General features: G+C 36.2%; 4 protein-coding genes across 12 annotated transcripts; all 4 read left to right on the top strand.

Annotated features, from left to right (window-relative positions):
• Positions 1-16,512: 16,512 nt before the first annotated feature.
• LOC147556134 (protein SCAR3-like) lies at positions 16,513-24,791 on the top strand. 7 transcript variants are annotated; one of them, XM_086663891.1, is made up of 10 exons: positions 16,513-17,399; positions 20,187-20,350; positions 20,421-20,544; positions 20,620-20,752; positions 20,960-21,024; positions 21,199-23,545; positions 23,672-23,764; positions 23,884-23,985; positions 24,121-24,228; positions 24,499-24,791. In XM_086663891.1, the coding sequence occupies exons 1-10, from the start codon at positions 17,242-17,244 to the stop codon at positions 24,544-24,546; spliced, it is 3,342 nt and encodes a 1,113-aa protein (XP_086520017.1). In that variant the 5' UTR covers positions 16,513-17,241; the 3' UTR covers positions 24,547-24,791. The 7 variants fall into 7 exon arrangements, with proteins under 7 accessions (XP_086520017.1, XP_086520016.1, XP_086520019.1 ...); XM_086663890.1 differs by having other exon boundaries at positions 16,778-17,399; positions 23,669-23,764; XM_086663893.1 differs by having other exon boundaries at positions 16,873-17,399; positions 23,887-23,985.
• Positions 24,792-39,437: 14,646 nt separating this feature from the next.
• On the top strand, positions 39,438-46,076 carry LOC147556133 (phosphoenolpyruvate carboxylase 2). The gene is made up of 11 exons (XM_086663889.1): positions 39,438-39,555; positions 39,794-40,020; positions 40,576-40,967; positions 41,102-41,186; positions 41,989-42,211; positions 42,349-42,452; positions 42,651-42,738; positions 43,013-43,167; positions 43,283-44,281; positions 44,711-45,097; positions 45,505-46,076. The coding sequence occupies exons 2-11, from the start codon at positions 39,856-39,858 to the stop codon at positions 45,799-45,801; spliced, it is 2,895 nt and encodes a 964-aa protein (XP_086520015.1). The 5' UTR covers positions 39,438-39,555; positions 39,794-39,855; the 3' UTR covers positions 45,802-46,076.
• A 6,923-nt stretch (positions 46,077-52,999) lies between these two features.
• On the top strand, positions 53,000-59,785 carry LOC147556132 (Hydrolase-like protein family). Its single transcript, XM_086663887.1, has 11 exons — positions 53,000-53,642; positions 54,558-54,696; positions 55,744-55,811; positions 56,079-56,149; positions 56,264-56,533; positions 58,058-58,221; positions 58,302-58,357; positions 58,550-58,602; positions 58,921-59,089; positions 59,320-59,417; positions 59,551-59,785. Exons 1-11 carry the CDS (start codon positions 53,468-53,470, stop codon positions 59,656-59,658), a joined length of 1,371 nt encoding a protein of 456 aa, XP_086520013.1. The 5' UTR covers positions 53,000-53,467; the 3' UTR covers positions 59,659-59,785.
• Positions 59,786-63,393: 3,608 nt separating this feature from the next.
• LOC147556131 (14-3-3-like protein D) lies at positions 63,394-67,130 on the top strand. Of its 3 annotated transcripts, none has more exons than XM_086663884.1 (7): positions 63,394-63,670; positions 63,807-64,113; positions 64,233-64,320; positions 65,445-65,554; positions 65,673-65,821; positions 66,794-66,840; positions 66,958-67,130. In XM_086663884.1, exons 1-7 carry the CDS (start codon positions 63,598-63,600, stop codon positions 66,958-66,960), a joined length of 777 nt encoding a protein of 258 aa, XP_086520010.1. In that variant the 5' UTR covers positions 63,394-63,597; the 3' UTR covers positions 66,961-67,130. The 3 variants fall into 3 exon arrangements, with proteins under 3 accessions (XP_086520010.1, XP_086520011.1, XP_086520012.1); XM_086663885.1 differs by having other exon boundaries at positions 63,432-63,670; positions 66,797-66,840; XM_086663886.1 differs by lacking the exons at positions 66,794-66,840; positions 66,958-67,130 and having other exon boundaries at positions 63,470-63,670; positions 65,673-65,832.
• Positions 67,131-72,089: the final 4,959 nt, after the last annotated feature.

The raw sequence follows: 72,089 nt of genomic DNA, 5'->3' as shown, positions 1-72,089 counted from the left end.
TGATATTTACAGAAGACAAAGTACATACAAATGATAGCACTTCAAAGGAGAAACCAGAGACTAGTACAGTTCATGTTAGATATGAACAAGAAGATCAAAATTCTTCTGAAGCGGAACTAGAGCACGAAGAACAAGAAGAAGCTGAGACTGAAACTCCACTAATTCGACAGTCAACTCGGGAGCGGAGAGAACCAGCTTGGCACTCAGATTATTTTATGGAAGGGAATATTGCATACTGTCTGCTAACGGAAGATGGAGAACCTTCAACTTATCATGAGGCTATAAAAGGTCAAGAAGCTTCTCTATGGATGGCGGCAATGCAAGAAGAAATAGAAGCTCTCCATAAAAATAATACATGGGATCTTGTTCATCTACCACATGGAAGGAAAGCTATCGGAAACAAATGGGTCTTCAAGATCAAACGGGATAGCAACGACCAAGTGGAGCGGTATCGTGCTAGACTAGTAGTGAAAGGGTTCGCTCAGAAAGAAGGTAATGACTTCAACGAAATATTCTCACCTGTTGTACGACTTACAACAGTTCGGGTAGTCCTGGCGATGTGCGCTACATATGACTTGTACTTGGAGCAGTTAGATGTGAAAACTGCATTTCTTCATGGAGAACTTGAAGAAGAAATTTATATGCTCCAACCAGAAGGTTTTGAAGAAAAAGAGAACTTGGTTTGCAGGTTGAACAAATCTCTATACGGTCTCAAACAGGCGCCGAGATGTTGGTATAAGAGATTTGATTCCTTCATTACGAGCCTAGGATACAACAGACTTAATGCAGATCCTTGTACTTACAACAAGAGATTTGGTGATGGTGATTTTATAATTTTGCTGTTGTATGTAGACGACATGTTGGTTGCAGGCCCCAGCAAAGATCGTATTGAAAATTTGAAGGCTCAAATGGCTAGGGAGTTTGAAATGAAGGACTTGGGACCAGCAAACAAGATTCTAGGGATGCAAATTCACCGAGACAGAAGTAATAGGAAGATTTGGCTTTCTCAAGAAAACTACTTGAAGAAAATCTTGCGACGCTTCAATATGCAAGATAGTAAGTCAATCTCTACCCCTCTTCCTATTAATTTCAAGTTATCTTCAAGTATGTGTCCTAGCAGTGAAGCAGAGAAGATGGAGATGTCTCGAGTACCGTATGCATCAGCAGTGGGTAGCCTAATGTTTGCCATGGTATGTACAAGACCAGACATTGCACAAGCAGTGGGAGCGGTTAGTCGGTATATGGCAAATCCTGGTAGAGAGCATTGGAATACGGTGAAGAGGATCCTGAGATATCTCAAGGGTACCTCAAATGCTGCATTATGTTATGGAGGACCAGACTTTCTTGTTAGAGGCTATGTTGATTCGGATTATGCAGGTGATCTTGATAAAAGCAAATCCACCACAGGGTATGTGTTTACTCTTGCTAGAGGAGCAGTAAGCTGGGTTTCGAAACTGCAGTCTATCGTGGCTACTTCTACGACGGAAGCAGAATACGTGGCAGCTACACAATCTAGCAAAGAGGCAATATGGTTGCAAATGTTATTGGAGGAGCTTGGACACAAACAAGGGAAGGTAACTTTGTTTTGTGATAGTCAAAGCGCTTTGCACTTGGCAAAGAATCCAGCATTTCACTCGAGGACGAAACACATACGAGTTCAATATCACTTTGTTCGTGAGAAGGTGGAAGAAGGAAGCATTAGTATGGAGAAAATCCATACAAAAGAGAACCTAGCAGACATATTAACAAAGCCAGTAGACAGTAACAAGTTTATATGGTGTCGATCCTCCATCGGCCTAGCAGAAAACGTGAGCAGCATAAGAGCAAAGTAGATAGGATGGAGAAGTTACAAACAAAAATAACTTTAAGTGGGAGAATGTTGAAAATGGTGATGAGATAAAGTTACTTTGTTTGAAGCTTTAGGTGGCATCAACCAAGCTCTTGGTGTCAACTACCATGTGAGGTGTCAAGCAACATGAACAATCTATTCTAAATGAGACATCTCACCTTGGTGATAAGTCTCTTATCATTTGAGGTGGCAATTTATCAAGTGGACACCATGAGTTGGTGAGACACCTCATTTGTTGAGGTGTCCACACCATATTTCTCCTCCAACACTATAAAAGGAGATGAAGAACTTCAATTCAAAATCATCCCATTCTCATCCCATTCTCATCCCATCTATTCCATCTCATAAGCAAGCCAAGTGAAGAGAAAGTGAGTTAGTATTAGAAAGAGAGTTTAGTTTCTTCTAAATACTTGTCTTTCCTTTGGTAAAGAGAGAGTTGATAGTACATCTCCTAGAATAAGAGAGAGGTTGTTCATAATTGTTATCTCCTTATTTAGAGAGAAGAAGTTGTAAGTAATTCATCTTTAAGTATAAATCTATCTACAAAGTTGTTCATCTTCGTGTTATTCGATATTCGACTTTAGTTGCAATTGAGTGTCTAAGACTCACAACCTTTCTAACACTTGTTACTTGGAGTCATGGGTCAGAGAGAAGAGAGATGATTTTTCAGCGGGTATGTAGTAATTAGGGCTTTAGTGTGCTTTGTCTCTAAGTTTCTGTATATAACTAACTAGCTATCGCTTTTCGACAAAAGAAAAACTAACTAGTCAACTAGGTATCGAAGTGTATAAAGTCTCCACCCTATAAATCCTTACTCCAATCGACTAATTAAACCAAAGGTAAAGGAATGTTATGGGCACATAAGATTTTCACTTGGCCCACACAAGATACTAGCACATGGCTCGAATTCAGACTTTTACAACCTCACACATGTTAGTACACACCACGAAAAACTCATCTTGCCCTCCATCTTCATCTTTTTCACCATCACCAAAAAACTCATCTTGCCCTCCATCTTCATCTTTTTCACCATCACCAATCCGCCACGACACCACCACCAATGTCACATCATCACATCTCTCTCTTTATCCCGCTCCTCTCCACTCTCTCTGACCTCGTCGAGGGTTTTGAAGTCCTCAACAAGGCCGACCTTGAGATTTCGGAGGTCCGAAGCAAAAAAAATTGTGACCCACATGTGTTTCACAATAAAAAAAAAATTATATTCGAACTTCTACATTTTATTTACATGTAATGTTGTGTTTAAACATGAAACTTGTGTTAATGACTATGCAGTATGACTCGAACGATCTAATTGAGTTACTTGAAATTTTTCGATATTGGATCCTAGTTGGTCCTTGTCGAATTTTTGATTCAGTATTTCAACGAGATACTCAGTAGAATCGGTGAGTCAATATCCTAGTCCGTCTCCTTTTATTTTAGATAGAATAAATAAAAAATTAGAAAAACTAAAAGGTAAGAAGTTGTGATTCTTCGAAAAGCAGAAGTAAGAGAGCAGAAAATTTTCAATTCTTCTTTCTTTTTGGTGGTGTGAAGGTGATAATATTAGTTGGTCTGGTGATGGTCATGGTGCAGTAGTGGTGGTGGTGATGGTTGTGGTCGTGGAGGAGTAGCGATGTTGGTGGCGGTCGTAGTAATGAAGGTATAATGGTAGTGGTGGTGGAGTTTTAGTAATCATAGTGGTAAGGGTCGTGGTAGAAGTGTTGAGATAATGTTTGACGGGGGTTTAGCAAAGATACCTTTGCTAAAAGATATAATGTTTAAGATTGCATTGAACTACTATAATTATAAGTAATGTAACGCAATGTGGCCAATAATCTTAGGTTGGAGTGGTAAGAAATTTAGTCTTCCACGCTAGAGATTTAAGGGTTTATAAATTCTTTAGATGTAATTATATTATAACGTAGGGAGAGAGAGAAAAAAAATATGATAATAAGTGCCTAAATTGTAAAGAGAAAAAGAAGGATGAGGGAAAATCGGAGGGTGGATAAGGAGAGGTTGTTGTAGGTTAGGATTAATTGATTAGGGTTGGGGTTGATTGGTGGTAACTGTATTAGACCGCAGCTTTGGGGCATAAAGAATAATCTCGAGGGAATAAATTCTCTGGAGAATACTTACTCTTTTGTACATTTTCGGGAACAAAACTTTTTTTAGCCCAAAAATTAACTTGATTAACCATTGCCCCCTTATCTTCATCTTCTCTATCACTTTCACCACCACAACTTTTCACCACCACCGTTGTCGCTTCTTTTCTCTCCTCTATTCTCTTCTCTCACCAATGAAAACTTGTAAGTCCCTCTCTCTCTAAATATGAATGAAGTTCGAGGGTTTCACTTCAACTTCTACCCCCTTCCCTTTTTATTCAATTTCAGTCTATAGAAAGTGCACCCTTTTGATTTGGGGTGGGATAATTTCCCTCTGTTTTCAAAGACATACCATGAAGTTAAACCTAGAGAGAGAAAAGATAAAAAAGAAGTGGTTTTCGATTACCAGTCATGAAAGAAGAAGAAGGAAGTGGTGATGGTAACAGTGTTCCCTTAAATAAACAACGTTGTATTCGAAACAATGGAAGATGGTGATGTGAGAATTGAAGGTAATAGTTATTGTGTCATATTCGTAAAAGAGGTAAAGATTCTTGGATTCCTGGGGGGGTTTAACCAGAAATCTAGTATTAAGATGGAGAGAGGAAGATTTTGAGGGTGAAGGAGATGAAGTTATTGCTTCGGTTGGTGCTGATCATGAAGGTGTGAAGCTGGAAAGTGGTGATTTTCATCCGAGGAAGAGAACGAAACAGGATGAAGAAGTGGAGGAGAGAGAAGATGAAGATGAAGATTAAAATTGCCCCTTATATTTGAATTTCTTCACTAACCTATTCTTTTAATCATGGATTAGAGAGAACATGAAGATTATGGGACAATGTTAGATAAGTCCATTTTTGGACTAAATAAAATTATGCCCCCTAAAGTATTGACAAAGTGTTTATGCCCCGGAGATTTTTCGCCATTCCCCAAAGTCGCGGCCTTATATTATTACATATGGAGAGAGAGAGAGAGAGAGAAAAAAAAAATGATAATAAGCGCCTAAATTGTAAAGAGAAAACGAGTATGAGGGAAAATAGAGGGTGACTAAGGAGAGGTTGTTGTAGGTTAGGGTTAATTGATTAGGGTTGGGGTTGATTGGTGGTAAACCGGTCAACGGATGTCCGAACATTCGACATCCGATCTGTATCCGGATTCAATTTTTTCGAAAAAATTCAAAATTTCAGATATCGAATACAGATTCAGATATTCCTTTATCGGATACGGATATACCAATGACCGATCTGATAAATATCCGCATCCGATAACTAATATATAAATATAGTAAAAGTATAAATTTTATTAATAATAATATATAAAATGGATGGTTGAAATTTATTATTTAGATGATCAAATGGTTACAAACTTAAACTTACAATATAAATTTTTGTTTTGGTTGCGGATATCAGATATTATCCGACATCTGTTAATATTATCGGTGTCGGATTCGGATATTGATATACAATATCCGTCGGGTAATTATCGGATATTGAATTTCGGATAGTTTATCGGATACGAATATGCCTCTATTCGATCCGATAAGCTACCGTTTACAGTTCTAATTGGTGGTAAATGTTTAGATCTGTAGGTGGTCCACTTCTCACGAACATAAAAGGGGACCCTTAGTATTGATTTTTGCAAAGTTCTGAACTGTTATTGCCCCATTTGGATCTTTATGTGTTTGACCACCGTTAAGAGCACTACATTTGAGAACTGTTGTTCTGTAAACACCTTTTTCAGAACTGTTGTTCTGGTCCTCGATGAGGGTTTGGTTGTTGGTTGAGATCATCTCCTCTGTTCATCGGCTTGATGTTTTGCTCTCTCTAATGTACCCAAAAAGGTCATCCTGCGGGTGCACAACTAATGAAATTCGATAAAATCGGGGTTGATCCACGAAGACGAGTTGATCTTTATCGATCTAAAACTAGTATAGAAATAAAGAACTTTGGTTTTTGAGTTTGATGATTGTAGTGGCAAAAAATCGTGTTGGGCCCACTTCGTCTAAAGGTCGCCTAGACCGAGCCTACTTCGAACAAATATCATTTGGGCCCGACCCACTTGCCTACTAGTTGGACACTCTCCAACGTGGAATTCGGCCAACTAAAGGTCCAAACGGCTCTAAGCCCTTGTGAACGTCCATCTAGACGAACAATAACCCATTAAAAGTTATAATGCTCCACGCACCCCTTGGTCGCCCTCAACCGAGCCTGCCGGTTACCGAGTCAACCTCAACTCCGGAGACCTTGCCACGTACTCATTTGACGAAGTCGCTCTAAAACCCCACGTCGCCTTAAGTACCGTTAGGCGATCTCAGACTACGAAGAGCCTAAAGTCGAGGCGGCGTAATCGTACGATCGAGTTACTCAATGTGACAGATCGACGGCCAAGAACAAGTCTCCCTTAGGGTTTGGGGTCACCCTCAAACCCAATTATCTCGGATCTAACAGACTCCACGAGTCCATCAGTCGCCTATAAATAGGAGGAGACTCAGATTCCAAAGGCATCGAATACCGACTAGAAAGCTACAGAACATTCTTCTCTCTCTCTCTCTCACATTTAGTATCTTCTGATCAGTGCTCTAGACGACGATAATCGACCTTCGAATTCCAGAAGACTTGAAGGGTAATCTTCTAGGGGATCACTCTAGACGACGATATTACATCTTCAAGCTCCATCACCCTCGAAGTCCTACTGAAGTCCTTTCGAGACGACCTCTCGACCTGCTCCAGGAGATCAATCTGACCAACTATCCCGTAGAGTCGAAGCTCCGGCCACTCTACGAGTCTAGCCACCCTCCGACGATACAACACGGTGACACCCTCAGCATTCAATCGTTTAAATACTTATCTTTTATAGATTGCTGACTTGACCGTCGGAGTGCCTTTGGCAAGACACCACCCCGGTGTCCCCAAGACTTCACGGTTTTACTTGTTTTTGTCTGTCTACAGGTCCAACCGGAACTTCGTCCATCTCGAGGTCTAAAGCCCAAGTTGTCGGTGGCCCACCAATCGACGATCTATTAATTGTGTGATTTTCTACCGTCCACAGTTTGCCGCCCACCGTGGGGCCCCTTCAACTAACATCTCAAACGACCTCATCAATGGAAGAAGGAATGGTAGCCTCACCAAACCATGTCTCGACCCAGATCGCCGAACTCACAGCTCAGATGCGAGAAAACTCCCAAAAGCTTAAAGCCCTGGAGGAGGAGAATGCTCTGGTTCGAGCAGCAAATCAACTACTTCAAGAAAAAGTTACTGAACTCGCCATGGTGTATCCAACAGGACCTATGTTTCGAACTCCAGTCAACCCGATGCAATCCTTGGTGACCCCTGAAGCAGGAAACTCCTCCAGTCAACCAATCGTCCAGTCTGACACCATTGGCGTCTCGATTTCGAATCCAGTGACTAATACTACGACTCCGGCAACGACGTTATTATCATCTTTCCAAAGCTCAGCTCAAACCAATCAACAATCGCAGTCGATGACTGCCCCTCTTTTCTCATCCTCCCTTACTCTTCCTACTTTACTACCTATTAGTGTACCCTTTAGTCTGTTGACTAACGGTCTGAACTCTGGCTTTGCAGGAACCCTCTTGGAGCAGCTGATGGCTAAAAAATTGGCAGAGATGGAGGCTCTGATCACTCGCATTCCAGGAGTCCCAACCCCCCTTAGAAAGAGTCTACCACAGAGTTATGCAGACTCCCCTTTCGTCGACGTCATCGCCTTAGTGGAGATGCCGAAGAAATTTTCATTCCCAAGTATGAGAATGTATGATGGCACCTCAGATCCAGACGACCATATTGCATCCTACAAGCAGAGGATGTTCACTGCAGCCATACCCAGGGACCTTAGAGAGGCTTGCATGTGCAAAAGCTTCGGGTCGAGCCTCATTGGTCCAGCTCTCCAGTGGTACACCAACCTGCCGAACAACTCCATCGCCTCATTTGCACAGCTGACAGACACGTTCGTTGAACAGTTTGCGAGTAGTAAGAAGTTAGAGAAGCTCTCTGGAGACCTTTACCGACTTAGCCAGAGGCGAGGTGAACCACTTAGAGATTATGTAGGGAGGTTCAACAGAGAGAAAGTCTCGATCCCCTATTGCAACCAAGAGACGGCAGTGGATGCATTTCGAAAAGGGTTACTTCCAGACAGTGAACTCTACAAAGAACTCACCAAGTTCAACTGCACCACCATGGAGGATGTCCTAGCTCGAGTTTGGGTAGCAATCCGTTGGGAAGAAGACAAGTATCATCAAAATAGACACTAACCTAGCGACGAGCGGTCTCGAGAACGTCGTTTGAGACGAACAGATCATAGTTCAGATGGCAGACACTTAGAGCCCTACACTACCTTAAGGCGACCTCAAGCCCGAGACGACAGAAAGCCACTTGATCCAACAGGTGTAACTGCTGAACAGACCAGTTCGCATCAGAGTTCCAGACTACAACATGAACATCGAACCATCTGAGTAGTAGGGCAAGGTGGACAAACTACAAGTCGAAGATGAACTCAACATTAATAAGAGTTGGAACGCAGCACATCTAAAGTTGTACCATTTCTAAACTCTAAACTGTTTTTATTACATTTCATCTTGAATAAACTTACTGACTTAAACATCGGAGAGTGGGTGGTGAACTTTTACATTTCATCTTGAATAAACTTACTGACTTAAGCATCGGAGAGTCGGTGGCAACGCCTCCGACTAACCCTCTAGCTCGATTTTTTACAGGTTAGAGCATCTTACCGAGACAAACAGACGTCTCGCCAGAGGGTCGATGGTTCCACCATCAACCTCCCCTCTTACCCAATCGCAGAGCGACTACAAACGACAGGGGGACAAGACTGGCTGGAAAACAACACCTCCATCATCCACCAACTTTAGTCGACTCTAGAGACAACAGTCTGGAAAAGTTGATTCAACTTCTAGGCTAAAGGGCACGAAACATTCTACACCTACAATCTGGGGCAAAAAAAAAACATCAAATAACTCCTTGGGAGCACGACCTAGCTGGAACCAGACCTAAATCTTGCACTATCCTGGACTCCACACAAGGTTAATCGATGTACATCTCGACTCCCATACTGATAACAGGAAGTATTGAATGTCTTCACCCATTATTTCTATCATTCTTTGTTGATAGAAAATTACTGATTTGTGCGCCGGAGGGCTGGTGGTGTTGCCGTCGACCTTCGCTTTTGTGTGTGCAGCTCGGTCAAAGCTCGTGGACAAACAGGAGAAGCACAACCTTCACCCATCCACCGAAGCTAGCCAGCAAATAATCAACCTAAGTCCAGAAAAATAATGTTCTACACTTAGGCTGGGGGGACGAATGGTGCCTAAAATGCGAGCTCGAATTCCCTCAAAGCTAAATGGAGACTAGAGCTATCAACCTTAAACTTCAGACGAGGAACATAAGACTTCAACGAAAAACAAAAAATTTCTAGAAGCTTACTGTCGCTTCGACGAAGCAGCAAGGTTCACGCTCGAGCTCCAACTGGCCTAACATGGGACAAATAATACCATGAAATGCAAGCTTAAACTTGCAACATAGCCACACAGAAGACTAGAGCTATTGACCTCATACTTCAGATGAAGAACATAAGACTTCGACAAAAAAACAAAAATTCTAAGAAGCTTACTGTCGCTTCAAACGAAGCAACGAGGTTCACGCTCGAACTTCAATCGGCTTTAACGGGAGCACTACAATATTACATACCTTTTTGTACCCCCCATATGATCCACACATGGCGCCATTAATCTCCCTTCCTCTAATACTCTTTTACAACTCTTTCTACACATTGTAGCGGGTCGAGACGTCTCCAAGACTCCACCCGGCCTAAGGAAGGTTCGAGATAGACACATCCTGGGGAATATGAATACCTCGGGTGTTACCGAAAGAGAAGGAAAGCTCGAGACCTCGAAGTCATCAAAACAACACAACGACTTTGAGACCGCACTCTCTTCTAGAAAGAATGCAACCTCAAGCTTCACCTGAAAAAATGATGCTATAAGGCCTTTGACTCCGAAATTCCACTATTGTGCCTTGAAAGTCTACTATCCCTGATAGTCGTATTCGAGAATGGTATCTCTAGGGCCAACTTAGTTGATGGCAGAGGAGCTTCAAAGGTCAACCAAAAAAAGTGCACCTTCAAAATTCAGACGGCTGGTCTCGAGACGACAAACCTCAACTCTAAACTACTTGCTTGTAATATTTACTTACTCAACATGTTCAAGCTATGTAACTTAAAGCATGAATTTCATCGAAGAGATTACCATCCTCGAAAGCGTTCAATACATGTCTAGAAAATGAAACAACGTAAAAACCCCATGGGCCCTTTGCCACACTCTCTAGAGTGTCAACTCTCCTTCTACATCCCGTTCTGTACGAGGTATGTCTCAAATGTGTTGTCTATTTAATTATATGTCACTTGAACACATTTATTTACACACATATATGTATACTACACGTTATAGATGCACACATATATATAATACACATTTATATATATATAGTACACATTTATATATATAATACATATTTATATATACATATATATATATATCACCAAAGAGAAAAAGAAAAAAGAAAAGGGGAATCCAAATTGCTGTTAGGAGTTCGGAAGAAAATCTCCAACCTACCTTTGGGCGGTTTGGAGGGGTTTTCCTCCAAACTACCCAAAGGCAGTTTGGAGACTCTTGCCTCCAAGCTGCCTTTAGGCGGTTTGGAGGCTCTTTACTCCAAACTGCCTTTAGGCAGTCTGGAGCACTCCAGACCACCTAAAGGCAATTTGGAGGTGTTTTATTCCAAATTTTCTTTAGGGTTGGTTGGACCACAATTTTATTGATTTTCTTCAGCCAACCTAGAGAAGAGACTTTTCTCCAAGTTGTCTTCGGGCAGCCTGGACATCTTCTTCCCCGAATTGTCGTGATTTAAAAAAAAAAAAAAAAAATCTAGGCCGACAACGGTATTTTGACATTTCATATATACAAATAATGGTCTTAAATTATCTGACGAACTACCAATATCTTTAGACCGACATAGCAACGGTTGAACTTAGCCGAACTGTGACTCCAGTACGACACTGGACTTGGACACTCTGGCGACGCAACAAAACCTACTCTCTAAGTGAGCAACTCACTAACTTAGAGAGTGGGGGACAAACTGTAGTGGCAAAAAATCGTGTTGGGCCCACTTCGTCTAAAGGTCGCCTAGACCGAGCCTACTTCGAACAAATATCATTTGGGCCCGACCCACTTGCCTACTAGTTGGACACTCTCCAACGTGGAATTCGGCCAACTAAAGGTCCAAACGGCTCTAAGCCCTTGTGAACGTCCATCTAGACGAACAATAACCCATTAAAAGTTATAATGCTCCACGCACCCCTTGGTCGCCCTCAACCGAGCCTGCCGGTTACCGAGTCAACCTCAACTCCGGAGACCTTGCCACGTACTCATTTGACGAAGTCGCTCTAAAACCCCACGTCGCCTTAAGTACCGTTAGGCGATCTCAGACTACGAAGAGCCTAAAGTCGAGGCGGCGTAATCGTACGATCGAGTTACTCAATGTGACAGATCGACGGCCAAGAACAAGTCTCCCTTAGGGTTTGGGGTCACCCTCAAACCCAATTATCTCGGATCTAACAGACTCCACGAGTCCATCAGTCGCCTATAAATAGGAGGAGACTCAGATTCCAAAGGCATCGAATACCGACTAGAAAGCTACAGAACATTCTTCTCTCTCTCTCTCTCTCACATTTAGTATCTTCTGATCAGTGCTCTAGACGACGATAATCGACCTTCGAATTCCAGAAGACTTGAAGGGTAATCTTCTAGGGGATCACTCTAGACGACGATATTACATCTTCAAGCTCCATCACCCTCGAAGTCCTACTGAAGTCCTTTCGAGACGACCTCTCGACCTGCTCCAGGAGATCAATCTGACCAACTATCCCGTAGAGTCGAAGCTCCGGCCACTCTACGAGTCTAGCCACCCTCCGACGATACAACACGGTGACACCCTCAGCATTCAATCGTTTAAATACTTATCTTTTATAGATTGCTGACTTGACCGTCGGAGTGCCCTTGGCAAGACACCACCCCGGTGTCCCCAAGACTTCACGGTTTTACTTGTTTTTGTCTGTCTACAGGTCCAACCGGAACTTCGTCCATCTCGAGGTCTAAAGCCCAAGTTGTCGGTGGCCCACCAATCGACGATCTATTAATTGTGTGATTTTCTACCGTCCACAATGATGAAATAAAACAACAAAACAAAGATAATAAATAATCGAAAGAAAATTGCTAAGAGAAAAATCTAGAGTTGTGGAATCCACCAGATAAAATCAATTAGATAACTAATAAAATCCCAATTTTTTTATAACTCAAAATTTAAGATGATGAATCATCTAGATTCCGAAAGATATATTCGATCCAACACTATTTATAACACAAAATCATAATCACATTCTCTTAAGGAAATAGGATTTCTCAACTATTGACTATCAATCAATAAGAATATATGATCAAAAGATATAAGTCAAGCATGATATCTGTATGTACGTATATATATATATATGTATATATATCAAACAAAAAGCATAAACAAAGAACAGAAATCAAACAAACCTATAGAAGAAGAATAATTAAATATCCAATCAAATTTGTTGCAAAAAGGACAAGAAAAGAATTTCATATGGTAACTTTTTAGTTGTCATTGGTGTGCAAAACACTCTGTTACCAATGCATTATGTCACGAGACAATGAGTGTGTCCTACCATGGGTGTTCCTTAGGACCAGTGACCCAAAAGATCATAATGAAAACAGAGTTTTGCGATCAAGTCGAACCAGATGGCATCTAGACCTCAACCTTTTGCTTCATCAATACATTGGAAACCAGAGCATTTAGTAAGCTGACATGCTAGATATTTCCGCGTTTTACCTTCCTTCGTCGTCGCAGAAGACAGACATTTAATGTCAATACATCTTTGAATTTGGCATGGAGTTTTAATCAATGGACAATCGATCTAACCTAGAATGAGCTTTTTCATCACATATTTGACAAATCTGAGAAAAAAACAAACAATAAAGAAAAATATTTTAAAAAATAGCAATAAAAAGAGAGAAACCAGAACTTAGCATTACAATTAATTCACCAATAACTAGTTCTTCGACTGATGGCTTTGGCATTAAAAAAGAAGATGAAGAACTTACAGATGATGAAGAAGATGAATAGAAGAAATAAAACATGTTGAGTTAAGTTTGGGGAGAATATGAACGTACAATAAGAAAGAGGGAAAATATTTTATAGGAAAGAAAAAAGAAGATGGACTTGGGAATATTAGCAATTAATGGAAGTGACAATTCTCATACATTTGACAATAATGATTTGACGTGACAAAAAGTAACCGAAAAATAACATTTTTTACAGTTGAGAAGAAGAACTCATTTCTTCTTGACTAGATAGATAGATTATGAGCTTTTTCTCTAAAATCTACTTTCTACTTGATATTGTAGAACTAGATTTTCTCTTGAGAAAATTGCACACATATTATGTTCTCTAAAGTGTCCTTATATTGAAAACCTTAGAGTACAATCATACTCAGACTAGGATTCAATAAGGAACACAGAAAAGATAAGACTCAGAAAACCCTTTCTGAGCAGGATTCCCAAATGAGGTTTATTTCCCATCTAGGACTCCTTGATGGACGGCCAGGGCAGCCACCTTAGTGGGTTGGGCCTGGCCGGTCATAACATGGTCGGCCTATTCCCTTCTCGGACTGGGCCTTCTTTCGGGCCCGGTTCTTTCTATCTTTGATCGTACTCTCTCCGAACCTTTTGGGTTCATCAAACTGGATCTAATCCATCTATTTGCGAAGTTCCCTCTAGTCAATTCTCACCGATCAAGTCACCACTCTTTGGTGTAACCCGTTATAGGATTCGATCTATTTTAGTCGCGGATCAGTGAAGTGATCCGACGATCATAGTTGGCTTTTAGCTAGGCATTACGATCCCTAATTCGACCGGAATAGATGATTTTCCGGATAAAGTCATCGTTATGCTATTCGACAAATTGCAAGCATTGTCATCTTGGTCGAAGGGCATTCCTTCAAAAGAACATTTCTTTCGGACTGAAAGGACATATCACATTATTGGAGATCTTTGCTAAAGAGAAAAAGGAAAGAAGATGATGAAGATAGAAAGTGAAGAGAAATAAATATTAGGGACTAAAACATAAATAAGAGAAGAGAAAGATAAAAGGACAATCTTAGAAAGTTAAAATCTGACTTTTTATTCAATGCATAAAAACACACACAAAAGAAGATCATCTCTCCACTTCTCATACTTTAAGGGGTCACGCGGGAATCCGATCAACTTTAGAGGGCCAATCCAGAAATAACCCTTTAGAGTTTGAGGGTGTCTTGTTCTACACTCTTACACATCATTTACATGAAGAAGATTCCAAAAACACTTCAAGGACGACTGTTCTGCCTTCACCCCCTGCAGCTGCTGTACCTACTTCACATTTTTATTCACGTCACGTGGTATTAACTTCTTCTGGTTATCCATCCAATGTTAGTTGCTTAAGCGATCCAACGCTCCGCGGGCTATATAATTTTAAGACTCTGAATAGTCCACACCGTTAGATTTGTTTTATTTGTTCTTATCAAAGCCCCCTGTGACAATCTGACGGTTATTAAAATGCGTAGTCCCGGGGTTGAATATATCATTGTTTATGTCGGACGCTTAACAGAAGTCAACACTTCGTAATTTGAGCAAATCCTACTGACTATTAACGACTAGTTGTTGTCGTTATTTGGTGACCTTGAGTTTGATGGGGTAACTTAAACTTTTGATGGGGTAACCTAAACTTTACAAAAGTATCAATTTAAAAATGACGAAAATGCACATGGGTGACTCTTGCTTAAAATTTTGACCTAATTTGAAATTTTCTCCTTTATCTCATTTTTTATCAAATAGGTGTTTTTAACCTTGTTTGATCGGCTTACTACTCTACTAGACAACATGTAAATAGTAGTGAAGTCAAGGGGAAAATATAAAAAGAATGACGATGATGTAGTTTGGATGTGAGTGATACATAAAATTATAAAGCAATAAGACTCCGAATGAATTTTGTAAGATGCTATAAGATAATTAATAGTGCACTACTGTTCTTAAAGTCTTTCCTGTTTTATTATCAAAAATCTTGTTTGGGAACAAACTTAATGATCATTTCTCTCTGTATATATAATGTGGTATTGCATGTATTTCGCATGCATTGGGAATATATAATACAATGCATTTTTACAACATTGCAGTATGTATTTTTTTCTTTTTTGCAGTATGTATTCTCTCTTGGTCAATTGTTAATAGTCTGATCGACGAATGTACAAGTTGCAAGTAACTTTGCCTTTTTCATCAACAACTGGTAGTAAAAAATTGTTAAGTCGGTTTTGTCAGCGTGATTACCAAAAATGTTCTTTTATAATTACAAATTCCAACCAACCTAGACAAGATGATCTCTTTGGCTTAATTTAAATTGCGAAATTCATGTTTTTCACCTAAGCCAATTTTTGCCCAACAAAAGCTTTTGCGCTCATGGTGCCAACCACAGGTGGGGTAAGGGTGTTGGGTGCCCAACCTATCACGAGCGAATCAAGGTTGCCCACAAGCCACCCTGGTCCCGACCCTAAAACCAAAATGGTAATCTAACTTAGGCAAGGTTTGCAGGGCTGCTCAGTCTTGTTGTAAGCCTACACGTTGGAAGTTGGTCGCGTTAAGTTTTGGTATTTGGTCTCTCTCCCTCTCGACCACTCACTTCGATTTCCCTTTATTATGTTTTATTTGTCTCTCCCGTGATGCATTTTGTTGTCGCACTCGCCCCATCGACCTTCCTTTGTCTCCATCTCCAAAAATGTTTTGAAACTCTACTCATTTTACTCGTAATAACAATGTAATTTAATGTATTGCAAGATATTTTAAAATACGACACAGTGGTGAATCTAAAACAATTTCTGCATCAAAACTTTAGATTATCAGCAACAATGAGGGATGATGGTGATTTAGTAGGTGAATTGAGATCATCTTCGTCATGATCAAATGTCCATGGCTCACCAAGCTTTATGAAGATAGAGTTTGAACGCAAACGTAAGGATCTGTTAATAACTCCTTCGATCGTCATATTCTCTCCATCCCCCTAACCAATCGCTTTTATACAGGGATTATAGACCATAATGGACCTAGCGGACCCAACCTGCAAACATGGGCTGACCGTGACCGTCTTTGAAATATTCTACCATGCTAGATCTATTGGAGGCTAATTCAACAAAAAAAAAGATCTATTGGAGGCCAGAGTTCGATAGCAAAATCAAGTCGACACCACTAATTTCTATACATTATTTAGTAGTAATTCAATAACGTCGTTGCTTCAGGAAATACAGTTTTTGTTGCCAACCATTACAAGATTTTTGTTCACAAAAATGTAGGGAGAGCGGGTATTTTTTTTAAGTCAAAAAATTGAGAGGGTAGTTGTAGCCTCTTTTTCTCCTTAAACGAGTTCATCACCAAAACTTATTATCTTTAAATATTAGTATTCCGCCCAATTAAAATTGTATTTCTGAACAATCGACTTTTAATAAGTGATATCACTTTGAAGTTACATTACTTTTTCTGTTAAAAGAAAGTTAACATTACTTTAGTAGCTCACACTCTTAGCATCGCATATGTAAACATCAATTATCAATAAATAATTAGGTTAAGAAAAAAGGCTAATTTATCTTTTCTATTTTAAATTGGATAATTTTATCTTATCAATGGATCCACTTTTTGTCAAATTATAGTTTGATGGGGTTCACCAAAATTATGACACCCACGTTCTTAACCGGCTAACCGTCAGTCTTTCCTCAAAACACATTTTCGTCATTTAACTCAACAGACTTTCTTAGGACACAACAACACATTATTAAGTTAGTCAAGGGTATTTTAGTAAACTTCTTAACCTTCTCTCTCTCCTCTTCAATCTCTAACGGAATTCTTTCTCTACTGTCACCAAATGCTTCTAATTCAGTCACCTATTTATATTCCCTTTCTAATTCTTGGTTTTTTTTCCTGCCATGAAAGCTCACCTTCAAGCTCTCTCTCCCTCTAGAATCTCTATCTCTCTACTGAATTGGAGCCAACAATCCTTGGTTAGAGAGGTATAATCTTCCACCTCAGAGGTCAAAGGTTCGAAACACAGGCTAAACAATTCAAAAAAAAAAAACAGCGAACTGGAGAAGTGTAAGGAGTAGATAGAGAAAATAATGCCTTTGGTTCGATTTCAAATAAAGAATGAATACGGTTTGGGAGATGAAGAGGTTTATAATGAAGTTAATGATGAAAATGATCCAAAATATCTTCTTGAAGGTGTCACTGTTGCTGGTCTTGTAGGGATCTTACGTCAGTTAGGTGATCTTGCCGAGTAAGTTCTTTCTTCTTCTTCTTGACTTCTTCTTCTCTCTTTTTCATCCTTTTGATTCCTTTTGGTGAACTGTTTTTTCCATGACAATGGCATGTTAGTAATTGGTGTTCTTGAATCGATATTATAGTTTAATTGAAGTTGAGTTTGAATATTTTTCATGTATTGAGATTGGTTTGAAAATGGGGATGGAAAATATTTTATTATTTGGGTTAAGAGTTCATTTCCAGAGAGTAAAAGAATGATTTTTTCTATTTATTTTTAAATTTCCTTGGAGAAATCAATTATGATTTGGGAATTAACTTGCCCTAGCTTTTCTCTGAGTTTATTGATTTGAATTGTGATGGGACAATGTCAATAATTTGGGAATGCAGCCGAGTTGGGGCATCAAAAAGATCCACAGGTTTTAGACCCAAAATAAAATTCAAAATGGGATTAAGATCCAACCTTCTCAAAAAAATAGGATTTTAGTCTTTTTCCCTACTGGAAGAAACATTGTTAATACATAATGTATTATGTATGATACATATAAAAAAAATGAAATAAAGTATGAAACTTTAAGAATAAATAACACGTTATTTATGAAACAAAACAAGAATTAATAAACATAAAAACACAGTAACTTTGACATATAGACATACTTTAACTATACGAAATGTATTTTGTTGTAGAAATATACAGAATTGATACTAAATAACGTGTATATTGCGAAACAGATAGTAAGTTTGAAATCAATAAAAAAAAAAATCTGAGAGAAAAAAAAGAAACAGAATTTTGGAGATTAGTTTTAAAAAGTGGGTTTTTCATATATAAAAGGTTATAATGGGTATTATGATTAAATAGAAATGATAGAGATTTATTTTTTCTATAGAGATGGGTCAATTTGGACTAAATATCCATTATAATTATTGTTTAGGCTTAAAATCCTATATTAATATTAGGGTGGACTAAATGTGTGTTTAGGTGTAGACTTTTGGACTAGGAACTCAAAAATTACATCAGAAATAGTCCACACGGTATATTAAAAGACTCGGTCAATAAAGATTGACTAAGTAGACATCTTTAGCTTTGGTCCAAAAATAAACCTGATTGCATTTTAGCCCTTCGTCTTCGCCTCACCTGTCTCCACCCCACAACTTCCGACCACGGGCGGAACTAGGCAGGGGCGACCACTGGCTGCAGCCACAGGTCAATTCTTTGGAACTTCTATGTAACTATGTTATATGTGAAAACGTAACGAACTTGAGTGTCAGCTTGGTGGTTAGTTCCCTAGTCTAACACACTCAACATCATGAGTCCAACCCCTTCCTCCTCAAATCTAAGTTTTGTTTTCATTTTTTGAATTAATTTCGTATTGGCCCCTTAAATTATGTATTCTTTCACTTTTGGTCTCACGTTATGCCTCGTACTTCTGACTTTAGCCCTTTTTTTTTGCTATTCAAAGTTTTACCTTTTTCCTTAGGTTCCATCTTATGTTCTAGTAATTTATTTGTACCAAAATTACCTATGATCACATACATTATAAATTTTTACCTGTTAGCATTTCTTTAAGTTTTTTTTATGTTTAATCTATTAACGAAAATTTCACGTAGACCTTATTTTTTCTAATGTTGAAGTTTTGGAATCACTTTGGATTGAAAAATTAAGATATATATGTATAATGACAGAAAAAATACCATATTCGGCAACAACTTGGTTTTGAAATACTATTTATGAGTGCCTAATCACTGGAAACAAAAATTTTGGTCTATTAGTAATTTTAGGCTAGTGCCCGCTAACTTAAATTCCTAGCTCCGCCCTTGCTTCCGACTACCACCACCACAACTCCGACCACCAACCATCATCACTACCATTCTCTCTCTCACTCTCTCTCTCTGCCATCTTCTTCTCTCTCTCATTCTTTCTCTTCCGGGCCAGAAAAAGGTGACAACTTTATATTCATGGTTAACTACAGTCTACAGTTTCCCAAATTGGTTCTCCTAACCCCCATTTAGGGTCATGAATGTAGATAATCTAAACATCATATTTTTGGTTACTAGATTACCTTTTCCCATGGCAGACAATTTTCACATGCCCCCTTATGTGTGACGTTATGTGCGCCTGAAACAGTGTCTTTTTTTCCTTTCGGGTGATGTGGAGCATATGTGGCTTAACTTAAAAACCACGTCAACATTTTATGTCTGCTAGCAAGTTTTATTGTATTCAAACTTCTAAGTTATATATTTAATAATGATCATTGTATCTAATCTATACTACAAGTAATAGTTGAGGAGCGAGGAATTAATTCATTAATGATGAAATTTATCCGAACTCTTCATAAGAAGATTAACTAATTGAAGCACTGATCTCATAAGGCGAGTGTCTTCTTCCCTAGTCCACCCTTGTCCCTAGTTCCCTTTGTAATGGTGAATGATTAGTAAGGTCAATAACACCTTTCAGATGAAAAATGATTGTTGTGACTCTCCAAACTCATTCAAGTAACTGTCGAGCAAGAGGGAGAAACGAGAATGATATAATGGAGAAATTATGCGATATATCTTAAAACCGTGTGGACATGCAGATACTTGTGAGTTGTAACAAAAGAAAATTGTTGCTTAGTCTGCAGTTTTAGTGGTAGGTACTGCTGAGATACAAGAAAATGAAAATTTCAGTGCTTAGTTTAGCACTCCGGAGTTCGGACTACCTTTCGCATAAAATAATTTTTTCAAGTTTCACTTTAACATACTTGTTATTATGCTAGTTGTGTATGCTAATGTCTATACCGTTATTGCAATATCATGGTAAATACAGGTTTGCTGCAGAAGTTTTTCACGATTTACAGGAGCAAGTGATGACAACAGCTGCTAGAAGCCATAAAATGATAGCTCGTGTACACCACTTAGAAGCATCCGTTCCAGCAATTGAGAAGGCGGTTCTGGCCCAAAAGAGTCACATTCTTTTTGCTTACACAAATGGTATGTGTTTGCTGCGGTTATTCTATTTACCAGAGTATTCAAATATTTACAGAAAGCAGGTGATTTGCAGGTTCTGACTGGCATCCCAGAATCCAAACTCATCGAAATCACTTCGTATATAGTGACCTGCCACGTTTTATCATGGATACCTATGAGGAATGCCGTGATCCACCTAATCTCTACGTGCTTGACAAGTAAGGTTTCAGTTTCGCTTTTATGGGTTTGTCCTAATTGTCCGACAGATACTAAAATATATGACTAATTCTCAGATTCGACAAGGGTGGCCCTGGATCCTGTCTAAGGAGATATTCAGATCCTTCGTATTTTAAGGAAGCCCTGGCTACCTCTGAACAGCCGACTCGCGACAAAGCACTTAGAGACAAGACAGCGTGGAAAAGCTGGGTAAAGATCTATTTTGACTTCTATCACAGTAAAGCATTAGTGCTTCGAAATTCAACTTCAAATGAGTAAAGATAAACGATATTACTTTGAACATAAGTTATACATGTTAATTCGATCTTTCATCATTTCAACGAAGCAATTTCATTTAGCAATCACTGGATAACTCTGAATTAGCTCTCTTGTTCATGTTAAAATATGAATGGACAGAAAAAGGGATTGCAACGAAAGAGAAGAGAAGCGTCACATGGTGTGTCGATATCTGATTCTGGCAGGTACTTCTTCATTCCCAAATTTCTAATGACTAGGAAATCAAATGAGTTCAACAAATGGTGATCAAATTCCTAATGTTTCAAACAAATGGTGATTAAAATCCTTGAAATTACTTTTCGGAACCAATCACTTGATTAGTTTGATTAAATTAACAATTGTCTTATCTGGTTAAACAGTATTACATTTGCTTCTCCAACAAGTTGTAGCCAATATTCTGCAGCCGAGACTATTTCTACATCCACCATGAAATCAAAATCTGAACAGGATGACGGGTCTACTCATTTTGACCCGAAAATACTGGAGACCCAATCTATGTCTTCCGACTCGAAATCAAAGCTGGTATACCCCGAATATGTTTCTCATGTAAATGTTAGTTTTCCCGGTGATCATGCTGATCAGGAGCTCAGGTCAAAGCTAAATGATGGTTCTATTCTTGTCAAAAAACGAGAGAAAGAAGAATATTATGGTTTCAGTGAGTCTAGTTCAGAACCAAGTATCACTAGATCATCTTTTGTTAGTTGCGATGAGACGGCAGAAATGTCGAGGCCAGCGCGTCAAGAATCAGAGAAAGTTTCCGAGGACAAGGAAAAAGCTTCAGAGCTGCTACCATCTAGCTCTGACAAATATATGTTGAAGAATGGAGCTCCTATGTCTGAAAATATTGATATCGTAAGTATCGTATCTGATGCAAGTAACAAATCATCTGATGATGATGATGCTGACTCTTTTGAAGATGCACTTAACACCATGGAATCAGAAGTTGAGACTGATGTGGAGTGTCAAACAAAAAGGGAACTGTCCTCGCCGAAGTTAGAAAGTGAATGTATAGAATGTGAAACGGGTCATGTGCACGAGATGAATGCTCAAACTTCAGACTCGTCTGATGCTGAAACTTGTGCATCTAGGTACAGTTCCTCGCACAAACAAAGACGACAGAACTTCTCCAACTCTGTTTCTTCAGACAATCTGATCCATATCCAGCAACCCCAAGTGAAGAGTGTGTCATCTGATGAACATGTTTCTGTCACTAGTTTCGAGGAAAATACTGACCGTTTTAGTGTTCCAAGAGAAACAGATTTTGAGTCAGCTAACAAATGTCCTATCTCTTCTGACTCTAATATTTCCAGTTCAGAGGTTCCACTAGTTGATAAGATTGTGAGCCAGGCTGACGAGTCCGAAGAGTCTTCTGCTAAGATTTCCGAGGGACCTTCCGTTAAGTTTTGGACAAATGGTGGTCTTTTAGGACTTCAGCCGTCAAAACCTCCAGATTTTAAGACAATTAACATCGACAGTCGAGATTCTAAGGCTGGTAAAGATGAAGGTTCTCTTTCAAGTGAAACTGTTGTTCCCAAGTCTTACTCTAGTGGACCGGAGATGCTTGTTAAGACACCTGAAAATGATGACGATTCTAAGGCTGGTAAACATGAAGGTTCTCTTTCCAAATCATTCAGTAATAAACGTAATGACGATTCTATGCCAAAAATGAATTCAGGAGTAATAGTTATGCCAGAAGACGATGTCGATAAATCTGGAGGTCCATATCATACTACTAGTAGCATAACTAATGCCAAAGGACATTTCTTGACGGAAGAAGTTAGTGCGATGAAAACTGGTAAACCGAATTTGCATGATAATTATATTATGCAACCAGGGAGAAATGAAGGTGTTTATCAAGCATCTCCCGAGCGCAACCCTAGCAAACAGTTTAACGAAGGATCTCCAGTGAAGTCAACTTGTTCTTCACCACCACTACAACATATGAATATCTCTGTCCCCCCTCTAAATGTTCCTAAGAGTTCTGCCCTGAAACTGAAATTCCCCGATGAGCATCATTTTTATCAACGCAATAAGGATGCCATGTTTCCTTCATTTCAGTTGCTTCCAGAGCTATCCACTTCAGTACAGAGTATGGACTATGAGTCTGATGACGATACATTCTATAGATCCTCTCCAGATATGTCTGAGGAACTTATGAGCCAACAATCACATTCAAATTCTGAGGAGTGCGATTTTGAAGAAACACCTAGAAGTACTAAAAACTCTTCGCATAGAGTGTCATCAGATGAATCCATTTCGAGCGCGTTTGAGGAAGATGATGTAAATGACCTCAGCACTCGTAATCCTAATAAAAGTCCCAACATGGGTTTCAGTTCATTCCGTGGATGTCCTGTACTTGATTTTCCAAGTTTTGATACTATGGAGAAGTTGACAAATAAGCAAGAAATGGAGATAGAATGTGGTCCAAAAGATGATATAGACTTGGAGTTACAGTATCGTGACATAGCTACTCCACGGGAACCTAATGAACCTATTCCGCAGCCAGCTCTCGGTGAACCAACCCCACCATCTCCGCCTGATGAATCAACTCTACCACCGCTTCCTCCAATGGAGTGGAGAACAATAAAACACGAGTTTTCCGTAGAGGAAAATGAGCAGAATTCGGGGTATTCAAACAAACCACAAGTCCCAGTTGTCATCCTTGCTCAGTCACTTAAGACAGATACATCACCTCATGATGGCAAGGTAATCATGCAACTCTTCTTGATTTATATACAAACATTTCGTTATCTTCTTTATTCCTTGTAGCCTGAACTTTCTCGGAGCAAGTAAGTATACATTACAAGTTAAGATGCTCTTTCTATGCAGCAGGACAAAGAGAAATTGAGTTCGGAAAGTATCGAGGCTTCAGATGGAGAAGATCTGAATGAAAAGGAAGATTTTTGGCATCAATTGAAAAACAAGGTTAGTTATGTTATTCTCTTATTTCTGGTCAGGTTCTTTCGAGGATGAACTGATGTATATCTGGTTCAGATGTCGGAATATTGGAATCTGAAGCCGCGAAGTTTAATCTTTTTGTGCAGCAGGACCAAGAGAAGTCAAGCAGAAGTATTGAAACTACTCAGGCGTCAAATGACAAAGATCTGTACGAAAGGGAAGATTTAATGCATCAAATCAGAAGCAAGGTGAGTTGTGTTCTCCTGTTTTTCAATGCAGTAGGATGCTAGAAATCTGATTCCATAACTTCTATATAGGATTTAGCTAATATAACTTATTATATGCTATTGCTTACTTATAATACTTTTCTCGATGAGTTCTAGTCGTTCATCCTTCGGAGCACAACAACATCGAGACCAACCCTTGATACAAGTCCCACGGCCAACAAAAAAGTAGCTGCGCTTTTAGAAAAGGCAACTTCGTTCCATCAGGTTTTATATCTCTTGTTTCTTCCATTCTCATTTCTCACTACATCTTCAATTTTGTTATTACTCGCATTAACAATGGTAAACATAGGCCTCAACTTCCATTTCTCAGGGCGGAAATGTAAACATCTTCGCTGTTTTGGGTCTCGACGGTAGGATAGCGACATTTTGTTGGCCACAATAAGAGAAATATAAAAGACCCGAGTATCATGACTACCTTGTTTTTCCTTATAATGTCTTGTCCATGACTAACGACCGAACTACTTTTACTGTCAGGCATTTGTGGACGGGGGAGAAGAAGATGATAGCTGGACAGACGGTTAATTTTACATAATTAATGATTACATTACTCAATATATGAGAGATCGCCTTCTTGATCGTCCGAATGATGAAGTCGATATTTTGTTATATATGTGAATAATCTCAGTTCTTTTATGTAATTAAAATTATAGGTTTTTTTCTGGTGTAATTGTATTTTTCCATGTTTAGATTCCAAATAATTTTGTAATCCATGATCGAAAATAATTTATCCATCCCTATAAAGCAATTTAAGTTTTCGTTTTGTAGTATGAGTAAGAGAGTATCTCTTACAAAATAAATAATGCAATTTAGTGTAATTTTAAAGGCGCCCATTATTTTTGCTAAAGTTGCCTTTTTTAAGTGCACCCCCACAAATTTCCTTAGATGGACATATTTCCAACTAATTTCAAACTAATTCATTAGGTTAAATTCTTAGTGTTCATTTGGAGGCCTCAGCCACCTTGTTTAAGAGATATTACATGTGTTAATAGCGAAGTTTTAATTGGAAACATATAACTTTTTTAGAATGTAAATGCAGGCTGCATGGACATTTGCTGTTCAATATATGATCAGTTTCTAAACAAAACGCATGACATCAGTGTATTTTTCTTGTTTAAACACATGTACTTTTACAAAGAACAACTCTGATGGAATTGTTTATTGAACATGGTGCTCGGAAGTGTTGGCCATACAGGGCCGGTCCCGACTTTTCGGTGGTCAGAAGCGAGGTCTGAAAATGTGGCCCTTTCTATCAAATTGTAAAACGTATAAATGTATTGCATGAAAACTGTAAGTGTCGCAAAATATTTTCATCATATATATATAACAAAATAGCTTTTTGATAATTTCAATCACTGAAACTTTGTTCTTCTTAAATTTTTCGATGCAAAGTCATTAATAATCGTCGAATAATCAAGACTGTCAGCCATATCCTTCTCACTAGATAATATAGCTAACCCGTTTAACCTTTCTTGCGACATAGTAGATCGAATATAAGATTTAATCAACTTCAACTTAGAAAAACTTTTTTCTGCAGAGGCAACAATAACTGTACTGTTAACATAATTCTATAAGAAACCCATGTGTTCGGTTAACAACCTTTCATATCTTTCAAAAAATCTAGCACTTCAATTGGCCTTTTGATCTCATTCGGTAAAAAACGCTTCAACACTTTCAGTTTAGAAAATAAGTCTAGTCCGTCTATGTCATGTGACTCAATATGCTTGAAAAAGATTTCAAGGCGAACACATGAATTTCTCAATTCATCATCATCTTGGGAGTTTAACTTTTTTAACTCAAACAGAAAATCAAATATTTCTTTGTATTTCTAGTTTGCTCGAATCTGCCCTTAAATGAAGAAAGAATCTGATCTAATATGTATATGAAATAATTAACTCTAAATGCTTCAGGTGACATTGATGGATCTTCACATGCAGTCTCGTCAAACTGTTTATTTCTTCGAATATTACGTCTTTCTCGAAATGTTGCTTCACCTCCCATTTTGATGGCAAACTCTTTAGCTTCAACCATGCCTTCTTCAAATCCCACTTCTCTATAATCTTCAAGTTAACGAATAAGTTCATTCAATTTCTCTAATGCAACATCAATATCTATATCTTCAGTTTGAAGTGTTTTGCTAACAGAGTTTACCGCGAACAATATGTTATGCCAAATAACCATTCTCAAAAGGAATTCAAAATTTTCAAAGTCTTGTTTTAATATATTTTCGGCATCATGAACTGTTTTTGAATCATCACTTGTCTTCACTAATTCTTTTAAAGCTTCTCGTAGTTGTGGAGCTTGAAACCTAATTGCCTTAACACGTCCTACTCTACTTTCCCATAAGTCAAACAAACTGTTGGGTCCGCCATTCATTTAAAGATCATCAAATTTGGTGGCCCTTTCTTACTTAACATTTGTTAAATGAGACCCTTATAATTTTCTTAGAGAGTTGGACTTCTTATATACTTCTTAAAGAAATTAATGTCTTGGTGTCCCCTAAAAATCGATAGCCCGAAGCGACGCTTTGTTCGCTTTGACCCAGGGCCACCAATACCATATCGATTTTTTAAAACTAGTACGAGTACATGTTGTATACGTGTGTGTGTGTGTGTTGTATGCATCGGTAGGTGCAACTTATAATTGTTAATGACTGAAAGGAGTGTTTTCATTTAAAAAAATTGTTTCTAACAGTCCCCGTACCATTTCAAAAAAAAAAAAAAAAGGGAATGGACGTTGGACTCAAAACCGGGCTCAAAATAAGTGGCCAATCCATCAGTGCCCAAAATTATAAACCCAGGTCAGACCCCAATTGGAAAGTACCGTAACCCCCTTGATTTTTCATCAAATTTACGGAAGCTGCCACCCAGAAATTTACGGAATTGCCACTCTGAAAAATCACGGGATTCTCCACTCCGCATTTTACTTTCTCTCTCTACTCTTTTACTTTTTCTCTCTTCAATTCTCTTTCCAGATTTATTTCTCTTTATTTATTTAACTAAATCCTAATTTCTCTCCTAATTTAACCAATTTCTAACTAATTTAGAATTTTTTTTCTCTCTCTAATTCCTATTCTCTCTCCAGTCTCAACAACTTCCTCTCTTTTTAAAATTCTCTCTCCAATCTCAACAAATATTTCTCTTTAAATTTCTCTCTCCGATTGGTTCAAAATTCTTTCTTTTTTTCTCAGATTTGTTTCTTATGTCAAATTTCGAATTTTTCCAGATTGGTTCAAATTTTTATTTTTTCACACCAACTTTCCTGATTTATTAATTTTACCAATTCCTAATTTCTCTCAAATTTTAACCAATTTCGATTTTTCTTGGTTATGTACTACTCATATACTGGGAATTTTCTTGTTTCCGGGAAATTGTTCTGTTTACTAGCCATTCGGCTATTTACTAGACATTTTTGTACTGGAAATTAACTTGTTTCCTAGAAATTATTCTGTTTCCTGAAAATTATTCTGTTTACTAGCCATTTTTGTACTGTAAATTTACTTGTTTCCCAGAAGCTGTTCTGTTTCCTGGAAATTGTTCTGTTTACTAGCCATTTTTGTACTGGAAATTTACTTGTTCCCAGAAACTGTTTTGTTTCCTGGAAATTGCTCTGTTTACTAGCCATTTTTCTACTGGAAATTTACTTGTTTCCCAGAAACTGTTCTGTTTTCTAGAAATTGCTCTGTTTACTAGCTATTTTTGTACTGGAAATTTTCTTGTTTCTTGGAAAAATTTTTGTGTACTGGTCATTTGGTTAATGTACTAGACATTTTTGTACTGGAAATTTTCTTGTGTACCGGAAATTGTTCTGTGTACTAGCCATTTTTGGTTATGTACTACACACTTTTCTAATTTCTTTTTAGATTTTTTCTATTTTCCTCTAAATTTTATTCCTTTTTCATATTTTCTCTCCAGATTTTTCTCTCTCCATATTTCCTATTTTTATTCTTTTTATTTCTGTTTAAACATATTTTCTCTCTCCAATCTTACTACTTTCCTTTTCTCAAAAAGATAGAGATGGCAAGAATATAATCGATTTCGAAATATTTATATAGAGAGAGAGAAAATTTCCAGAAACTTTACATATCTTCTTCCTCTTTTTCTCTCCAAAATTTACAGAATTTTTTTTAGAGAGAGATATTAGAAGTTTAGAGAGAGAGAGGGGAAGAATTTTCAAAAAAAATTTAGAGAGAGAAAGAGAGGAAGATTACTTTAGAGAGATAGAAATGAAAAAAATAATCAACGTCCATGGTATCCTGAAGGTTTTAGAGAGAGAAAGAAAAAAAATTCCAGATTTCGAAATATTTGTATAGAGAGAGGGGAAGAAGATAATCAACATCCATGGTTTTCTGAAAGTTTTAGAGAGAGTGTTAAATTCACGATCATATTATAATCGGAGATATGGACATAATATAAAGACACGATAATTTAACGTGGTTCGGTCGGATACTTAAGACCTACATCCACGAAGAAATAATTCTTTATTAATAATTCACCACATACAATTGTATGTGGGAGTTGATCGGTTACATTGGTCAGACATAACTCGATGAGTTTGAATCCTAGAACCCTCTCCTATTTATAGATGACTTAGGGTTTAGGGTTTCCTAGTTTCTGATTACTAAACTAGGAAATAATACAAAATCTATCTAATATTACCATTAGATAGTTACAAGAGATATTCTGAATATAAGAAACTAAATCTTCACATATCTTCGATATATCTTCAAATATCTTCAATATTCTGAATTCTTCTTGATCGTCGGATCTCGTCTTCTCGATCTGTCACGTACATACACGTGTTACACGCGTATATTATTTCTGCAACTTATCTTTGACCGCCGGATCTCCTATTTTCGATTCGTCTTATGTAATGTATCCTATTAGAGAGAAAGAAAACGAGAAGAAAGAGTTTGCTCGCGGGATTCCAAAATTTCGTTTGAAATTTTTGAATTTTCAACCCAAGGGCAAGAGGGGGAGAAAAGAAATGAAAACCAGAAAAAAATGAGTTGTCCTGACATTTAGACTGGAAGCTCATTTCTGGGCGAAAATGGTGTTCCCGCTCATTTTCCCCCAAATTTTGGATCCCTCACTCATCAGTCCCCATACCACTTTTGGTTACATATTTGACAGTGACTAGTATACACGGGTTGAAGTTTCTATCAGACATGAAGCATTATTATGATGTAAGTTGTACATAAAAGCATTTATAAAGTAACTTGTCTTTCCTTCAACAAAAAAAAAAGTAACTTGTATTTAATTAAGATTCTTATTCTTGAAACATGCCATTACCCCAATATCAACCAAGACTCAAATTTTCATAATTCATTATCTGCTTATTTTTATTTTAATGATCTGCTTATTTTTATTTTGTAAGAAATTGCCACAAGCCTAGCTTTATTAATCAGCCACTTGATAAAAAATGACTCTATCAATAACCAATTGGTTTACAGTGCAACTCGGAGGTTCCAAGAGCCACTGAGTTTTGTTCACAACGGAATTTAGAAGAAAGTGCTCTAGTAGATGAGCTACTTGATTAGCATTACGATTACAGTGAGCGAACGAGCAATCTTACATAATGGAGCTCGCTTCTTGTATTTCTACCATCAATGATCTGCTTATCAAAATACGGTATTTCTAGGGTTACATGTTCCTCACATATATGAGTATATATTGTGCACAAACTTGTAAGATCATCACTATGAGTATATATTGTCCAGACATTAGTAAGAGCGCCACGATGAGTATATAATCCTCTCATAAAATTTCTTTAGAAACTTAGATCATCACTATGAGTATATATTGTCTAGAACTTAGTAAGAGCCCCACGATGAGTATATAATCCTCTCATAAAATTTCTTTAGAAACTTAGATCATCACTATGAGTATATATTGTCCAGAACTTAGTAAGAGCGCTAATATTAAAAGAAAATTTATGAATTGAGGCCATGTTAATTACAAAGTTGGTACTTGTTTATGTGGTTTTCACACTCTTTACTTCATTTGCACATGCGCATGCATGAAACAACCTATCTAATTGCAAACATAGATTAAGCATCTTGTCAGACACATACTCCATCCTAGATTTGGCTGGGTTATGGATCCGGCCTAGTCAGTGGCCATGAATGGGTAGAATTTATTTGTACAAATATACAAGACAATCGCTAGCGACGGGACTTGAACCCGAGTTTTGTTGGGCACATAGCATGTCTTCAAACCACCAAGCTACTGTTTTCTATATAAAAGCATTGCATTGTTTATTATTTTAATAACCAGTTTATCTCAAACTCTAACATGACCTGGCCTATAGCCCACTCAAACATAACCTGGCCTATAGCCCACTCAAACATAACCTGGCCTATAGCCCAAGATTCCACCTTCTCTGAGATTCGAATCTGGGACCTTCAGAGATTTCTGGAGTTTATGTCAACACCTTGGAACCACTTGGGCTACCAACTGTTGACAGCTTATCTCTAATTGAAATATTAGTCTTCCTTGATTATATTTTTACCGTATGGCATGTGGGGACACGTGCCCCCAGAAGCCCCAACGCGGGGCCGCCCCTGGGCGTAGCAACATTTTTATCATTTAAACAAATAGTACGGCGAATATTCAGACTGATATATATGTTTAAGTATTTCTTTTTTATATCTTATTTAAAAAAAGTGTAGCTACACTTTTTTTGTTGTTGAAAGAAGTGTAGCTACACTTGAATCATCAAAAGTAAAGTAGTTAAGACCTGATCTTGGCAAATGTTCTCATGCCTTTGAGCTGTCTAGATAGTACTGTTCCAGTTGAAAATGAAATTATCAATTCTTATTACAATTTCTTAAACCCCATCATCATTTCATTTACTATAAAGTATCTTTATGATTTATGACATTGATTTCATGGATACAATGTATAATATTCTCTCAAGTTCTTGATTATTTATATTGTGGGATTAGTTAAATCATTGAGTACCTACTTGTACTTGGAAATCTTTTTAAAATCATGCAGATTAGGAACATGTAATTCTGGTCACAGAATATAATTATAACAAGATTCGTCCATTATATAGGTTCTATTTTCAAAATTTTGATTGGATTAAAGGACGCTTGCACAAGAAATTCTGAATAAGTTTCCATCGAAAGAAGACAACTATCATGGAATATTGTACTCTTGGAGTTAATTTTATTAGTGTCATTACTATTTATGTATTGGACTGTTTTTCCTCACCAATGAGTCATTATATCAAACCAATGCTCATGAACAATGTCACTTTGATTTGATCATATCAAAATAGTTATATGTAAATCCTAAAAGAATAGTTGTATGGGCCAAAATATCTCTTTGCCTTCTCACGAGATGCGATCGGATCGCTAAAATAAAAAAGATTCAATTAAAAGTTCTACCATGTGACCTCCTATAAGCTAGTGATTTACTATCTTTTACCACCGTCGCATAATTTTATATAAACAACACAAGTTTGCACTGAAAAAAAAAAATGTTGAGATGTCACGCTAGCCAAAAGGAATACTAATGTAACAAGAGATTTACAAGATAAAGCTATTATATATTACTTTAGCTTACTTATATAAATTATAGTTTTTTGATGAAATATATAGATTATAGTTAAAGATGGATTCTTAAAACTTCTCTTTTTTATGATTTTATTATTTAGTCTAGTGTTTAAAAGGTTCTGAAATGTATAAAAGCTCGAAAAATATTTATAATCAATTTCGGTTTAATTTCCACTCGTTTTAGAGTAATTTGTAAGTAGTAACGGAGTTTCTCAAATTTGAAAAAACATGAATGCTCCCTGGCTGATCTAGGCCGATAGAGTTCGAACATGTCTAATCCGAGAGGACCGAGACCATAAGCCTTCCCTCGAACTTGGCAGTCTGAGAGGGTAAGCAAGGTCTCGGACTGGACAGTCTGAGACCCTCCGGAGCCGAGCCCGAACCATCCTAACCGAGAGGTTTCGGGCTTGACCATCTGAGAGTATCTTTACCCTCAGAGTGACGAATCCCAGGGTAGAGTAGGCATATAATGTGTAAGTCAGACTCCCTTGACTTCAGTCAAGAGGCTGGGAGTGCTAATGGCAAAATGTGGAGTGCTTTAGCTCCACCCTTTTAATAGTTAGTAACTTAGTAATAGTCTATGGTAGCCCCTGAAGGCGCCCGTACTTTTACTGTTTGCGCACCCCTCGCCTTAGCACTCCTTGATCTGAGGCCCACGGATTGGGACAGTCCGGGTGTATCAGCCTGGCTTAAGTCTTCGTAATTCAAGCCCAACACGGACTAGATTCAGTGTCAATGTCCTTAGATTGTCCTAGTTGACAACGTCTATAGAATGCGCCCACACATCCTGGTGAATAGATGTGAAAATGTGAATGGTGGGTTTACAAAAAAACAAAAGACAAGCAACTGTGACACATCCGACAACGTTAGGTGGTGACAAAAATACTTGAAATATTGTCTTCTCGGTTCAAAGGTGGAGGTCAGATCAAAATATATACAGATGTCTGCCCTTTACAAATTTGTAATACCCCTCCGAACACGAAATATAAAAGAAAATTTTAAAGTTCCGTGCTTTGGAACTTTGTATACTTTTTAAAATTGCCCGTTGAGAGAAGGAGGGGACACCTTCCGTACTTGTGGTCTATAATGCACTACTTGTTCATATTTTATATAATGGATATGGGATTTGTTCTTATTCATATAGCATTAAACTTCAAGATTTCGAAACAAGAATCCACACAAATCAGTCTTTATTATCACTATAATTATAAAAGTAAGTTGGAAAAAGATTTGTGTACTAACTAGCTACACAAAGTCTATTTTAAATGTAAATTTCATTGTTTTAATATACAGTTTGTGTAAATTCAAATGATATTAAGTCGAGATTATAATAATGTTAGATGTTTCAAACGTGGCATATAATTACTTGAAAACGATTTTTGTGATGTCGGTGTCATCTTCAAAATTTTTTCAACTTAATATTGTCTTTTTAAGTCACCTAGTGGTCCAAACTCTACTAGTCAGTTTGTCATGTTTGAAGATGTAGCTATTAATTAAAGGAATGAATTCGTAGGAATACCCTTGTCTCTAAAAACTCTATTATTAAAATTTTGTTTCTTTTGCGATAAAAGAAAAGATCTTTACGTACATGCTCTTCAGCTTGTCTAAACGTAAGAATGACAGTTGACCAAAGTAATATATTTGATGTAGATATGTTGTCATTGTTGAGCTCGAGTAAGTATGAATCGAAGTAACCCATTATGGAAATATTTTGAAATCTGTTTGGGCCTTTCCAAAGGAAGCTCTTTCTTTCATTTTCAAACTATCTAGTAGAAGAAACTTTATGAACAATTTGCAAAAACAAATTTTGTTTAACTTTCTTGAAGTTCATATGTATTCGCATCATATCTTCAAATGTTATTGATACTAAGAAGAGATATTGACTTAATTTGTAACTTGTTGACCCACTTTACTAAAGAACAGTCCGGATTTGTAGTCAAACTCTGAATCCAGTTATTTTTGGTGAAAAGGAATCACTAAATTATAAATTGGGCCAAATTTTTTGTACACATACCACCTACTTTATAAAGCAAAAGTTACCATTTTTTCCTTAAATTATAGGTTGTATTAGGAGTTAGTCCAACACAAACTACTGGCTCATAAACAACCAAACTATTGGCCCATAAACAACCAATCAAAGTTATCTGCAAATATTAACTGCAAAAATTTAATTATTACAGTAGTAAAACTTAATAGGTTAAATAATAATTCAGTCTACAAACATTAAATAAATATGAGCACAAATAATCATAAAGACATGTTTTTGAACCATTGGCCCATTGTGCATCTCAATTATATTTATATTCCACACAATATTCATGACAAAATAGAAATAGTCATAAATTCAGTACTAGTACTAGTGTAGTGATATATATATATATATATATATATATGTGTGTGTGTGTGTGTGTATGTATATATTAATATGAGCATGAAATATGGCATACATAGTTATTGGAAGAATGAGGGAACTGGCATGCTCCCTTAAATTTGACTATGGGATACTGCCATTTGATCAAATTCTAATTCATTTAGACAAAAAACAAGTATAGAATAAAGATTGCATGAGCATTTCATGTAAACCAACTTGAGTCATTGAATGAAAAATACCGTTTTTGTTTTTGTAAAGATTTCTATCAAAATTATTTGCCAAAGAAGTAAGACTTGACTAAATTATTAGGGAAGATGACATAACATGTTTTTTCCCATAATATATATGATAAGTGGTGTGAATATAAGCAAGAAAGTTTATCATGGTAGCTAAATATCCATATTTGTATATATGTAGGAATGTCTTTTTGTGATCTCTAAATAAGGTCCAAGTCCAAGTTCTTCTCAAATTTATAGCCACAAATTATGTTGATAATTTACCATTTTTTTTCTCTAATAGAGATAACCTAATTGAGAATGTAAGTCACTATCTAGAACATCTTATTTAATTTTTGAGTATTCAAGTGGTGATGCCGGGATTCTCGTTGAGAAAGAGAAAGAGGAAGAGAGAGCATCCCTTTAGGAATAAAGAGTGGCATCCTCAAAAGCTCAAATGGATATTCTTGTCACTTATTCAAGGAAATAATTTAAAGTAAGAAACCTTTTTCTTTTTGGAAGATGAGAAATATAAAAGAAAGTTATTTACGAAAGGTTCACTCATACATATCAAATGATGCTCAAGGACTACAAATCCTGCAATGAAAAAAAATGTAAAATAAAAGTTGACACATTGATTTTTTTTCGACAATTTTTTTTTTTTGACCTTTTAGTTTTTTCTTAAAAGATTCAGTAACTATCAAGGACTTGCCAAATAGTTAACTGCTAACAAATGAATATTAGTTGGTATGCTAACACTTCCAAGTTAAAACAATTGAAAGGAAGTTGGAACAATTGAAAGGACCAAGATCCAATGGTTACAAAATATACATCCAACTGACAAGAAAACATTTGCTCCTAATCTGTTGTTGAGATATCCTCATATCTAATATATTGTTAGAAATGTATGTCCTATATTACCATTTTATGCCCTCGCCAAAAAAAAATTACCGTTTTATGCTATCTATTTAATGGAGTGGTTTTCGTTCACACAATATATGTTATTTTATTGGTGCTTTGACGAGTATGTGTGTATATGTATTGTGCATACGAGAATGAGAGATACATCTGGTCGTATTTTCTTTTGTTCGTGATAAAAGCAAATTGTTTGTTTATGATCACGACTCATGAGGGCCGTGTGATGAATCTCTATTTACATGTTTATGACTTAATGAATAAGTGAACTACTAATAATTCCAACATTTTTCTTTCGGTTGTTTAATGTTTAGTCCAAAATAATTTAACATTATGGCCAAATAAGTAAATAACCCACTACATAAATATATGGCTACATTTTTTTGTTTTTTTATTAAGAAGCTACAATTTTTTGTTGAAAGAACAATATGGTCTCTTGGGCTGAAATAATATACATATTTATAATTTATATTTATAATTTGATTAAATGACAGTTACATCTAAAATATTTGTCCACTCACATGGACTACATAAATGATGGACATTAGTGACGGATTATTTATAAAGGCCAGAAGGAAGCCGTTATAAATACTTTATATGTAACGGTCGTAAGAGGACAAGTTGTGACAAATGCTCTACTTTTTTTTTTTTGATGGGATACAAATACTCTACTTATAACTGCTACAATTGAAAACTTTTATAAATAAGATGGTGTAGGGCTTCTTCTAAGAACTGCTACAAAAGGTGAAAACACGAAGAAACTTACGTTTATCATGGTAGTCGGGATGTTATACTTGTTGGATGTCGTTATAAATATGTAAATTTGTAACAGGGTTTTTTGTTGAGGTCGTTATAAAGAAAAATTTATAACAGTTTGTTTGACAGAAGTCGTTATAAACATATTATATAAGTTGGTGTCACATGTGGCGCCATTGGCTATCTCAATTTGGGTATTTCAAATGGCTTCGTCAAACCCAAACTGTTACAAATACAAAAAAAATGTGCAAAATCTTGGGCCAGTAAAAATTTGATATAACTGCTCTTATTCGTTACAAATATTTGAATTTGTAACAACCTCATAATACTCAGGCCTTTACAAATACGAGAAGTCTTAAATCACATCGAACCGAGCTTCTTTCTTTTCTCTTTTTCTTTATGCGACTCTCTCTTAATTTTCAGATTTTATGTGGACGAAAGACTTTCAGACACTTTATTTGAATTTTGGATTAAAACTCTTGACCTTTTATACTGTAAAACAGATCCTTCTTGTTACCATTACCACCACCTCTGAAACCACCAATTGAGACATCCTATACCAACAATCATCTCTTTCTCCCCTCGATTTCCTTTCTCTGTCTTGACGACAGAGGAAGTCATTGCCATTGACACCCCTTCATCTAAGACGAATGGTGGATTTTAACCCTTTGTTGTAAGTTGGGAAAGCGTAGATTTAGACTAAGAAAATAATGAGGTGTCAAAAAAAGTAATAAGGTTATTTATAAAGTATTTCAATAAGATTTGCTATGAAAAATGGGTAGTTCTTCATTAAAATTAACCATCTATCGATCATGTAGCTCTACTTTTAAGAGCACACCACATTTTGTATTCTCTTTATATTTTCACATGGGTTCAAGAGTCATTACATTTAATATAGTATTGATACATCATAAATGGATACATAAACGAATACATGCATTAAATAAGTCCGATAACTATTATTATCAAAGAAATCCCGGGGAAGTCTATTCCTACCATTACTTTATTTAAATTCTTTAAACAAATCAATAAATATTTTCTATCTACATCGTGAATAGCACTTGTGACCCTGCGTTTTTGAAGTACATGCACAACAAACTCGCCAAACAACTATTTGCAATTAAAATCTCATTGCAGAAGAAAAGCAAAATCAAAATAAGAAATGAAAATTAATAAAGAATGAAAATGGGGAATGAAAAGAAAAGATCAATGGTATTTACAGAGCTGTTAGGAGCAATTTACAGAGCTTGTTATTTTTTATTTATTTTTTTAATTCTTTATCTTTTTTGAAAATTCGACTACGATCTACGTTAGTTGTTTCAAGACATTGATGCATCATGGAGATGTAATAAGCACGTTTAAACCGATAATGAAAGAGGTCTAAAGCCCGACAACAAAGAGATCTAAATCCCAACAAATTATTACATTATGTATAGCCTAAATTACATAGGATAAATCCTGATGGCAATTGCTTCCAGCAAGACTCGATCCCACAACTTCATGGCTTTATAGGGGTGTCCAACCGTTCCACCAAAGGATGGTGGACCAAAGCTGGTTAATGGTTATTTAGAGAACATGTTTTTAGTATTTACAAAGATCTTTTAGTTCTAGCCCAAAAATTATTTGGTATTTACCACTGATCTTTTGATAAAAAGAAAAGTCTCTGAAAAATAACACATTTGATAAAAATCTACATCCAAACTAACAACTAAAACTATTGAAATAAAAAAGAAAAGTCTTTGTATGAGAATATTTTAGTGAATCAAAATCTTTGGTTTCTTATGATTCTCTTTAAGGTATTGAATAAGCTTGAAATTTCTTTTGTGGGTATTGTTGTTGGTTGGATTACAACATGAATTTCGACTTTCTCTCTCTAGAAATCTTGGATTATTCAACACAAATAGAACTAAGATTTCATACATATAAGATTTTGTTGGTTTTACTTAGGTTCTATAAGTTTTTCTTTATTATGTGAAGTTGAAAATTAACGGGACGACGATGAAAAATTACTTGAGGATGACGATGGTGTTTTCGGTCGATCCGCAGTTGAAGATGAGATTTTTCGGCATATATTACCGGAAATTAATCATTTTTTTTGTCGTTTATTTCTCCTCTTTTTCTTTGTTGTTCTTTGTGACTGAGTTTTATTTATTTTAGCTAAATTTCAAGTATTTCTTTGTGTTTTTTGTCATGTAATTTGTAGGTTATTTACATATGAGTCGTCAGGGCTTCATATTCTTTTTCAAAATTTAAAATCATTTATATAGAAATATTGCAAAATAAAAAAAAGATGGGTTTCACCGAAATTTTATGTGAAAATTGATATTATTGACCGAAAATGTGGATAAATTTATGGCTGTCAAACTTTCTCGTTTTAAGCATTAACTGAGCGAAAATTTGAGTCGTTGAAGAAATTGATTTTATCTTAGAAATTTGAGTTTTCTTTAGAAGAATCACAAAATTTTGTTTGTTCTTACCTCTAGAAACATGTTTTCATTTAGAATATTATTTTCATGAGTCAAGTGATTCATGATAGCTCATGATTGTCAACCTCTTCCATTAATAAGGATTCTTCAACTTCAAACTTTTTGTCTTTTCCGATAATGAAGCTTCTTGAAATATTAAGCTCCTCCATCGATGAAGCTTCGTCAAGCCAATTTCCTCCATTAATAGTTTGGGTTATTTCCCAAATAGCCCCCAACTTTATGGTCAGCTTCCTGCCTAGCCCCACACTTTATTGAAAATACCCAGATAGCTAGCCTCCTTTTTCAATTACCGTTATATGTCCGTTAACTAGTCATCACCTCTCTCTGCCACTTCATCCTCTCTTCACCTCATCGTCTTCATCGACGAAGGTCGTCGACTGGTCGATTTTTCGGCCGACGACCTTCAAACATAGAAAAAAACATTTTTTTTTTCTTTATCCTATTGTTCCTCTCTCTTCTATCTCTAACTAATTTCTCTCTCTCCAATCTCTGCCTCTCTCTCTATGACTCCGACGAATGGGAGGAGCCCCTTCGCCAGAGTCATAATGAGAGATGACAGAGAGAAGAAAATGAGAGATAATTTATTTTTTTTGTTTGAAGGTCGCCGACCGGAATATTGGCCGGTCGACGACCTTCGCCAGTGAAGACATGAGGTGACAAAGAGAGGTGATGAGATGGAAGAGAGAGAGAGGTGATGACTAGTTAACAGACATATAACGATAACGAAAAAAAAAATATCATCTGAGTATTTCGATAAAGTAAGGGGTTAGACAGGAAGCTGGTCATAAAATCGGTGGCTATTTGAGAAATAACCCTAATAGTTTTTTGTGTTGGGTGATTGCAGCCTTGCAGGGGTGTTGTGGTGGGTGATGATAGGGTTTGAAGATGAACAAGAATGAACTTTATTTTCAGTTTAATCCTTATTTTATTTTTTTAGTCCGTATTTGATCCATATAGGGAAAGTATATTTGGAGATGGATAAACACAAAACAAAAATAGAACTTTTTGGATTTGTAAATACCAACCCAACCGAGAGACAAGATTTTCAACAAAACAAAAAGCTAGAGAGTAATTATTTTGTCTATAAATAGGGAGGACCCAAGGCAGAGTGTAGAGTGAGTAAGAAATCATCACGAGTTTCTGATCTCATCTCTTCACTCTTCTTCTTCTTCTTACAGTCAAGTCCGTCCGTCCGTCCGTCCGTCCGTCTTCAACACAAAACATCATCAGGTTCCCTCTTCTAAACCTAATTCTCTTCCATTATTTTACTTACTTTCAGTTCATCACGAGTTTCTTCTCTCTCTACCTCTCCTTTTCTTTTTTCTTCTGTTACTAATTTTAGCGGTGATTCACTTTTTCTTACTTAACTTGGTTCCCAAAATACAGGAATCTCGTGCGTGATTAAAGATTAAACTTTTCCCTCTTTTTCATATCTCAAATACTGTGTGTTTGATTCTTTAATTTTCAGGAAAATTGAAGTGACATAGAAGGAATTTAGAGAGAGAGAGAGAGAGAGGGGAAGACGACGTTATGGCTCGAAACTTAGAGAAATTGGCTTCTATTGATGCTCAACTTAGGCTTTTGGTTCCTGGGAAGGTGTCTGAAGATGACAAACTTGTGGAGTATGATGCTTTACTACTCGATAGTTTTCTTGATATCCTTGAGGATTTGCATGGAGATGACATTAAACAAACTGTACGTTCAATTTCTCCCCTAATTCCTTTGTCATCAACTCTTGTTTCTCTGTTTTTTAGTTCAAACTGTTACTTTTGAATCTATACCTGTGTTGGTTTTTGTTCTTGAGTTTATCTTGTTTATGGGGTTTCTAGGGATACCCATTATGTGAATTCTTTGTTTGAAGCAGAATGGTGAAAACCCACTTCAATATTTCATCCGGGTTGCCATTGTGTGGTCAAATTTGAGTTGGTAGTTGATGAGTTAAAGACAAATTAATGCTTTAGGGGTTTTTAGTTTCAGATCTCAGTTTCAATATTGACCTATCCTGGACATAAATAACTAAATATGTCTATCAACACATGTTTATGAAGGGAGAAACTCGACTAGGACGTATGAACACGACTAAATAGAGTACTCATTCAGATGTGGACTAGACTAATTAGGTTATATGGCTTTGTGAATATTTTGTTAGCGACCGGTTAAATATTAGGACCCGTTTTAAATAAAATCTTCGATAGGCTTCACGCAAGTGCACATATTGCAGTTACTCATATTGTGCTTTGTATTGTTTAGGTTCAAGAGTTATATGAGTTATCTGCCGAGTATGAAGGAAAGCACGATCCTAAGAAGCTTGAAGAGCTTGGAAGTGTGTTAACTAGTCTAGATCCTGGGGATTCAATTGTTGTTGCTAAATCTTTTTCCCATATGCTTAACTTGGCTAATTTAGCCGAGGAGGTTCAGATTGCTTACCGACGAAGAATCAAGCTTAAAAAGGGAGACTTTGCTGATGAGAATTCTGCAACAACTGAATCAGATATTGAAGAAACACTTAAGAGACTTGTGGGGCAACTAAATAAGACTCCTGAAGAAATTTTCAGTGCTCTTAAGAATCAGACTGTAGATTTGGTCTTTACTGCTCATCCTACTCAATCAGTTAGAAGGTCTTTGCTTCAGAAGCATGGAAGGTTCGCTTCTTAATTTATCTTATAGTCTGATGACTTGATCTATTATTATCACTGGAGAACGAGTGTTCATGCTTCACCAAAGTTTCGCTCATTGTGATTATTTGGAATTCATGGTCGTTTACTCTTGCTCACAGGATTCGTAACTGTTTGGCCCAGTTATATGCAAAGGATATTACTCCTGATGATAAGCAGGAACTTGATGAAGCTCTCCAGAGAGAGGTAAATTAGTCATTAATTTCAGCTTAAGACAACTTATAGGATGCCGCTACTATATATTTTGTTAGCTACCTTGGTCAGTTTATGACCATTCCGATTGGCTTCAAAGTCCACATGGAATTTATTGTAGGCCGACTGTGTTTTGTGATGTTGGAATGTCGCGCCTGTTATTGTTGCTATCTGGTCGTCATCGACTCATCGTCTTTGTCACCTATTCCATTATCTAAAAAAAAAATTAGAAAAAAAATGTTGATGTAATTTAGGGAGGAGCTTGTTTTCATCAAAATAATAGTGTGATTACGATTTTTCAGCCACTTCTTGTTCACCACATGTAGGTTATGTTAAAACCCAAGCATATCCCAACGTGGAAACCTACTTATGTCTTCTTATTGACCTGAAACTCATGTTCACTCTTCATCTTTTTTACTGGTATTCGTGAATCGTGACCTCGTTCAAACATCAAAATATCCTAGTTGTTGTCGTTTACCTTTACGAACTTCAAAAATAGGTTTTCATCTGATACTTGGAATTGATAGTGACACTATTATAGAAAAGGGAATAATGGACAAAAACTTCGTAGGCCAAATTTTCTTTTGTCAAGAACGATCCATCAAATTTTTAAGGCTTTAGTTCCATATGTAAGGTTTTGCATGGAGTAAGATTTGCAAGTTTACACATAGCATACACATGTTTGTACAGAGTATGCACATGTTTTCGCATTTTACTTCATCTGGTTTACATATTGATAGGACAATTAAATACAAGCATCACCTTGATCATGGTCTTAACTAATTGCTTTTTGCAGATTCAAGCTGCATTTCGTACTGATGAAATTCGCAGGACTCCTCCTACTCCCCAAGATGAGATGAGGGCAGGAATGAGCTACTTCCACGAGACTATCTGGAAGGGTGTTCCCAAATTTTTACGCAGGCTCGATACAGCTTTAAAGAATTTAGGAATAAACGAGCGTGTTCCCTACAATGCCCCCCTCATTCAGTTTTCTTCTTGGATGGGTGGTGATCGTGATGGTATTATCTTTGACTCAATTGCTTGTACTATCCACTTTCCACTTTCCCAAAATTCCCTATTTAATATTTTCTCAAATGCCTGAGCTTCCTAATATTCTGATATCTCAATTGCTTAACCTATTGGATATAAATTGTAGGAAATCCAAGGGTTACACCGGAGGTTACAAGAGATGTGTGCTTGTTGGCTAGAATGATGGCTGCTAACTTGTATTATTCCCAAATAGAGGAGCTTATGTTTGAGGTGTGGATTAGCTTATCATTGTAATTAGCATTTGATTTCTTAGCCAGGAACTCATAAGAGTTAGCTTCCTAACTGTAATTAAGACATGCCCTGGCAAACTGGCCTTAAGACCTGTTTAATACTCAAGTGATTTGGAGCAACAGTGGCTTTGCTGCAAGTTATTTATGATACTAACTTCCTCTCTATCTGTTTCTGTAGTTGTCTATGTGGCGCTGCAGTGACGAGCTTCGTGTACGTGCTGATCAACTCCACAGGTCGTCTAGGAAAGACTCTAAACACTACATAGGTGTGTTATATTGTCATGCTGCTATGTTAAAATCTTTCTAAATTTTCATTTCAACTAAGTATTCCATGCTTGTGTTCTTTGGATGTGAGTATGTGACCCTAATTGATATACATCCAAGTGGATTGGATGTCTCTGTTGCCCTTGTAGCGTTCTTTAATACTAGAGTTGTTATCGTTTCTGGTTTACCTCGTTGCTTTTTATTAATTTTGTAGAGGTAACTATACAAATTATGCACTTTAATTATATCATCTTATTTCTTATTACCTGGTTGTAGAGTTCTGGAAACAAGTTCCTTCAAGTGAGCCATATCGTGTTATACTTAGTGATGTAAGGGATAAGCTGTATCAGACACGTGAGCGATCTCGACATTTATTATCCAGTGGAACGTCTGAAATTCCTGAGGAGGCGACTTATACCAATATTGAACAGGTTTTGTTACTTTCTCACAGTTGAAGTATAATTCTCGTCAAAATTTAAAAATTCGTATGATCTTGCGATATATATAGGTTTTAATCTTGAATCTGTGTCTTCTCTTATTTTGCAGTTCTTGGAGCCTCTTGAGCTTTGTTACACATCTCTTTGTTCTTGTGGTGACCGGGCCATCGCTGATGGTAGCCTTCTTGATTTCCTACGCCAAGTTTCCACATTTGGTCTCTCACTTGTGAGACTTGATATAAGACAAGAATCTGATAGGCACACGGATGTGATAGACGCCATCACTAATCACCTTGGCATTGGATCCTACAGAGAGTGGTCCGAAGAACGCCGACAGGAGTGGCTCCTTTCCGAACTCAGTGGAAAACGACCACTTTTTGGCCCTGATCTTCCTAAAACAGAGGAAGTCGCCGATGTCTTGGACACATTCCATGTCATATCTGAACTCCCTTCCGATAACTTTGGAGCATACATCATATCAATGGCGACATCCCCATCCGACGTGCTTGCTGTGGAACTCCTACAACGTGAATGCCATGTAAAGACACCTTTGAGAGTCGTGCCGTTATTTGAGAAGCTTGCTGATTTAGAAGCTGCTCCTGCTGCCATGGCTCGGCTTTTCTCTGTAGATTGGTACAGAAACAGAATTGATGGGAAGCAAGAAGTTATGATTGGGTACTCAGATTCTGGAAAAGATGCCGGTCGTTTTTCAGCAGCTTGGCAATTATATAAAGCACAGGAAGAATTAATTAAAGTTGCCAAAGAATTTGGAGTAAAGTTGACAATGTTTCATGGTCGAGGTGGTACTGTTGGAAGAGGAGGTGGTCCAACCCATCTTGCTATACTATCTCAACCACCAGATACGATTCATGGGTCACTTCGTGTCACAGTTCAAGGTGAAGTTATTGAACAATCTTTTGGAGAAGAGCATTTGTGTTTCCGAACTCTCCAGCGTTTTACGGCTGCTACACTTGAGCACGGAATGCATCCACCGGTTTCTCCAAAGCCTGAATGGCGCGCTCTCATGGACGAAATGGCTGTTGTTGCTACAGAGAAGTATCGCTCTATTGTCTTCCAAGAACCTCGGTTCGTTGAATACTTTCGCCTTGTAAGTATTCTGCAAACTAAACCCTAAATGCTTTTAAGGTGAACATATCAAATGTGAATACTTGTGCATAAGATAAAATAGTAAATATAACATGGAGTTTCCTAATAATAATATTATCAAAATACTTAAGCCGCCGAGATATATGATGTTTCTATTTTACTAGTAGTAAATATAATTCGTATTCCTAAAGACTAGGGACAGGAAAGTAATAGTTTGGACATAGTAGTCATACACATATATCATGCTGTAGTTATAGATGCTCTGTTATCTTACTGAAGTGGCTGCAAGTGCGCGTGTGTCTGCGGGTCGAAAACGTGTACCCAAGTATCCTGCACAGCAAAAGAATACTAAAAAAATGTATCTTTCTTTTGTATATATATGATAGTATGCTAGAAACTAGATTAAATGATTCTTCATTTATGAATGCAGGCAACACCTGAGCTTGAGTACGGCAGGATGAATATTGGAAGTCGTCCATCAAAACGAAAACCAAGTGGGGGTATTGAATCACTTCGTGCAATTCCATGGATCTTTGCGTGGACCCAGACAAGATTTCATCTACCCGTCTGGCTCGGTTTTGGAGCTGCATTTAAACACATAATTGAGAAAGACATCAGGAACCTCCATATGCTTCAATCAATGTACAACGAGTGGCCGTTCTTCAGAGTCACGATTGACTTGGTTGAAATGGTTTTTGCAAAGGGAGATCCAGGTATTGCTGCTTTGTACGATAAGCTGCTTGTGTCGGAAGATCTTTGGTCATTTGGTGAGCGTCTGAGAGCTGATTATGAAGAAACCAAAAGCTATCTTCTTAAGGTAAATAAGACCCACCAATTTTATTCTTTTTTGGAAGTTTCACACTATAAATGTTCTACGTAAATTGTTTGTCACATAGAACCGCTTACCTCGATTCACTATTTCACTGAAAAAGCATAATCATGGATTATCACATAGAACCGCTTAACCCAATTTTATCTTTTTTTGAAAGTTTCACTAAATATTCCACGTAAATTTCCTATTGCTTCTGGTTAAAAGATGAAGTGTAAAGAATTAGTGGATCCTTTTTGAGAAAATAAATATTGGCCTAGGGAGTTTTGGCTATTTTCCCAAGGACTTGATCACTTGAGTAACCCGTTTCCATTCAGTTAACAAGATAGAATACTTTTGTCCATAGCTTTTAGAACTAAAATAGACTGATTCAAACTCTCATTATATCTTCTCAGATTGCGGGTCACAGGGATCTGCTTGAAGGAAACCCATACTTGAAACAGAGACTTCGACTCCGAGATTCATACATCACAACACTGAATGTTTGCCAAGCCTACACACTGAAACGAATCCGAGACCCAAGCTACCATGTGAAATTGAGGCCTCATCTCTCAAGAGAAATCTCAGAATCGAACAAGCCTGCTGCAGAGTTATTGAAGCTGAATCCAACTAGTGAATATGCTCCTGGACTCGAAGACACTCTCATCTTGACCATGAAAGGTATTGCTGCAGGAATGCAGAACACTGGTTGAAGCATAATTATCTCGAATAGATCGGGAACTTTCACTGAAGTATATTTGCATATATCGATTCTGCTGAAATATTTAAGGTATTTTGTACGAGGACAAGAGAGAGAGATCTGAGTAATGTTGGTAAGGCTTGTTTACGCAAATGCACGAAGTTGTATGAACTGATAATGCTGGACCTAAAATCTTATCATTATTATTCTTATTATTATATTATGTTAGTCTATTTTGTTTATCATTTGCTTTCTTTGAATAAAATTGATGCTTTTTGAGGCTAGCCACCACTTTCTTGTTTTTCTCTCCCATAACTGAACTGATTTTAATAGATATAGGTTGATTCTGACTCTGGTATTTTTTTCTTTCTAATATCTGAAATCTGACTCAGAGGTCTGAACCAATACGAGTTAGATTTTCAAATGTTTGTTGTTGGTTAACTTTTGATGTTTGACTTGTCTGTTTGGTATGTTTGAAGTTTCAATTGTACTAGGCTCAATTATAAACTTGCTTCCTACAATACCACCACCATCCTCATCCTACTGATTGACGAGAAGCGAGAACTATAGCTTGCTTAGGATTTAGCATATGTTTATACCAAGTACTCAAACTGTTTAGAAAGCGAAGTTTTACCCAAGAAGTTATATTCTTGTGTAAATCTTAAATGACTGATAAACGATGTACATAGGGGGGTGATCACCCGTATCGTTCCTTTGGAGAATAAGAGTGATAACGTGTGGTGTTGTGTTTTTTCTCTTTTTAAAATTGACTTGTGTTAGAACACAATAGTCATTTTAGATTATTCACTAATAACTCTAAATTTAGACTTGGTATATGCTTCACTTAAAACGACTGAAAAAATCAAACAAAACCAAAATCTTGAAAGTTGACTTCAGTCCATCAGCAGTAGGAATCAGATTTCAAAATCAGACTTTGAGAATAAACAAAGTTAAGTACAGTCAAAGTTGGAGGAAGAATAGAAAGATCTACAAGGTACCCTTTTGAACTTTATATTTTTGCTGCACTTAATTTAAGGAGATCCATAAACAGTAAGAGCAAGTCCAATGGCAGTCTGTCTTAGGCCGAAAAAATCACTTTTTCACCCAAAATTTTTGGCCTCAACTTAGTCTCAAAAATTCAGCTCCAACCCCAGCCTCTCTTGAGGCCGAAAATTTGTTTATGTCAGAAATGCGTGTGGCGTTTTTGTTGGTGTGCGAGAAACGTGTGTGATTTTGTGTATATACCAAACACGTGTTTGAACTATTTTCGAAATAAATTTTTTTTTTTCAAGGTTGAAAAATTATTCGGAGACCGACACTTTCGTTCGATGTATTTTAATTATTAATGTGAAAGTTTTTTTTGTAGACTTGAAAAAAAAATTAAAACTAATTATATTAAAAAAAAGAAAAAAAAATAGGAGAAGATCTTGGTCGTTGGATTTATTCCAACGGCCAAGATCATCCCCAACATGACCGCTGGGAGTCCCCAACTGTCATGTTGGGGACCTTCAGTCGCCCCTAATGTTAGGGGCGACTGTGATTGGAGGGTGGGGCTGAGGCGAAAAATTTGAATTTTTTGCCTCAACCCGACCCTCACCGGAATTGATCTAATACGGTGAGTTATCGTCCACCAGCTTTTGGTGCAGTGGTTGGACACTCCTGATCGTGGGATCGGATTCTAGTGGAAACAGTTTGACGTCAAGATTTATCCCATGTAATAATTTGTCGGACTTTAAGCCTCTTTCATGCTGTTGGGCTTTAGGCCTCTTTCGTTCATGGTTTAAATTAGGCGGTGTAACTGGTGTCAAGCGGGTCGGCCTCGACTTAGAAAATATGTCTCGTACCGCCCTAGCCCAATGTGGGATAAAGTCTGTCTAGTGTTATTTGTATCTTTAGGTTAAAAACGCCTTTCAATTTTTAGAAGATCGTGAAGGTGTTCTTGGGCAAAACAAATATTAACAATTTTTTATTCATTTAAGTGAAAAAGTTCGGTTGTTAGCGTAAAAAAAATTGTGATTTTATTTAAGTTAAAATTTGACGTCCTTTTAAGTTCAAAATTTTTGCTTTTTGACTTCAAAGTTAAGTTAATGGGAAATGTTAAGTGTCAAAGAATCTTTGACAAAATTCTTGACAAAATTCTAAAAGAACGGTCTGGATCAAAGTCAAGCCTTGAAAAACTTTGATCAACTTTTATCTTTTAATGAAAATGAATCATTAAGTCGAGAATTTTGTCAAAGATTTTGTACATGTAGCACTCCCGTAAGTTATTTATGTCGAACACATAAACTACTATTTCTTTTTCTTGTCTACTTAATTTGCACCTCCATCACAACATAATTTGCACCACCACCACCACCACACCTCAACTACCACCGTTGTTGCACCTCCATACCACCACACCTCAACCACCAACGTTGTTGCACCTCCACCTCCACCTTCACCACTACACCTTCACCACCATACTTTCATCTCCACCAGCACACGCAACCACCACCACAACACCTCAAACACCAGCACCATACTTTCATCTCCACAACCATCACCAAGCCTCCACCACCACTACCACCATCACCAGATCTCCACCACCACCATACCTCCTCTGCCACAACCACCGACTTCCACCGTTACCACACTAAAACCAACAGAACACCTAAAACGCCACCACTGCACCTCCACCACCACTACCACCATCACCAGATCTCCACCACCACCATACCTCCTCTGCCACAACCACCGACTTCCACCGTTACCACACCAAAACCAACAGAACACCTAAAACGCCACCACTGCACCTCCACCACCACCACAACACCTCAAACATCACCACCATACTTTCATCTCCGCCTCCACACCTCGACCACCAACACCACACATCCACCACTACCACCATACTTCCACCACCCACCACCACCACCAACGTACCTCCATCTTACCTCCATCACCACCACCATATCTCCATCACCACCATATCTGCATCACCACTACCACCACCATCATATTGCCACCTCCACCACACCTGAACCACCACTATCGTATTTTCATCCCCACCACAACCATATATCTCAATCACCTCCATCATCATTTCTCCAAAAGTCCAACACCACTACTACTTCGATCACTTTGGCCACCACAACCACTGCCATTATCACCACCACCTTTGCCACAGTGATCATCATGAAATTGTATGAGTAAACTTAAAATTAATTGTCTCGATGAGAAAAGAAAAATAAAAAAAGAAAAGTAAATTAATTGTCTCGATGAGTCCACTAATTTTAAAGGGGCGAGGACAATTTCCCCTTTCCTTCTTCTTTGGGTCTCTATATCGTCTAGACCCTAAGATAACAAAATTTGTTTGTCCTCTCAGATCATGATTCTTTGCTCAATAAGGGGGGGGGGGGGGGGGGGGGGGGGGGGGTAGTGGTTCAGGACATTGGAGGACACTCAGAGACAAAATGTTCCAGAGACATTTCAAGACATTTCGGGACATTTGTCCGTAGACAAAATGTCTTTATGGACATTTCAGGACATTTGATTCATAGACAAAATGTCTCAGAGACATTTCAAGACATTTGGTTCATGGACAAAATGTCCTGGGGACATTTCAACATATTGAATCCATGGACAAAATGTGTAGTGGATATTATTATTATTATTATTATTATTATTATTATTATTATTATTATTATTATTATTATCTCATCATTGAAGGATAATTGGTAGACATTTATTATTTTAATATTATTATTATTGTCAAACCATATGAAATAATATATTTGTACTCATGTTTCAATAATATATTTTTCGACTTTTGTGGACATCTGTGGATATCTGAGGACATTGATGGCAGTTGGTAGACATTTATTATTTTAATGTAATCATTATTGTCTAATCATACGAAATAAATTTGCCCTACTACTTTGAAAATATATTTTTCGACTTTCGTAGACATCCGTGAATATCTGTGGACATTGATAGATATTTAGTTGATATTTATTATTTTAATATTATTACTGTCTTACCATATGAAATAAAAAAATTAATTAATATTTCCAAATATATACTTTTCGACTTTCGTAGACATCTGTAGATATCTGTGGACATTGATGGACAATTGGTAAATATTTATTATTTAATATAGTTAAATATTAATATAATAATATAATATAATATAATATAATATAATATAATATAATATAATATAATATAATATAATATAATGTAATGTAATGTAATGTAATGTAATATAATGTAATATAATATAATATAATATAATATAATATAATATAATATAATATAATATAATATAATATAATATAATATAATATAATATAATATAATATAATATAATATAATATAATATAATATAGTATAATATAGTATAATATAATGTAATAATAATACAATAATATAGTAATATAATAATAAGATAATATTATAATAATATAATAATATGATTTGATAATAATAATTATTTTTATTACCTTCCTTACTCAAATATATAATAATAATAATAATAATAATATAATAATAATAATAATATAATAATAATAATAATAATAATAATAATAATAATAATAATAATAATAATAATAATAATAATAATAATAATACAATAATATAGTAATATAATAATAAAATAATATTATTATAATATGATTTGGTAATAATAATTATTTTTATTATCTTCCTTACTCAAATGTCCCCAAGTGTCTTCCATATTTTGAGAGACATTTTCTCTCCAAAAGCTCTCCAAATTTACACTAAAATGTCTCCAAATGTCCCCAAAAACAATTTGTCTTGAAATGTCCCTAATTTCGTGTCCCGAACGAATAACACAGACATTTAGGGACATTTGAAATGTCTCCAACCAATAACACGGACATTTGGAGACATTTGAAATGTCCCCAACCAATAACACGGACATTTGGGGACATTTCAAATGTCCCCAACCAATAACACGGACATTGGGGGACATGAAAATGTCCCCCAATGTCCCCAACCACTACCCCCCCTAAATCTTTGAAGCCTCTAACATTGAGATAATTTTTTTAAGTCTTTCTTTCTCATCTAATTTTTCACCAGATAAATCCAAATTGGATACTATTGTTTTTATTTGAATTTGTGGTGGAAATCAGTTGAGGATTTCAATGGATCAGAAGAGATGTCGTTTTGTGATCTTTATTTGAATTTTTGGTTGAAATCAGTTAATCTTAATCATGCTAGACTTCGATGATTTGGTTGATTTTGAAATTGTGTTTATCGAATGATCGATGAGAGGTAAACATTAAGGTCAAACTGTTCGGCAGATAAAATGAATGGTTTCAAATCAATTTCGGTTAGGAATATTGGTAATAATATAATAATACACGAATAATCAATATAACAAATGACATAGGTTTTGGTGCCATGTCATAACTTTCGTTTATAAATCTCGGTCGTCCAATTTTCTTTTGTAAATCATGACCCTTCTTTTTAAAGAGTCTTTGAAAAGATAAATATTAACCATCAGAATAACTACCCACTCCCTATAAACTCTCAAACTATTTTTCTCTCTTTCCTCTTTTCTCCCTTCAAACAACTTAATATAATCTCGATTATTATATCTAATATATTTTTATTACTTCAATATCTGTATAAGGTCAAAATATTTGATAATTTTGTATAACACAAATACAGAAATTTCCGTGCCCTACAGGCACGGGCTATACCCTCGTATAATAATAATATTACTATATTAATAATAAAACAATAAGAATATATAATGTTTTAATAATAATATTATTACAATACGATGATAACATATTATTATACTAATATTATTAATCTAATAATAACGATAATAATAATTACAGTATTATTCTTATTAATTACTTTTAGGTTGGTGTTTTGGGGAAATAAGAAAATTTTCCAGAGCACAAAGTTTTGGGTGGAAACAAATTATTTTCATTTCCTACAAACAATACCCACTTTCAAAGTTTTTTTTTTCTTCTTCCATCTTCCCTCTCACTACCATCAACACCGGTGACCATTAACTCTGATGACACCATCAAAACTAATTCTGGCGATCATCAACTCTTCTCTCTTTTTTCCCTCTCTTTCCACTCTTTTCTATGATTCCGGCAAAGGGGAGATCCCTCCTCAGGAACCCTTCGTCTGAAAAACCAGACGAGGGTCGGAACTTAAGAGAGAAGATGAGAGGGAAAGGAAAAGACGAGAGAGAGAAGAGAAGAGATAGAAAAAAAGAGGTAGAAGATGAAGTCGTCGACCATCACCGGCAATATCTGGCCAGCCACTTGTAGGGTGTGTTTGGTGAAATGTTTTTGGGGTTTTCACCTTCTTCCCCCGAAAATGTTATTGCTTTCCAAAAACATTGACCTTGCCTTTGATCTTCCTTATCGAAATATCTGCAAATGTTTTTGACATCTTGAGAGACATTCTCTCTTCAAAATCTCTCTAAACTTACATTGAAATTTCCACCAATGCCAACAAATCAGAATATCTGAAAGTATCCGTGATTTCGTATCTCAAACGCAATATAGATATTGGTTGACATTTACATGTCCCAAACTGAATAACCGAGACATTTTAAAATATCCCAAACAAATACCAAAAGTATCTCGAAACATTTGAAATGTTTAATATTTTTTTTTTGTTAAAGGGGAATAGATTAAACAACAACCAAGTTATTACAGTAAAAATGTCGAATAAAGTAGGGAACATCCTGATTCTGGGAATGTGAGCTTTGGAGTACCAATGAGTGGGATTTTTTTTTCTTGGAAGTCGACTACGAACTACGTATGTCGTTACATTTGGCACTTGATACATCATAGATGTGATAAAGCTCGATAACCGCCCACTCAAACACTAACAGGACCGGGCCTATAGCCCAACTAGAACATGCCCTAAAGGCCAACAACATTATTTTCACCCTAATAATCCCAATTCAAATAATCAAAGATTCCACCTTCTCTGGGATTCGAACTTGGGACCTCCAAGGCTTTCTGGAGTTTATGTCAACACCTTGGAACCACTTGGGCTACCAACTGTTGACATAAGTTATTACTTTCTATGTGTAGAAATTCCACCTTGTGAGTAATAATACCTTATGCGATTGCTAGAATTTCACCTTCTTCCACATTTCTAGATTTCGTGATGGTTGTGTAAGCATGAAGAAATTCTGCTTTAAATGAATAATACAGACACTACTAGACATTTCAAAGAATCAAAATTTTCAAAGGAATAAGACATATCCATTTATGACTTATCTTACATTCCTACCTTGTTATACCACTTATGGGTCTCCTCTCCACCATCGCCACTTATTTAAGTCAAAGAATGTGTAGGAAATTATCTTGATTTTTTTTTTTTTGTTGAACTATGGAAATTATCTTGATGATAGAGAAGTATAAGGGTGATGACTTTCTTGGTAAAAGTTCCAAAATTAGAGGGTATGGTCGTGATGAAGGAGAAGTTTTGTCCTGGGCAGGAAGGATATGGGCAAAAAAAAGATGATGATAAATCTGACAAAGATTATTTCATGTCCAATTATCATCATCATCTCATCCTTCGCCATAATTGATAATGGTTGTCACGACTTCTCTCTCTCTGAGTCACTGACAAATAACAGAAAACCTTAACCCACACTTTCTCTCTCTAAAACTACCTTATTATTCCTATTTATGGCTTCTCCTCCCCCTTTAATCAACACTCGTTCTACTAATTTTTATTATTCCCCCCGTATCAGTCTCCGAAATTGTGCACATGGCTGTTCCTCATCTCCTTCTTCTTCCTTTTCTATACCTTCTACTACTTCTGCCCTAAATGGGTTGTCTTCTAATTTCTGCACCATCTCTGGTACTATTTCTTCTCAATCTTATCATCTTTTCCCATTTTTTTAATTTTAATATCTAACTTCAATAACTTTTCTATGTTAAATTGTTTAGAACCAATTTCTAGGTTTTAGTTTTATATCCTGATCTTGCCTAATAAAATCCCCAAATTGGGTTGTTAGAATGTACCCAAATCTGGGTCAATACCAACAAAGTGGGTTCTGCTTTCACTTTTTGCTAAATCTGAATGACTACTATACATTTTTTGAGTCATTATATAAAGTATGTTATGTATACCTCATGAATATATATATATATATATATATATATATATATATATATATATATATATATATATATATATGAATTCAATAAGCCTGATAACTACCATCGTCAAAGACATCTTGAGCCCTAAAGATCATATAAAGACCCTTAAAGGCTATTCCAGTGGCATGAAAGTCGACTCTAGCATTACCCTTAACCAAGGAATGAAATTTCGGTGCAAATTTACGAAAAAATTTCGGAAATTTAGATTAGGTGCACGAAATCTCACTTACAATTATTTCGTGCATGATTTCCAGCTGTAAACTAACGAAATTTTGATTTTAATTTTGGATGTACAATTCATTTTTAGACTTACTTAGCAAATATGAGTACTGAAGGGTGATTTCGTCACAGAAAACAAGTAGAAATAATTTATCCGTATTTCTAATTCTCTGATATAAGTCAAATTTTGGAAATCACTACTTGAGTAAGGTGATGAAATTGCAAGTAATAATCCCTAACAATAGAACTTCTAGGTTTATAATATAATTAAGAATGATGTCACCTGGTTCATGGAATGTTAAACTTAGCTTTTGCATTTTTTAAACTAAGAGAATTTCTCTTACAGTCTCAAAGAAAATCGTTTTCACGGCTAGAACATTATATGTAATTGCAGGTTTCAATAATATATGCAAAAGTTCGAACTCCAGATTTCAAGCTATGAGTAGTCACGGAGAAGTTGCAACACCCAAGAGCACAATTAATGTCAGTGAACCTGATCATCTTCTTGTCCTTGTTCATGGCATCTTGGCAAGGTATAAATTGATCAACAAGTCTACACAACCCGCCTCTAGAGACTCCCACTTGAACCGCATGTGAGAGAAACAAGAATTTCTCTCTCATCTCACATGTTTAGTCACGTGGAGAGAGAAACAAGAGTTTCTCTCACATGCGGTTCAAGTGGGAGTCCCTAGAGGCGGGCTGAGTATACTTTTTGTAAATTGATCAATTAACCACTAAAGCTCCACCTTTTCTCGATTATACACGTTAGCTTTTCCAGACTTCTTTGGAGGAGTTCTATATTTTTGAAATTCAATCTGTACACACTCACAAAATCTAGCGGCAAATGGTAAAACAAAAATCTACTGTGTCACACAACTGAATGAAATGTTAGTCTGTGCCAAACCATGAAGTATGAAACAATGAATTTTGACCTTTATAACTGACAATATCACTTGGATTTGAGTTGAAATATCCAAAGACTAAAGAGAGGGTATTCTTTGACCCAATGTTATAAAAACGTTCAAGGTGTACGCTTCGAGGGGCCTCGAGGCGAGGCGGTTACTTGAGGCGTACGTATTTGAACCTGAGAATAACACGTACGCATCTGAAGTCACCTGTTATTTTTGAGTTGTTGGATAACAAAAAAACTTTAGTATTTTTGTTTATTAAACACTTAAATTTTGGTAGTAAAGTAGAAAACTGTGTTATGCTTATTACATAATTGATATCATTTTCCTTATGCATTGAGGCGTACGCCTCGAGGCGGCACCTCGTCTTGTGAGAGCAAACCGCCTTGGGGCATAAAAACTGATTTTAAACAGTGCTCTGGCGGTCTGACCTACTATATGCTCCATTGTGGCGATAAATTGGGTCGATTAGACCTTCGCCTGATGTAAATTAAAAGTATTGCAAATAACAATAGGTGCTCAAACTGCAATTTGGACTTCCCTTTTGTCGCTTTATTAATTTCCAAAAAACTTGTACTGTTATTGATAAGAACTATATATATTCATGGCTTCTTTTTATCTATTTGTTTTCTTTCAATGGTAATATTATTTACTGAGATACTAGTTATACAGCCCCAGTGACTGGATATACGTAGAAGGAGAGTTGAAAAAAAGACTGGGAAGCACCTTCTTGATTTACGGTATGTATTACAAACATGAAACAGTGGGAGTTTCTTTATTTTAGAAGATAAGTATTTTCTTGACTCCGACGATCTTATGTTTCGTAGTTTGCATCACCTAAATGTGTATGTCGCAGCAACTTAATACGTAAGAAGCTGTTAGTATCTGCTGAAAAGTCTTTATTTCTAAAATGCTCACAGTAATAACTTTTTTACTTTTTTTTCAGTTACTTGTTTATAATCTTTTCTGGTGATAAATGTGGAAAATGTAACTTTTTTTTTTTACAGCAAGTTCATCTAATACCTACACTAAAACCTTCAGTGGGATTGATGGAGCGGGGAGACGATTAGCAGTAGAAGTAAGTACCTAAATCATGTTGCTGTCAAATTTTAATAGTATTGCATGTGAATTCGTTTCTTCTTGACGACTTGAATTTTCCAACTGATTATGTTATTGCGTTCTGTGTGAACAGGTCAAGCAAGTTGTTCAAAAGACGAAGAGCTTGAAAAAAATTTCCTTCTTGGCCCATTCTCTTGGTGGCTTGTTTGCACGATATGCAGTCTCTGTTCTTTATTCTTCAAGTGAAAAAGTTAATGGCCAGTTCGATGAACTTGCAAGTTCTAGAGATAAAAATCAAGAAAATTCAGCAGTCTCCTTAAGACGAGGTACAATTGCTGGATTGGATCCTATCAATTTTATTACCTTGGCGACCCCACATCTAGGAGTGAGAGGAAGGAAGCAGGTTTGTTATTTCGGGTATATAATCTTCTTCTTTTAATAATTGACGTCATATACGGTATACCTTCATGCTAGCATTTGCTACTACGTACTTGAAGATGATACTTATTGCTAAAGCTTTATGTGCTTGCAGTGATGTTATTTCTTGACTCATTTCATACATGTCCAAGAGAGCCAAACATTAAATTTAACTTGACCTAGTGGCTTTCCGTCTGACAAATTGACTACTACTCTTGGTATGCTGTTAGATCATACGAGATAACGATATCTATTTCAGGAACCAGAATGTCTTAAGATGATTTAAGAGACTAGAATTGTTTTCTTTTCTTCGCGAACGTCGAAGGAATGTATTTCCAATTGGTTCAACACCAGTAGAAGAGCTTGATTCATCGTAATTGCTAGCTATTTGGGGTTGAAAATAGAAGGATCCTGTTTTCACCATGTAAACCTAAAACATCAAGAGGCACACTAGATCATATTACGTAAACTTGAGAGGCTTCCAAATATAGGTAAAGCCTCTATAGATGAAAGGCCTTGACCGACTCCATTGATATAGTGTTCTTTAAATCATAAGAATAACTGTGTCTACGTCAACATTCTTCTTCTTGCGAGTTGCTTTCCTCACCTTTCAGATGGACCAAATGGTAGGAGGAACTATCATTTAAAGAGACCTCCTCTTCCTTATTGACATCCTTTTTTCATTTCTTGCCATTGCAATGGACTTTCCAGTGAAGTTCATTGAATAAACTACATTCACAGTATTCAGATTGATGGTATGTTCTATGCGCGATCTTGGGTTAGTGAGAGAATAAACTTAAGTTGTCTAATTCAGCCTATGCCGTTCTCATCAAAAATAATAATAATAATTCAGCCTATGCCCTATGGTGATTGTTTTCCTACACTGTTTCTCTGTGGGGGTATTTTTTTTAGGGGTATAGTCATATAGACGCTTCTTCTCCAAAATCAATCATAATGTGTTCTTTGTTTGATTTCATTATCAGTTTTCAAGTATTTGATACCTCTTACAAGTACCGGATACTGATATTACCAGTGTCCATGTTGCATATGTTACCAACATAGACCAAACTTAGGGAGCAGCTAAATCTTGTAGAAAGGCCAAGTCCTTTATTGAAGAATCTTTACCTGGAGGCAGCTGGATCTTGTGCGTAATGAGTTATTAAGAAAGAAAAGAGTGAATTGTAGTTTGTTGAGCTTTTGGATCATTTTTCTTTTCCAAATACGTGGAATGTGACAACCAAACTGTGAATAATGTCCCGCCATCAGTAATTTAGTACATGTATATGGAGTATTATTTTGTAGTTGTCCATATGTTAATGTGAGTTCACATATTATTTTTTTCGTTAACTCAAGTCTTTACCAGTTATTCATGAATATGAAAGTCAATATACTTTTTGATGAGAAATTTCAGAAGTTAGTAATTGGCACTTCCGAATTTGACCTCGAAATCATTTGTTTCTATTACATTGTCAAACAATGTTTAACGAATGTTTCCACTTTTGGCTATCAGCTTCCCTTTCTTCTGGGAGTTCCTTTTCTGGAAAAACTTGCTGCACCTATAGCCCCTGTTTTGGCTGGTCGAACTGGTCGCCAATTATTCCTGACAGATGATAAACCTAGCAGACCACCGCTTCTGCTACGAATGGCATCTGATTGTGATGATGGGCAATTTATGTAAGACAATTGTAGTACCCTTTCTTTCGAAAAAAGTTAATGATTGAAGAAGTTCTTAAACTACTTCCTTTGTCTTGCAGATCTGCTCTTGGTTCATTCAGATGTCGTATTCTATACGCCAATGTCTCATATGATCGTATCCTTCTGTTTATAGATGTTTCTTAAGACATTAAAATTGCTTCTCGAGACTTCGTTTCTTTTTCTTTTCTTGTTGCTTATTATCATCGATAAATCTTTCGTTCTTTTTTGAGAGGAGTTCGTTGGTCTTGTATCAATATCTTTGTTATTTCGTCCTCCTCCAAGACAAGTTTTCTTCCACTATATTCAGATATGGTTGGCTGGCGCACATCATCCATTAGAAGAGAAACAGAACTTGTTAAGGTATTTTCTGAGTGATATTTGCAAACGGAAACGGGTTGAAATAAAAACGACTCGAGTCATCATACACATTATCAACTTTCTTGAATGTGTTGTTAGCATATCATAATTTATAGATAGAACATTAAAGCATGATAGGTTTTCAGAAGTAGTTACATATGAATGAAATTGCCTTGAACTGTAGTGTGTTACACTTCTGATATCTAACGAGACATGAAACACTGTGAAACATCACTTCATTTAGGTACTACTCATTTTAAAAATTGAATTCTTGTTCTCACTTTTATTTATTTTTGTTTATCACGATTCACGAACTGGTAGCCACCTCAGCGATCTCTGGTTGGTTACAAACATGTCGTAGATGTGGATTATTGTCCTCCAGTATCATCTGAGGGCCCTCATTTTCCTCCAGAAGCAGCTAAAGCAAAGGAAGCAGTCCAAAATACTCCCAGCGTACAAAAAACGGTTGAGTATCATGATATCATGGAAGGTACATATACTCATGAAACAGGCTTCTTTTTGTTCTCTGAAATAAATTATGACTCGTCTAATCACTTCTGCCTAAAATGGTTAGACTAACCTAACTGACGTGCCAATTGTACAAAGTCCATGTGTCATCTAAGTATGGGCTAATGTTCCCCAAATATCGGTGTTAACAAATCTTTTAATCCCTTTTTCGAACTTTTAATTGCAATTTTTATACTTTGAATTGTTTATCAGAGGAGATGATACGCGGCTTACAGAGAATTGGCTGGAAGAAAGTTGATGTGAGCTTCCATTCAGCAATGTGGCCCTTCTTAGCCCATAATAATATTCATGTAAAATCAAACTTCTCTTTTTTTGTGTTTAACGTTAAAGGAAATTACAGCGAACTCCACTTACTTTTGTCGTTATAAACTTTTTTTATGGTTCTCCCCTTCCAGTATTTGACAGATTGTTGTTTTGGTTCAGGTGAAAAACGAATGGCTTCATAATGCCGGTGCAGGAGTAGTAGCTCATGTTGCAGATAGCTTAAAGCAACAAGAGTTTTCGTCCAACTCCATTGCTGCTAGCCTCTAATTCAACATATCTGTTGTACCATCTTTGTCCTTAGTCATAAAACAACAAAACGGAAAAAAGAACATGAAATAAAAATTAAGAACTATCCTTATCTTTGTTATCAATCAATAAACTTCTTAAGCGACAATAATACATCATCGGCCAAATTGTTTGTCTAGGAAGAAATTCAATAAGTTCAAATTTTACAGGCTACATCTTGCTTAAATAATTCTTTATGGAAGTTTAGGATATCTCTCATTCCTGAATGAGAGAAGGGTGGTACTGTAGACCTCGACAAGATGTAGATGTTATCGGCACAAGATTCTGTTGGAGCTCCATAATTTTGCCATTATTTTTATAGGTTCCCAATGAGCACTCCTCTACTCTAACTTGACTAGTGGTTTCGCTAAGTTTATCTGTTGGGCTCCCAAAATTTGAAACAAAATCCTTGAGTGTCCATCTCTCCCAAATCACAAGCCATTTTTGCTTTCTTCTTTCCTTCTTTTGATCTCAAAGTTAAAGCATCTCCATGAGATACTCAAAATAAACTATAAACTCTGTAAATTTTAAGTGTCAAAAGTATACCTCTGAAGTGTCTCTTTCCCACGTGGTCATGACACTCTAATATAAAACATTCCCCAATGAGATACTCAAGAAAAATTCTACAAAGGTCATGTTTTCAACTGGGTTATTTAGAAATTGACCCCTAGTTGTACAGTCATATTAGGACTTTACCCCAAAATGAAAATATGTTTAAGATTGACTTCCGTTCTTGATTTTTCTTTTTCAAAAATCAATAAAGTGAGTCGTTCGCCAACGACATGCCTGAGGGGTTTATATTACAAATAACAAGTCTAAAATTAAGGACTAGACCTTGTATCTAACAATTATATATCTGAGACTTGTTCTAATCTCTCTAATCAACCAGACTTAATACGTGGAAGGCGAGAAACTGGGGTAAGCCTTTTTTATATGTTTTTTTAATCGGTATCCTATCTAATATATCTAGTATTATGGGTCGAACCCGCTCTGACTTCGAGTAGCCTATTTTCTTTATTATTTCTGGCTTATTTGGATCTGGCTCTCGGACTAACTTTGAGTTCATGAACCAATCACTTTTTATAGATTGTACAATTTGAGATCCTAGATTCTTATGCTGTCACATTAGGATAAATTTTTCATCATAAAACTATCCCTAAAAACCTATAGAAATAAGAGGAATACGAAACTGCGCGCGAACCACTTAATTGGTATTTAAAGAAAAAATCGAGGATGAGAGTTGACCCTAAGCATTTTTGCTTTGAGGGTGTATTCCTAATATTAGTAAATAGTTGCGAGTAAATGACTATATAACCTAAATATTTCATGGAGGGTATTTTGTCATGAGCCAAACATGTGGTTGGCAGCAGGGCCGGCCCAAGTTATTACGGGCCCTAAAGCGAAAACAATTTTGGGGCCCTTTTACACTGGGTGTAAAAAAATTAATCATTTGTTCTATTAGTATGAAAGCATAACAAAAAATCATAAACTAGAACCATTATACAAGAAGATCAAATTTTTATATAGAGATCCCAATTCCCAACATGAGAGAATTGGAGAATGTAATTGTTGTTCGTTGAGACTTAGTTTTGAAATTGATAAAATCAATAGTTTTTAAATAATACGATAGAAATTAATTCTTTTTAAAAAGAAACACATCAAATATAGTTTATTAATAAACTACAAAAGTAGAAAAAGAAAGAGAAAAAATATACGCTAAATATATAATTATGAAAATAAAAACAAAAAAGTAGAAAATAAAGAACTAGTACATTTTTCTTATAGTCCAGAGAGATAATTGTTAATGGTTTAGATCCTAGCCATTTTATACAACCTACAAAGAGAATCAGTACACCAAAAATTTATAGAGAAAGACACGAGTAAATATGTACTGTAGTAGTTTACTAACTTAAATAAGTCTTGTAAATTTTTTGGACCGAGTTTCTAGGTTAGATTATGTTTTTAATTGTTTTTGTGGGACCCAACTTTAAATTTACCCTCACCTAGTACAATCCCCAGATTTTTAATCTGTTTTGTTCCATTTGGGTTTGGGCATGTGGCTGGGCTTCTTAACTTTTTTCTTTTTATTTCTTGGGTGCCTTTAACCAACCAGGAACTTGGGGCCCTTCGAAAAATGGGGCCCAAAGCAGCTGCTTTGGCTGCTTTGGGCCTAGGCCGCCCCTGGTTGGCAGCGAACGACTTAGCTGATATTTAACGCAATCTAAAATGAGGGTCAAGGCCATACGTATTTTCATTTTGTGGGGTGTAGTCCTAATATCGCTTAATAACTGGGAGTCAATGCCTAAATAACCCTTTTAAAGTAAATAACTTAGTGACACTTGGAAGTCCCACATTTTTACATTAGTAAAGCATCATTTTCTCCCACATTTTCACCAATTTAGTGAAATGAGACCATTTTTGTTTACCATATGGGCCGAAATATTTTATCTTTATCAATAAAAAGTGGTTGACATTCTGACGACGAAGAGAAAAAAGTAACTACGGCGGCCAAAATTCGCCTCTTTTATGGATAAAAATATTCACCGACATTTTCACTAATATAGTGAAATGATATCACGTTTTTTTGTTGTTGAAAGGAAATGATATTACGTTGTGAGATAGTAAAGAATATTTTCCGTTAATAACATTATGTTGCAAGACAGTAAAGAATTATTTTCCATTAATGATGCATCATCTTGATGAATATATTTTGAGAAATAACAAATGTATTAAATAGGATGGAGATGAGAAGAATTTAAGATTACATAAGAGTATAATTTTTTTGTTGTTGCAAAGTGTATAATGTTATTGGTGGTTGATGTTGGTTGTATAAGAGGTTAAAGATAAAAAAAAAATGATTATATTTCAACATTACTTTGATTTTTAATTTTTATCACAATAAAATTTAATTTCAATCATAGAAACTCCAATTCATAAAAATACATAAAATCTATAAAATCTATAAAGATGATAGTTTGTTTATATTGGGATACTGTTTTAGGAGGTCCCTATACCTAATTATTCTAGGACAGTCCACCATCATTTTGTCCTAGTGGTTGTACATTCGCTCCACATATCGGAAGTCCCAAGTTCGATTCTCATTGAAATCCATAATTTATTAAACTTGTATATAAATAAGATAGAAGTATGAATAAATGGGCTCTCATGCCCCATTGGATAGCCTTAGGGTTACATACACTTTGGGTGCAAATTCGATCCCTACAGAAGTGAAAATCTATAATTTATTGAACTTGATTTATTAAATAAGATGGATGTAGAAATAAATGGGCTCTCATACTTCACATGATAGCCTTATTTGTTAGATTTAGTTATTAAGGCCCAAGATGTCTTTAGACAGTCGTTACTATCTTACTGAGCTTATCCAATTCACCATAAATATGCTAATGATGTTTTATGTCATGTATGCATGATATAAAATGGTTTAACTTATGCAGTTATCCGTTATCGTGCTTAGCAATCTTCATGATGTATAAATGAGCTGTAATGACTGACGTAGATGGTACTCCATTAATATGTTAATGATGTCTTATGTCATGTATGCATGATTAAAATAGTTTAACTTAGGCAGTTCTCGTACTTAGCAATCTTCATGATGTATAAATGATTTGTAACGACTGACGTAGATAGTACTCCATTTCTCAAAAAAAAAAAAAATATGTAATAAACACAAGGCAAATTGGTCATTTCCAAAAGGTCATTGCCAAGGTGGCACTCAGCCGGAAAAGCCCAGATTTGAGGTTTGGCTATAAATAAGGAAGTTGCCGGCCGAGACGTCGCTTGTCCCTTTCACACAAACACACACTTCTCTCTCTCTCCTTGGGCGTTCGACAGAAACGAGAGGAATAAAATCATCTTCTCCGAGAGAGCGAAATCAGAGCCCCCGAATTTTACCGATCTGCCATGGCTTCCCCCAAAGAACGCGACAACTTCGTTTACATCGCCAAACTCGCCGAGCAAGCCGAACGCTACGATGGTTAGGGTTTCTCTCTCTCTCTCTCTCTCTCTTTCATTTCACACCTTTTTTTCTTTCTCTCTCTAGATCGTTGAAGATACAACCGATTGGGGTGTATCTGAATATGTTTTGATCTGTTTATTGATGTTTGTAACAGAAATGGTTGAATCGATGAAAAACGTAGCAAAACTTGACGTTGAATTGACTGTTGAGGAACGAAATCTGCTTTCTGTTGGCTATAAGAACGTGATCGGAGCTAGGAGAGCTTCATGGAGGATCTTATCTTCGATTGAGCAGAAAGAAGAAAGCAAAGGAAATGAGCAGAACGCCAAGAAGATCAAGGAGTACAGGGGAAGAGTTGAATCGGAGCTTTCAAAAATCTGTAATGAAATCATGACTGTGATCGATGAACATCTTATTCCTTCATCATCAGCTGGAGAATCCACTGTTTTTTATTATAAGATGTGAGACTGATCTTCTTTTCCATTTTTTTTTTTAGATTAAATTCCGATCCGCTTGGAAGTTGGATTGATTTTAGGGTTTTCTTTGTCATTCTGTTGGAGCTTTAATTGTTGGCTTACAGGAAAGGGGATTATTATCGCTACCTAGCAGAGTTCAAGAGTGGTAATGATAGAAAAGAGGCTGCTGATCAATCACTGAAAGCATATGAGGTATAATTGTGTTGCTTTCATTTTGAAATATTGATTATATGTAGGTCCTCTACTGGTTTAGTATATATGTGAAAAGGGGTTTGGTATCAAAATCACATCTTATTTGATTTTCGAATCTATTTTATCAAGATTTCATATTTAATTGGCAAACCCCATGTTATTTTTACCTCTTATGAGTTATTTATGACAAGTCATCTTGTTCGATTTAAAGTCTGTACTTTTCGTATCTCAAATTGGGTTTCAAACATCTATCAACAATCAAAATTTCATATTTAATTGGCAAACAGCGAACCCCATGTTACTTCGGCCTCCAATAAGTTATTTATGACAAGTCATTTTGTTCGATTTTAAAGTCTGTACTTTTCGTATCTCAAATTGGGTTTTGAACATGTATCAACAATCAAAATTTCATATTTAATTGGCAAACGGCGAGCCCCATTTTATTTCGGCCTCTAATGAGTTATTTATGACAAGTCATTTTGTTCCATTTTTAAGTCTGTACTTTTCGTGTCTCCATTTGTGTTTCGAACATGTATCAAAAATTTATTACATAATTTTAACGGTTGATTTTAGTTAACTATTTATTATAACCGGTCGTTTTCTATTTAGTAAGTGTAAGAGTTGGCGCTTTAACGTCTCATGTTTAATGACTTCGCTTTACTCAACTTTCTGATTATGTAATTGGTGTATAAGTGTACCTGTTGTCCTTTGATATGTATATGCGGGAATCGAAATTACTTTCTTTCAATAAATCATCTTACTTTAGGGTGAAAGCGCTTTGTTTTGACCAACTTCAGCCTTGTCATTAAAATTTGGATAAACCTATTTCTGAAGTGAGACACTTTTAAACAAGGAAGAAGTAAAAAGGCAAAAAAGTCACTCAATCTTATTGTCTTCTCTTTTGTTGGTCGGGATGCTATTTCTGGAAGTTCTTCCGTAAGTTTGAAATATCTGATAGGATCTTAAATGCTTCGAAATTGTGTGAAATGAGGTAGGTTGCGTTTAGTGTATGGATCTGGTAATGGATAAATAAACAGGTTGTGTTCTTGTTACCATTGACTGTTGTTTAATATGGTACTATGACACTAATAAGGTGGTTTTATGTCTATTCCATTGAACTGCAGACAGCATCTAGCACAGCAGAGGCTGATTTGGCTCCAACTCATCCTATCCGTCTGGGTTTGGCATTGAATTTCTCGGTCTTCTATTACGAGATCATGAATTCTCCTGAAAGGTATGTTATTATATAACCTGTTCTCTAAATACTACTATACTAGATCATGTTTAAGTGGAGCTACTTCTTTTTCCCATGAAGCCATGCTGTTAAGCTTCTTACACAAATTTTATTGCAGGGCTTGCCATCTCGCAAAGCAAGCTTTTGATGAAGCTATTTCGGAGCTGGATACCCTCAGCGAAGAGTCTTACAAGGACAGCACTTTAATTATGCAACTTCTGAGGGACAACCTTACCTTGTGGACTTCTGACATCCCAGAGGAGGGAGGTAATGCATAAACATCATTAATCTACACCAAGCATTTTTCTCTTCTTTATGTGTTTACTTGTTAGAAGAATAACTAGTTGCTGATCTCTTCTTTCAAAGCCATGTCTTATATGGTTTGTTGTTTTATATGGTTGCTCTCTGACTTAAGAGCTCGTGACATGGCTGCTTTCCTATATCCCATAGTTGAAACATTTTAGCTCACTGTGTCCCGTCAAATATTATTGACTCTTTTAGGGTGCATTGGGCATCATCCTCCCTCTGATAACCCCTTCAAGTGCATATCTTTATCCTTCACCTCCTTTGTAGCTCATATTTTCTATACGATTTCAACGACTTTACGAGGTTCCTAAGATTTACTTTCCTCTCTTGAACGATTCTCTCAATCATGGTTTTCACTTATTATTAGCTAAATGAATACCTTTATATAGTTGTTCCGTAATATTACCTGTATTGGAGTGAAACCCATTTTGCTACGAATCTGCTGCGTTGATTAGTTAAATCAATCGTGTGTTATGTGTGTGTGAAATATGTAACTCTGCCGCAAGGCCAGAGTCCCTCACACCAATGGATTATGGGAGTTTCGATAAATTAATTCTAACATACGACTCTACACGTTTCTTCTACTTATCTGTAAGGTAAGGAGTCATCTTTCTCGAGTACAATTTCTAACATCATTTATCACAACAATACTTAATAGCCAATTAACCATAACAAATATTATCTTACCTATATGAAATTTTCAAACTATTTCATGTGTTCGACCTAGAATCATGGGTTTGTCTGTCACTTGTTTTTCGATTATATCTTAATGAGGCATATAATCTGCTTCTTTTTTCATCTTATTTTAATTTACTTAAATCTCTTTTCTCTATTATGTCCTTTGTGTCTTAGATATTCATTAGTCAAATGACATTCGATTTGAGCTTTTATTTATCTTTCTAGATGTCATATCTGTTTTGTTTTACGATGCAGAAGACTCCCACAAGATGGATACCTCCAAAGTTGGTGAAGACGCAGAGGTGAGCCCGCTTGTGTTACATAGACACAATCCTTGATTCGATTTTCCTTAATATAAACTCCTAGAATACTAAAAGGAATTCTATATCCTTTCTTTGTTTGTTTACTTGTTTTGGCAGTGAACGTGATAATGGGGCAGATATCGACTAGAACCGGCAAAGAATCTGTTTTCTATCTTAGAATTTTCAACAATTTCAAGTAAACCGAGATCTTTCTTCATAAGTTATTATATTGTTAACTTTATGGTTTTATATAATTTGATGATACATGGCGCTGATGAATGTTGGGGAAACAATCCGTTCCCTATCGGTTGGTTGCTTTTACTAGGGTCTCCAGACAAATAACCATATCACAACTATCTTCTATTTGATCTTTCCTGTCCTGTTCATTCAAGATTAACCCTTTTATTTATTTTTCTCTTTGATTTTTCCCTTTGTTCAAGTCATCTTTTTCTAGGGAAAGGAAAGATCTATTAGATCATCCTCCATCATAGTAGAGATAATGTTGTTGTAGCTGCAAGCTACAATCGAGGGCGATTCTGAATTTTTTTGTTCAAACGGGTGAATCTTTGTTACTACTAATATAATAAGAGGAACCTCCAATAGCAATTCTTTTACACCTCGATAGTTGCTGATGTTTCAAGGAAACCATTTAGTATGGGGTCTTCAGAAACCCTTTTCAGAGTTACCCTACGTTCAACTCTCCCAGGTTGTGTTTTACCATCGCTTATGAAAGATAATCAATTCATAGGGTTCGTTTGTTTGTTTAAGCCTCCCGTTGTACATTGATTCTTCTATACACAACACACCCACAAATTCCAAATTAGTTTATCAACAAGTGGCTTTGGTTTATCTACAAAGTATCGTCATAGTTTATCCATGAATTTGTTTGTAATTTTTAGTTACATAATTTTGAAAACGGTCACATTTCCATCCTTGTCTGTGTTTCGCTTTGAAAATTCGTCTGCGTCCAATAAGCTTTGTCCCAGTGGACAAAATCAAACAAGTTCCAAATTTGACTTTTCTATTTCAGAACTTGTGGTATAAGATGTTTTTTGGAGTCTGGAAATGTCATAGCTTATGTGTAGGTGTTAGGTTCATTCCATTCTAACAGCATAACTTCATTTCTATGAGAAAGATACTTAAGCGTTTGAGACCTGTGCGAGGATTGAAACCGGTGAAACATTCTCAACTCTTTTGGGAGGTTTTATTTTCCTATGAATTTAACTCGATTGGTGCGGAAGTCTCCTCAGGTTCCTATAACTTTATCTCTGGTTCCCTATTTATAGTTGCTTCAGAGACAAGGGTTGTCAAGGTGACGTTGGTAATTCATTGTCAATTTGTTGCTCATATCGAAGTATCGAACCTCTTCAATGTTTACATTACTCACACTTGTTTTCTTGGAAATGAATTCTTTTGTTAAGTGAATTTAAGACATCTAACGTCTAACATTAGTTACTTTTAGGATCACTTGCTCAAACTAATAATGAGATAGTTGAGACTAAAATTACCGCAATTCGCTTTCTCTAGGACTAAACTTAATTGCTTTTGTCAAGATCTCGATTTTCAAATTGCATTCCTCTACTTGAGACACTCGAGCAATCAACTTGATTTCTGCTCTTTGGGCTAAACTCTCATACTCCTTTTGATCCCTTTTCACGATGAAGATTCTGAACTATTGATTCACTTGATAACTTCATGGGAATTCTTCTTACTATTCGATCTTCTTCTAGTGTAACACTGAGATGTAGACAAATTTATTTTTCTAGAATCTCTAATTTGATCAAGTCCTTTTATAGAGACATCTGAGGTTAGAATCGTAATCGAATTAAGATTTCTAAAAGGATTAAATCAGCAGTTATCTACTTTAATAAGAATCATATTCCACATTTGTGGGAATCTCCCGGGGTTGGGGTTGCGGGGAAGTGGCCAAGAGAGTCTCGTTCCTTCGGACTCTCAACTGGTTGGCCAACTACTAGGTGCTCGAGCCATGCATCTGCCGTCTGTCAATTTGATCGCGTTGTTAATCTTGATCAAAGTATTTCACCTTCAGTAGGTCACTTAATTTACATATCACACATGCGACTAGACATTGCATATGTAGTCAGTGTGGTCAATTTATTCACGCATAATCTAAGTCAAGCTCATATGAATGTCATAATTTTTTAAAGGTAGGTGATTTGGAGAAATAAGAAAATTATCGCGGATAAAATTTTTTAAAGGGAAGATGTGAACTAAACGAATTTTTCGGGGTGCAAAATTTTAAAGGGAAACAAGTCATCTTCTTCTTCCTTATCTCTTACCACCAACTCCAGCTACCACCACCAACTTCGGTCACCACATCTAACTCCAACCACCACAATTTTTTCCCTTTCTTCTTTCTATTTCCTCCTTTTAATAAAACTACAATCTCCAATTATCTTTTTTCTTTCTACTCGTGCCTCTTCTCTCAACTTCTCCCTTTCCTCTCTCTCTTTATTTACTCCACGAAGGGGAGGGTCCCCTTGGTTGAGAGGTGGTCTGATTTGGGGAAATCTCCAAACCAGATCCGGCTAGTGGTTTGGGGTTCTCCCAAACATGAAAACCGTTTGACGTTCTCCAACATTTTTTTCGCTAGAAAACGACTACAGGTAAGCGAAAGAGAGAGAGAGAAGAGAAGAAAGAGAGAAAAAAATAGAGAAAGAGAGGAAGAAAGAGAAAAAAAAAATGACGGTGAAATGAGGAGAATGATTATAAAAAAAATATTGAAAGGTCATCGACAATGGTTGTTTTGCAGGCGACCATTTTCAGAGTGAAAAAAATGGTGGTAGAGTTATGGAGAATAGAAAGCAAAAATACTTCACTCAAAATGGTTTCCCTCTAACGATTAAAAAGAAAATGAGTCAACTAAAGTTGACCAATTTTTGAGAAAGTCTTTGCACTCTGTATATTTTTCCTTGTTTCCCCAAATCACCCAACTTTTGAAATCAACACCTGAAAAGACCCTATGTGCTCTAAAGCACCACCATGCTATAATTACATGTTATTGTGATTTAAATGAGGGGGCGAAGGAGATGAACAATGTTCAACAACCGGATACTTCACCTTTATGGGTAATAATCTTGTTTATTATAAGAGTAAAAATAAAGGTTGTCTCATTATCTAGCACAAAGCTAAATCTTGGGCAATGGTTAAAGGAATTCTAGAACACAGTGGTTGAAAAGGTTTATGGAAGAGCTTGGTTTTCCCCACAGAACCTATGAAGGTAAACTGTGACAATCAGTCAGCTATTAAGATTGCAGACATTCTATTTCAACATGATCGTTCTTAACATGTGGAGATAAATTATAATTGGCCAGTGTTTTGGGGAAATAAGCAAAGTTTCCGGGGCAATATGTTTTGGCTGGAAACAAAATTTTTTTGTTACTTCCAAACATCACCCTTTTAATTTTTTATTCTTTCTTCTTCTCCTGTCATCTCAACTAGAACTCCGGCGACCTCTACCGGATTGCGGCGACTTCAACCACTAATACCGGCAATCACCATCAACATTATTCTTTCCTCTCTCTTTTATCTCCTTTCTTCTCTCTCTCCTCTCCCCTCTTATCCACTCTCCGTCTCTCAACATCAATAGAGACTCATTAGCATTAACCCTTTTCTTATCATCACTACTTTTATTTTTACTCATTTGTATCTTCTTCTTCAGCAAAAAAACTTCTCAACCCTCTCTTATACTCTATGAAGATAACCTAATCCCATCTCTAACCAATCTCCAAACCCACCTTCATCACCACCACCACCACCTCTAACTACAACAACAGAAACAAACCCCCCACTTTCTTTTCTGATTTTGGAACAACATCAATTAATTTGATTTCTGATATTGAGACACAACATAAGAATGGTTTCTTAATGGGGGTTTATGGGGAAATGAGTATGTTGAATAAATGTGATTTTTTTTAAAGGGAAACGGGTAAGGGATGCAGAGTATCTGATATATCAACCTGGTTCTTGTCCTTATGTTGATGAAGCTTTTAATTGTCAAGGAAATGGTAGACCTAACGATGAATATCTGAAATGGAGATGGAGACCTGATGATGGAGAAGGAACCCCGCCTTCGTCTGGAAACCAGACGAAGGGTTCCGGCGAAGGGAAAAACCCCTTGCCGGAAATGTAAAAAAAAAAAAAGGGGAAGGGGAAGAAAAGAGAAAGAGAGAGAGAGAGAGAGGCAGATAGAGGAGTGTTTGGTTTGATTTTTTTTAGGGTTTCCACCGTCTTCCCCGGAAACTTTTCTGCTTTCCCCAAAACGTTGGCCATTATAATTTCATATATGAAAATTGTGAAAGAAATTCTATATGTGAAGATCTCAAACTAGCGGATTGGAATTCTAACTAAAGTTGTTTCAATGCAAGCTTTCGGTAACTCACTCGTCAAGTTGGAATTATTATATGTTTAGTAATCTATTTAGCAAAACCAAGAAAGTTCTTTTTTTCTGAGTCAAAACTCCCTAAAAAGTTGGAAATATCATATGTTTAGTCATATGTCAAGTTGGAAATTTGGTCAAAACTCCTTATAAATTTTTCTGTTTTGGTGAAAAAAAATCACCTAATTTTTTTAGTCTTCAGCTTCATAGGTGTTTACGTAACAACTTGCAATAACTTTTCAATAACTTGTAGCAATTTTTCACTAGCTTGAAAAGGGTTGCAGAACATATTAGACCATGTTTGGCGCGTGGGAGTAATCACATTCCCGTAATGTGATTCTTGGGAATCAGATTACTGTAGTTTCATGTTTGGTTTGACCAGGAATAGGAATTTGATTCCCGACATATTCCTAATTAGGTGTTTGGTCGTATAGGAATAGGAATGTAAATATTTGTAAAAGTTCTCTTTTACTCTTACTTAAACTATATAAAATACAATCAACTTTGTTATATATTAAAATCAGTATTATTTATTCAAATTCGTAGATACGAAATAATAACATGATATACCAAAGGGTTAAAATTTAAAGATAGTAAATAAATATCTTAACAAAAATTTATCTAAAATAAAATTTTGTTCGTAAACTGAAATAGAAATTTATCTAAAATTAAATTTTGTTCATAAACTTAAGTAGTACTTATTAACACCAAGTCCCACAAAAAATAAAATTGGTAATTCAATATTTTGTTAAGGGTATATTTGTTAATAAATATTAATATTTGTGATTCCGAGGGAATGAGAATCACAAACCCACCTCCCCTCCTGAGTTTGCTATTACTCCTTTTTGAG

This window comes from Eschscholzia californica, unplaced genomic scaffold, assembly GCF_041429995.1.
Source record: "Eschscholzia californica isolate CP2 unplaced genomic scaffold, dmEscCali1.0.p SCAF_2, whole genome shotgun sequence".
In the NCBI taxonomy this organism is placed as follows: Eukaryota; Viridiplantae; Streptophyta; class Magnoliopsida; order Ranunculales; family Papaveraceae; genus Eschscholzia; species Eschscholzia californica.
Note: the sequence above shows the minus strand (reverse complement) of the source record. Positions and strands in the feature narration are given on the sequence as shown.

Coding starts and splice junctions, on each gene's coding strand:
- LOC147556131 (XM_086663884.1), top strand. CDS start 63,598: ATGGCTTCCCCCAAAGAACGCGACAACTTCGTTTACATCGCCAAACTC. Junction 63,671..63,806: donor GCAAGCCGAACGCTACGATG/GTTAGGGTTTCT, acceptor TGTTTGTAACAG/AAATGGTTGAATCGATGAAA. Junction 65,822..66,793: donor TGACATCCCAGAGGAGGGAG/GTAATGCATAAA, acceptor TTTACGATGCAG/AAGACTCCCACAAGATGGAT.
- LOC147556132 (XM_086663887.1), top strand. CDS start 53,468: ATGGCTTCTCCTCCCCCTTTAATCAACACTCGTTCTACTAATTTTTAT. Junction 54,697..55,743: donor GTTCATGGCATCTTGGCAAG/GTATAAATTGAT, acceptor CTAGTTATACAG/CCCCAGTGACTGGATATACG. Junction 58,603..58,920: donor GAGAAACAGAACTTGTTAAG/GTATTTTCTGAG, acceptor ACGAACTGGTAG/CCACCTCAGCGATCTCTGGT.
- LOC147556133 (XM_086663889.1), top strand. CDS start 39,856: ATGGCTCGAAACTTAGAGAAATTGGCTTCTATTGATGCTCAACTTAGG. Junction 44,282..44,710: donor TCGTTGAATACTTTCGCCTT/GTAAGTATTCTG, acceptor TTATGAATGCAG/GCAACACCTGAGCTTGAGTA. Junction 45,098..45,504: donor CCAAAAGCTATCTTCTTAAG/GTAAATAAGACC, acceptor ATATCTTCTCAG/ATTGCGGGTCACAGGGATCT.
- LOC147556134 (XM_086663890.1), top strand. CDS start 17,242: ATGCCTTTGGTTCGATTTCAAATAAAGAATGAATACGGTTTGGGAGAT. Junction 20,351..20,420: donor TCTTTTTGCTTACACAAATG/GTATGTGTTTGC, acceptor GGTGATTTGCAG/GTTCTGACTGGCATCCCAGA. Junction 23,765..23,883: donor GGCATCAATTGAAAAACAAG/GTTAGTTATGTT, acceptor CTTTTTGTGCAG/CAGGACCAAGAGAAGTCAAG.